Genomic DNA, 52,160 nt, shown 5'->3' with positions numbered 1-52,160 from the left:
TTTTTAAAACAAAAAAAAATGTAAAATCACTATAATTTACTAATGATTAAAGTAAAAAACAAAATGAAAAAGCAATAGTGCAGGGGCAAATGGTCAATGTGGACCAGAAACACCGATAAAATAATGTTTTGACAAATTAAAACATACCATTTTAAAGCTTAATGTTTTTTTTTTTTTTTTAATTTATAACCATAAAACCTATTACTATACGAGTATAAGTGCTCATGAATATTTTGTATAAAAATATTACATCAGAAAAATGGGTTTTATATTTTTCTTTTCTGGCTTTAATAATTATATGCAATAAAGATTGCTTGGTTGGTTGGTTGGTTGGTTGGTTAATTAATTGGTTGGTTGGTAAGTTGGTTGGTTGGTTAATTAATTAATTGGTTGGTTGGTTGGTTGGTTGGTTGGGTTTTACGTCACACCGACACAGCATAGGTCATATGGCGACGTTTCAGCTTTACTGGTGGAGGAAGACCTCAGGTGGTAAGCATATTTGACCCGTTTTATTTTTAATAGCATTTATATACGCTCAATATATCTTTATACATTTAGCCTGATTACAGAATTAATTCAAGCAAATATGATGCTTTCCAAAAATATAGTCATTCTTAAGAAGAAAAAAAAATGTTTTATTTAGCAACATCTGAGATTTACCGGGTATTTGCTAAGTAAAATTTATTGTCATTGCAATATTTTAATTTGTGTTAATATGCTGGAAAATTAACCAGCTTAAGTAAAAAATGTTTTAAGTAAATAGGATTTTAAAAACTAATTTATAGTAAATAGGATTTTAAACCATATTTAGTAAATAGGATTTTAAAAACCATTTTAGGAAATAGGATTTAGACATGTTTAGTAAAAATGAGTTTAAACCTGTTTTAGGAAATATGATATTAGACGCGTTTTAGTAAAAATATGATATTAGACGCGTTTTAGCAAAATAGGATTTTAGATCTGTTTTAGTAAATAGGATTTTTAAATCAGTTTTAATAAATAGGGTTTTTTTAAAAACCAGTTTTAGTAAACAGGACATTAAAGTACGTTTAGTACCCAGAATTTTAAACCAAGTGTTACAAAAATAAGGATTTGTTTCTTTTTTTTTTTATTTCTTGTTTAAAATATATAAATTCACATATCTGTAAATATTTTCAACAAAAAAAAAACAATGGTATAAATTGAACGAAAAGGACTAAAACGGAAGTGAAAGGCTTTACAGAACTCTCTAATGGTTTCATTCCTAACGACAAAAAAAAAACGAAAAACTTGTCAAATATGATAAAAAGGTAACGGAAAAAAATCTTACCTGTAAGAAGAATCACTATAGGTAATACCGCCAACTTTTGTGTAAATCTCATCTTTTTTCCAGCAGTGTGTTTCCTTTGTTTCACCAAAAAACACCAAAAAAAGTTCTAAAACATCAAACGAGAATAGTATAAGAAAAATAAAGTACGTGGTTAATATTTTCTTGATGCAACCTTATCGAATGTTAACGAGGCACCGTAATTAAAATTTATTGTTTTATTTTTCTTTTCCCGAATTTTTTTTACTGTTACTCTCAAATGAAAAGTATTTGCGTTATTTAATGTACTGAATTCACAACCTTACTGTTAAAGTAATTATTTATTTTTTTTAGCTTTTTATTTAATTAAATACATTCGTTGCCTTTCATAGAGTTCGTCTTGCAAAGTAAATGAAATAGTTCCTACCCGTTCGAACCTTTATAGCAAGTCTGTCAGATATCCTATGTCAAAAATTCGCGGACGGAAAATTAGCGATAACGGACCAATTAACCGTTCAATATTTTCATATTATCACCGCCATTGAGAGTTGATTAAATAAATCACAGAAGGCGATATTTGATTGGTTAAATTACATGCGCGCGCCGCTGTGCTGTTACTATATCCGCCTACGATAATGTCAGCAGGGAAATTGGTAAATGCAGTGTGCGCTTTAATTTATCGAAAAAACAAATATCAAATATAACGCACGTATATCATTATAATCCGATTTTTTTCATATATTGTCTGGCAAATTTTCACCCAACCTTTGTGCCGTTAGTAACAAAAATATTCTAGGCGTGTTATAAAATACACTTCAGCGTTTCCAAACTTTCCCCTACTGTATACATGTATAAGGAAATCGTGTTTCCAATACATTTCCTTTTGCACTCGGAAATTGTTCTGTACATACAAAGGGTAAAATGTTATGCGGCTTGACATAAACAGCATAAATCAGATTTAGAAACTGGTGAATATTTAAACTCAGACTATTAAATATCTAAGATAGTTATAGTAATTCGCCATTTTTCTGATTCATACATTGGTGGAATAGCCAGCCATATTGTTGTTAACTGGATACTATTCTCGGTCGATTGCCAAATATTCTCAAAGGCATAATAACCTTTAAGGTCAACAGCCTCCTAGAGATTCTGCAGTCTGAAAAAAGAGATTGTAAACCATTAATTAGTGTGCAAGACGTATGCATGGTATCCATGTTTATTACGTACTCAACAAATATGTGTGGGTAAAATTTCCTGTTTTTTTATATAACGTCATACAGAATTAAAGATATAAGATTGGTGAAAAAGACTGACCGACCAATGCATTTGTGCTGCGAAATTGGCATATTGACATGTCCATCAATTTATCAAATAATGACAAAAATAAACTATTTGTGCATGCTTGGTTGAACACTCCTAGATATATTTCTTCCATTATAATGCAGTCTTTGTTCCGACCCCGGACATTGTTAAGAAGTACCATTGATAAATTCGCAAGACTGGTCAACAAGTTATAGTTTTACAAATGTTCACATTTTACACAAAAACAGGCAGTTTACGGTCCTTTATTATTTTAAGAACAGATGGCCTTTAAAAAGAATGGCTGAAAATATCTGTTCACTATAATTATAAATGTCTCAATATATATTTACATGTATCTAAATAAAATTTAAAAATAACAATATCATAAATGATACGATGAATTTCATTAATAGATGTTGCAACGCATCATGCATACTATTTAACTATCGTACAACTGTTAACACTTCATCTGTGTTATATTTTTTACCTTCGGGACCATTGATTCCAATAGTTTATTGTTTTGAAGATTGATGACTGCTTAAACCGGTGTGGGGGGCGTGGCAGATGCTACATTTTTCATTATCTTTCATAAAAAGACTCAATTAAACCGACTTTTCAACTTGGTTTACATTGCTTTCGAGTTATCTTCCTTTTACTAGATTCATATGTAGCTTAAAGGCATATAATGCCTAAAAAACAAATACTTTTTTCTTCTTTAAAGGGGTTTTTATATCGTTAAAATAATGGATTTGAGAAAATGTTAGATGCTATATAATTGATTAAAACAAAATGCGCTGAATGATTTTGTTTTGTTTAGTATTACGGCACAATTTAGGTCATATGGCGACGAAACCGGAAATATGATCTTGACTTACCCTGGGTGTTACAAACTTAAAGCAACACCAGGGGGTCAAAACCACCTTACCTACTGGAGCAAAGAGATGCATAGATTCCATTAATTCGAACACATTAAGTCACCACCAGAGATAAACGGTAGCTGCAATTCTGATGATTCGACCCTTAAAGGCAGCCCCTCAGGCACAAGGTCAGCCCCTCAGACACAAGGTGGACGCTGATTGTAAAATTGTTCGTCATAAAAGTAGTAAAACATTGACAAAGTAGTATTATGACTTCCGTACAAAATACTTAATCACAATAACAGTACTAATTGCCAACAAGCAACAGTAAGCAAAAGACGGTTTTTTTTTTTTTTTTTTTTTTTTTTTTTTGAAGCCCAACAGGTTACTTCGTTTATTGTCCCCGTCATAGGTAAAATAGGGTCGGGGATCCATCCGCTATTTTACCTTACAAGTTTTCTAACAAACAATATATACACAATATGACAAGGACAACATAATTATGTAAATTGTAAATTATAATAATTTATGTTATGCATGGGCTATAGAATTATGACATGCTACATAGTAATGCAACAAGATTAATAGATATAATAGATATAATCAAGTACACATAAGTATTTGTTTCTAACTTATATATGAGAAAAGATATATATTAATGTAAATTCACATTGAAAACAAAAAAAAACAAAAAAAAAAAAAACAAAAAAAACAACAACATTGTTCGTATAGAGGCCTGTATGTACGTTTCTCATTTAGGTTGTCTGATTATATTTTAAAAATCTTTTATGTTGTTATAATTTCCTTATCGGTATTCTGATATAAAATATAAAGTTACTCATTATCAAGGGATAATTTTTGAATAATATTTTGCCACAAATTATGAAAAGAAATTACATCTCCATTTAAAAAAGCTATGTATTCTTGATTTTTTAATTTCATTTTTAAGTATATTAAAAACATATTTATATTTAAGTAATTTTGACAGTTTTCTCTAAATTTTGTTTTATAAACATAGTATTTTGCTAATAATGTTACAAAATTCAAAATAGAATGTTTTCCATAATACGAAACAGTATGCCTTTCATGTCTTAAATATCAAATTCAACAAAACACTTATCTCTAAGCCAGTCTTTCAATTCTAAAAGAAAAATATTGGTATACGGGCATTGATAGAATAAATGTTCAATCGTTTCTCTATCAATGTTACAATATGAGCATAAATCATTATCTCTAATATCTATTCGATGTAAAAATGTATTTGTCACAAGAATTTTTTGATTAATCTTATATTGAAAATCTTTCAACTTTATTTCTTTCACAGTATTTAAGCTTGTACAATAATTTAAAAACTCCTTCTGTGATATAGGTCCTACAGAATTTACCCATTCGTTAGGAACAACTAAATTGTCAGCGTCAATAAGGATATCATAAAAGAATCTGCAACCCTTACTGTTTTGTATAACACATTTAAGATAGGGATTTAATGAAATGTTTTGCTTGTATAGAAATACTTTATCTTTACTGTTCCTAATTTGTTTCTATCCATAAAAAAGGGATGGACTCAATGACTTGTTGAATATCTAAAAATGTGCCTCTTATCTTATATATATCTTTCAATTTTTGAATACTGTAAATATTGCCGTCATTGTCATATAAATCAATAATAGATATTATATTGTGATGTATCCAATTGTTAAAATGTAAATTAGTGTTACGGAATCTAGTGTTAAACCATAATGGTGAATATAATATATCTTCGATACTTTCTATGTTCACTTTTTTGCAAAAGTAAGTCCATGTTTTCAACACTTGTTTCCAGAAAATATTTGAAAGTTCTTCAGATATAACTGATGCATAACCAGGACCAAGTTTTACCACTTTGGTTATATTCAAACGAGAGAGGGTAACCCAAGATTCGCCATTTTCGTTCAATAGACGTTTGATCCAACTTAACTTTAAACTTTTCATAAAGGCTCTAACATTTAACATTTTAATACCACCTGCCTCTATATTTGTATCTATAACTGATCTTTTAATCTTATCTGGGCCTTTTTTCCATAAAAACCGGTATAATAATCTTTCTATTTGTTTAATGAAATCTTCTGAAGGATTTGGCAATGACATAAACAAATGTACAAATTTTGAAATAATCAAAGATTTTATAATTGTGACTCTTCCAAAAAGAGTTAAATTACGCTTAGACCATACATTTATTAATTTTTCACATTTCTTAAGAATTTCATGTCCGTTTAAGTCCCAAATGTCCTCAACGTCTGCGGAAAATATTACTCCTAATATTTTTATTGGTGATTTAGACCAGTCTAATTCAATCTGTCGACATAATTTAATATTTGAATTTCTTCTCGACCCTATCCAAAATGCCCTTGTTTTTTCAGTATTTATCTTTAAACCAGAAATAGCATAAAATTTATCAAGCGTGTTTAGGCAATTTTCTAATGATTTCTCAGTTCCATCTAAAAACAGCTGTGTGTCATCTGCATACTGACTTAACTTATATTCTTTATTGTAAATCGATATGCCAGTAGTATTATTATTATTCTTCCTAATCATTGAACCCAAAACTTCCGCACATAAGATAAAGATATACGGTGAAATTGGATCTCCCTGTCTACAACCACGTTTAACTTTAAAGAAATCTGATAAATGACCATTTTGTATGATACAGGTTTCTGACCCATTTTGGAATAGATTTATCCATTTTTTGAAAGAGGGACCAACATTAAAATAATCTAAAGTTTTCTGAATAAACTTCCAAGAAACTGAATCGAAAGCTTGCTGAAAATCTATTGATAGTAAAAGACCTGGTATATCGTTCTGTTTAGTTTCAAAAAGAATGTCATATATCAATCTGATATTTTCACTTATACACCTTCCTGAGATAAACCCTTTTTGATCTTGGCAAATAATGTTGTTTAAAACTCTTTTCAGTCTGTTTGCTATAGCAGCAGAAGCCATTTTATAAATTACATTTAAAAGTGTTATTGGGCGCCAATTCTTCATAAAAAATCTACTTTTATTCGGTTTAGGCAGACACGTTATAACTCCTTGTTTCTGAGTGCCAGATAAACTATCATTAAAGTAGCCAAAGTTAAGAGCTTTTAAAACAAAAATTGAGAGATCTTTCCAGAAAAATTTAAAAAATTCAACTGTATATCCGTCTAAACCTGGACTTTTACCATTTTTCATGTTGCTTAAAGCAATATTTAACTCATCAATTGTCAATTCGCCCTCTAACATTTGAGAATCAAGTTCAGTTAATTTATTTTCATTTTCCCCTATAATGTCTTTTATAGGAGTTTCATCTATATTTGAATTTTCTGTATATAATTTTTCGTAATAATCTTTTTGAAAATTGAGTATATCTTTCGTATTTCTTATTTCTTCATTGTTTTCCGTAATCAGTTTTGTTATTAATTTATTTGTAAAATTTCTGTTTTCAAGATTTAAAAAATAACTACTAGGTTTTTCTCCTAAATTTTCATAACGGCATTTCGATCTTAACATCACTCCTTCTAACTTTGATTTCCGTAACGCTTCTAGCTGAGATTTCTTTTCATTAAGTGCCGCCCAAGTTTCCTCACTCGAAGAATTGAGATTTTCGGATATTTGTTTTTCTAATGCTTGAATATTTATTTCTAAATCTTTTTCTAGTTTTTCTAATCGTTTTTTTCTTTCTGCACTATATTTTATTGTTTCGCCTCTAAGAACGACCAAAAATGTTTCAAGAAAAAGTATTTTTTAGGAATAATATAGAGCTTTAATATTCGTTACACAAAAAAATAAGTATATAACGTGCATTTTTTCACAAATCCAGTAACATAATCGTAGTTACATACCATTCAATCGTAATACGTTTCGTACACAGAATCGTCGTATATGAAATATCACAAACAAAATCCTAAAAGAAGAAGTCGAAAAGTATTCAAACTGCTCTCCACAAATCAAAAGGGTCATAATAAGTGTAATATATTATGATGTTATAATATATTGTTGAGTACAATACTGGATTCTGATTCTGTGGACGAGTGCATCGCTGTCAAAACTATATTGGACGAGACGCTAGCCTAATCTGATGAAGATTTTGCAGCTGTGTAATAGAATCAGTACTGTTCAAATAGATTTTGCAGCTGTGTAATAGAATCATTACTGTTCAAATAGATTTTGCAGCTGTGTAATAGGATCAGTACTGTTCAAATAGATTTTGCAGATGTGTAATAGAATCAGTACTGTTCAAATAGATTTTGCAGCTGTGTAATAGAATCAGTACTGTTCAAATAGATTTTGCAGCTGTGTAATAGAATCAATACTGTTCAAATAGATTTTGCAGATGTGTAATAGAATCAGTACTGTTCAAATAGATTTTGCAGCTGTGTAATAGAATCAGTACTGTTCAAATAGATTTTGCAGCTGTGTAATAGAATCAGTACTGTTCAAATAGATTTTTGCAGCTGTGTAATAGAATCAGTACTGCTCAAATAGATTTTGCAGCTGTGTAATAGAATCAGTACTGTTCAAATAGATTTTGCAGCTGTGTAATAGAATCAGTACTGTTCAAACAGATTTTGCAGCCGTGTAATAGAATCAGTACTGTTCAAACAGATTTTGCAGCTGTGTAATAGAATCAGTACTGTTCAAACTCATGTTTAATGACCTTTTTATTTCATTCGATCATGTTTTGACATTTATATATACCAGTTTTGCTTTATCTTTTACGAATCTTTTGGAGTCTGGAAATGAAAACGGTGCTATTGGGGGTTTTCTAATAGAAGTCATTATAGTAAGCAATAGTGGAATTTCATGTAACTGAAAGTGAACTGTGTGAAACTTCTTACGTTTATTAGAAAGGATGGTAGTATATTATTTCATAATACAACACAATTTTTACAACGATTGCTTTAAGATTCCACCTAGGTAATAAGTAGCAGTTTGCACTCAAAAATACTATCATACGAACGTTATTTTTTAATTACTTTGCAAACAGTTTTAAACTGATACAACAGTCAGCAGAAACATAATGACATGTGTAAGAATCATCTATGGATAAATGCAAGCTGGCTTATTTCAGAAGGGTATAAAGCAAACATTGAAAGAAAATGATACAAAGGAAAATAGGAAAATAAAATTGGAATCTAAAAAAGAACATAAAAAATGAATGAACAAGTTGCAAACTTGTTTTTAATTGCTCATGCACTCCTGGTTAAAGCAAGAGAAGAGTTACCGCCCATGTCCTTAACAATTTATTCAGAATTCGGTTGATGAAAATAATAAGAAATCTTTTCTTTTCTTTTTTTTTTAAATCTCTGCAGACCTGTTTGACAAGAAGAAGTAACAAAATGTAAATGGAATTGTATATAAGTGAAGACTTTGAACATTATTAACATTTTATGGATCCACACTCTTATCTTGTTATAATACGAGACCTTGTTAAACATTGTTAAAAACAGACAAGTCAGATGTTATTTCTTCCACTTGATTACAAACCTGTACCAGCGGCAAATTTCAGGAGAAAAAAAATTAATTACTGGGGAACTTATTGATTCAAAAATTCACGTGTAAGTCCAGAGTAATCAAAGGTGAGTTTCACGTCCCTATATTATACTGGCAACTCAAGTCAAATATTTGAGTGGTATAATTACTGCGGGGGAAAGTATTGATTTAAAAACTCACAATTGTGAGTAAACAAATAACGTACAGTTTACAGTCGTAACTTTGTTTCAAATGATAAACATTTTATTAACAAAACTTACTCTTTTCTGGCTGTCTCTATAGTTAAAGGAACATTATGCCTTAGAATTCCATATTTTTCAATTCTTTAGAAATGTTAAACAAGTTTTTAATAATGTTTTCATAATGGATAATGAGCATGTTAGATATTCAACAACTAAAAATGTAGCGCTAAACATGCAGTGGTGTGTCGGAAAGGTATCAAAATGTAAACAAAGTATATAATATTTTGACTTTCGTACAAGATACTAGTTCACCAAATATACCATTTACCCAATTGCCAACGGAGCAAAATAAGCAAAAGATCGTATATTTATATGGTAAATGAGTATTTAATTAATTAGTTCGTTCATTCGTGCACTTATTTATTTATTTATTTGTTTGTTTGCTTATTTCATTTTTTTCGGGGGGGGGGGGGAGGGGACTCTGACAAGAAAGTTTTCCTGAAATAATCAGCATTTCTAAGGCATAATGGACCTTTAATTTACTAGTACCGTTACATGTTTCAAGAGGGACGTCCGTGGCCGAGTGGCTAAGGTCATTGACATCGAAACACTTGTTCCTCACCCCTGTAAGTTCGACTTCACTGTGTGAAAATAGAACATGCACACGGCGTCGTTTGGAGTCTTTATGTGAGAAAGCCATCCAGCTAGCTCACAGAAAGTCGTGGATTGTACTCAGGTGCATGTGTTTGTGCCTAAAATAATGCACATGGGGGCTCCGAGGTCTTCCTCCACAAGTAAATCTGGAAAGTTGCCATATGACATTCTGTGTTGGTGCAACGCAAGGCCTAATTCCGTCAATCATGAATTAAGATGAAATTAAGATACAAATTAGCCCTGTATATAGAAAACCGAATATTTACATCATACTAGTAATTTATCCAACCGTTGCGTTGTCATTTATTGGCCAGTAGGCTCGCCATTTTATTATTTTTTTATTTTTTAAGGCTGGTGTCCTCCAAAATATTTTATTTATTGGTAAAAGTGTAATTTTATTGATTTGACCAATTTGAATATTGGCTTCTGTCTATTAAAGATCGCAAAAATATAGTATGGTATAGGCACCTTGTAATCCCCCGTGTGTGGGAGGAGAGGGGAGGGGGCGGTACAAACATTTTTTTGAAAGTTCAACATCGAAAAAAGAAAATAAGCAAAGAGCAGTCTAATTTACCGTGTACCGTATTACCGTATTAAAGTTGTGACAGTCATCCTGGGGCGTGCGGCACTGTGGGGAGCCTGGAACCCCCCCCCCCCCCCCCCATTTGCCGAGATCCTGAACAACTATTCTAACTATTCTTACAAACTTTCTACAAATATCGGAGACCTTTGACAATCCTATTCCATTTTTTTAAAAAAATCATCATTTTGTTGACACTGTGTTCTCTCAAAATAATTTATTTTTAGAACAAATGTCGCGAACGTTGCGTATGTTTATCTGTATGAGGACATGTACATTTTCTAACAGATTAACGGAGACATAGTTGTAGTTGTACATTATAGAGGAGTAATTAGATAGTCTGAGTTAAACGAAAGTTTCTAGTGGAAAATAATATACTAGTATCATTAAAGTCAATATTGCTTACAGTTACCTACAGAAGGGCGTTTGTTTTTATATATACAGTCTGCGTCTTTACTATATATTGACTGAACCTTTCCCCGTAGGTAAAACAAGTCCATTTTTACAGGGTTTCTTTTTCCTTTCTTTTCTTTTCTTTTGTGTGGTATTGATACTTGTATGTTTTCTTATATCTTGAAGATGTGAACTGTTTGTCTGATCGTAGATCTATTAATAATATAAGAAGTCGATATACTAATTATTCTGCTTGCTACTGTATTGTATTGGTTTCTTTATTGATAATAATTATTATTATTATTATTTGTTATTATTATTATTATTATTATTATCATTATTATTATTATTATTTTGTTTTTGTCTTATTGTTGTATTTATTTTTGTTGATGTTTATTTAAGTGTGGGGGTGTGTTTGTTGTTTCATTTGTTTTTTTTCTTATTCCTTGGGAGAGTTGTGTGTGTGCGTGATGTGCGTGCGTGCGTGTGCGTGTGGGTTGGTGGGTGCGTGCGTGCGCGCGTGCCGCGTGCATGTGTTAATTGCTTTTTATGGAGGGGATTGGGTGAAGGAGGTTTGTTGTTGTTATAATTTTCTTGTTTATTGTTATTATTATCATTATTATTTATTATTATTATTATTATTATTATTATTATTATTATTACATGTTTTATTCAAATGATTTATTTTATATTCCTCCTAAATCCGGAAATTAGTTACAGTAATAAATAATAAATTAATAAATATTATAAGATACATTTATAATATGGGGGCATTATTATTTATTTATCTTATTAATTTTTTTTTAATTTATCTATTTTATTTATTTTTTTTGGGGGGGGGGGGGGGGACGGGGTCAATATTTTAGTCGTCAAGTGAAACAGCATAAGTTTCCGATTGTCCAAAACACGAGGTATCAATCGCAACTACTCGGCCCTTTCCGTCAGTCTTCGGATAAGGACCTCGAACACAATAGTATGAATACACAGAACGGATGCGGTATTTCGGTCTTACCTACGCTAAGAAACTAAACATGTAAAAAATTGAACATCAGTGGACATATTTAAATTACAAATTGTAGTCAGACATATTTTCAAGAATAAGAGTACCGGAACAGACATTTGATGTCAAATATATACATTCGTTTTACATTATCTCTGTTTCTGTTTACATCTGAAACCACGTGGTAGAACTACTTTCAATCCGAATTGTTTCCGAGGTTATTATAGATAATAGCCGAGGCAGTTCCGAATGCACGAGGTATTACATTGCACTTTTTGCCCCCTAAACATTTAAAGAAATGAAATATAAAAAAAAAGTTATCAAAGAAAACCTTAACTTGACACAATTTTTATCGCTTTTCTGTCCAATGCATATCACAAAATGTCGTGTGGTATAGGCACCGTGAAATAGCCTATTCGAAAATAAAGTCTTACATATTACCAGGGTATCAGGTCGTATGCATTATTCGGGCAGTCAGTCAATAAACCAACCAACTAATTGATCTTGCGTGTAATAAACGTACGCGTCACGAAAGCCAGTGTACGTTGCTCGCTTCTGTCGTTTATTTACACACAGTATATAATGATTGATCATCAATGTAAATAAAGTAAAAAAAAATAATAAAGATAAAACAAGAGGGCCATGATGGCCCTGAGGTCGCTCACCTGTATATAGGACCCGGAGCGGGGCCAGTTTAAACCCCAGGGCTTTTATTTGAACAAACTTGGAAGACACCCATTAGAAGATGTTTCATGATGTTAAAGTTTAACTACACACATATAATGAAAAACAATGATCTCCCCCCCCCCCGGCAGGGCCAAATTTAACCCAAGGGCTTTTATTTGAACAAACTTGGTAGACACCCATAAGAAGATGTTTCGTGCTAAACATCTAAGCTCTAGCTCATTGGGTTTTTTAAAAGAAGATGTTTTAAGTTTTTACTATACACATATAGGTAAAAACAATGACACCCCTGGGGCGAGCCAGTTTTGACCCCAGCAGGGCTTTTATTTGAACAAACTTTGTAGACACTTACTAGAAGATGTTTCATGCTTAAAATTTAAACTCTAGCTATTTGGGGTTTTTTCAAAGAAGATTTTTAAGTTTTTGCTATACACATATAAGGAAAATCAATGATCCCCGGGGCAGGGCCAATTTTGACCCCAGGGCTTTTATTTGAACAAACTTTGTAGACACTCACTAGAAGATGTTTCATGCTTAATATCTAAACTCTAGCTATTTGTTTTTTTTTTTTGCTATACACATATAAGGAAAATCAATGACCCCCAGGGCGGGGCCAATTTTGACCACAGGGCTTTTATTTGAACAAACTTGGTAGACACCAATTAGAACATGTTTCATGCTAAATATCTTTTTACTAAATATGCATATAGGGAAAATCAATGACACCCCTGGGGCGGGGGAAATTTTGACCTCAGGGCTTGTATTTGAACAAACTTGGTAGACACTCATTAGAAAATGTTTCATGCTAAATATCTTAGCTCTAGCTCTTTGGGTTCTTTAAAAGAAGATTTTTTAAGTTTTTACAATATGCATATAGGGAAAATCAAAGACCCCTGGGGCGGGGACAATTTTGACTCTAGGGCTTTTATTTGAACAAACTTGGTAGACACTCACTAGAAGAAGATGTTTCATGCCAAATATCTAAGCTCTAGCTATTAGAGTTTTTTGGTTGCCATGGCAACCAGAGTAAATTCTTTGAACAATTTAAAAGTTGACCACCAAAGGAACATTCCTGTGAAGTTTGGATGAAATTGGCTTAGTGGTTTATGAGGAGATGTCATTAAAGTAAAAGTTTACGGACGGACGGACGACTGACGGACGCCGGACGAAAAGCGATCACAAAAGCTCACCCTGACACTTTGTGACAGGTGAGCTAAAAAGCTATCAGGAAAAGTTTATTTAATTCGATGCCGTTAAATGTTTTCTTGATTTTCTGAAACTTCAAGATTGTGATTTATATGGATTTTATTATTTTATATCTTAATCTGTTGGTTCGTATTATTTGTTTATTTTTTGTTAACAATCTTTTTTATTGGGTACGATACTATTTAGTACAAATGTTTTATGGATGTATGAGTTGTCTTTCTTACTACTACGTATACACGATAAACCCAAAGATACAACCAAATGAGCGATATTTTTAATAACAAGCAATTTCATTGGTTTAGGTCAACGAAAAGCACGAAATTCGAAAGAAGATCAGAGGTTGTAAAAATAAAGAAAATATAAAACATTTAAGGTATCCTCGGATCTTCATAGCGATATGCCGCCAATGAGACCTCAGTGAGAATTATTTATATACTGTATTTCTACAATATAGTTTTATATGATTAAATTTTATTTCTTGTTTCAGAGCAGACTTGCGCTTTTTTTCCAGATTTTGGTGGGTGACAGTGGGTGGGGTACAGAAAATAAGTTTGTCAATAATTTTAACATGAAAATTATTTCCGCCTCTGTTTACTGTCTTATAACTTACTATCTTCGCTTTAGACGTTTAAAGAATAAAGATTAAAAGAAGCTTTATTTAAATGTTCATAATGATTAGATCTACAAAATATTTTTTTTTTAAAAACTGGATAGAATCTAGTTTAGCAAAAGTTAGTCCTATTTATGTGATGACGCCTTTAGGTATTTTTGCTTCACGGTAAAGCAATGTCATATCGATATGGCTCAAAAACCCATTGCATGTTCTGCAAGAAAATTTTGTGGAACAAAAAACAATTAAGACAGCATATATTGGAAGTGGTTAGGTACGGGCCCATATGACTAGCCAAAAGTTCTAACAGTACATGAGTCACGATTAGCTAGCCAGGACTCACTGTATTGTCTAGCCGAAGGGCACTTTTTCAAAATTATATGAAAGTGCGAATATCAATCTTTGCACTAACAAAGTTCTATGCTCCTGCATTTATGAATAAATTATGCAAATTAGCCGCCATGTTGGAGTTTAGGTAAGCGTGTTGGAAATTGCTACCTGTTCGTTTTGAAAGCTCGTCCTAACTAACAGTTTCCTTGAATGTAGGAAAACTTGGTTTTGTTTGATTGCATATTGAATGATAGGTATTACAAAATAAATATAATGAAAATCGATCAATAAATAATTGTATACGTCATAATACGAGCGTTATAAAGTCAATTCAATTCATGAGAATAATAAGGTTCTGTTGCAGGGTATCGGTAAAAGACTGATTTTTTTCCCGTTTTTGAAATTTATTTGAACACGGAGACAATTTTTCTCAAACAGGTTTATGAATATACTTGACGTTGCAACAGAGTTTACCGTGTGTCCATTCCTTATTTAAATTGTCTGAGAAGTTAAATCTGTTTGTTTACATGTAAATGTGTACCGTCATTTTGACCGACTGGAATAAAAACTACCATGACGATGATAATACCGGATATGTAATGGAAATTATGCCATGTAGTGCAAAGTTTTGGACATTGCAATTAAAATTAACACTTACGTTGACTCTAACTGTTCCTTGTCAGCAAAATTGAAACCGAAAGTAGTGGTTGTTCTAGAATTTAATCGAATAAAATGGGTGGGATTTAACCACCGCGCATGCCCTGTGCGAACGTATTGTTTACATCCGGTCGTAGCATAGGGTAATAGTGCAAACTTTGTTAGTGCTTTGTCATTTCAAGATGGCAAGAAAAAGGAAGTTGAATAACATCAATTGAAATCGTTTACATATTTATTATAATTATTCTCCTTTTTTGTTTCAGTAAACTTAAATTTCAACACATGATATAAAAATGAAAAAAAAAACACTGAAAATAATTGTTGTTAGGCTCTTATGATTGCATCAATTTTACTAACAGTAGAAGTTTGTCCATCATTAAGGAAAGTTTGCGTGTTCCATGAAACACATTCTAAAATTCTATTGTCAGTCCCTGTAAATAAAATCATAAATAAACACATGACGCCAGGGTTCTAGTGAGAATGCATTTATTCTTGAATTTGACGAAAACAAGCTACTTTTGGCCATGATGATTATTTATTCTTAATAAAAAAAGATGATTTAATAATTCATCTTTCATACAAATAAAACAACAAATCATAAGCATAAAAACAGCAACATTATAACTGAAACTATTTATCATTAAGTCATAGATATAACTGTGCGTATAGTCATATACAATGTATTTTGTATCATGTGTCATGTAACTGACACTTTTATCAAGATGACAGTGCTATGATAATGCATTTCCTTGTTTTCTTTTATTTTACAAATTGGCGGAGCATCTTTATTTAAATAAACATACAAGGACAAATGAGCGTTTTTGGTTAAAATACTCATTTAAAAACACAAAATAACATATGCATTTTCAAATTTTAAAAAGTGCCGTACGGCTAGACAATACAGTGTGTCCTGGCTAGCAGTACGTGACTCACGTCTATGCTAAAGACCTTTTTAAAAAGACAGGAAAAAACATTGACTGATTTTGTGCAAAGCATCCGTTTAAAAAAAGACAGTCAAGTGCCTAAGCAAACCTTTCTGCTCAAGATTGAAAAAATACTGATAATGATTGCAAAATTAATCTACTCTAGTATTTTTTCTGAGATTTTGAGCAAAATTCTGTAAAAATGCATTTGATCAAAGATTAGTGGTCATGTTTCCTTTAAAGAGAGAAACACACCTGAACTTAAAAAAATCTTCAATAATTTCATAATTATCTTACAGAAGAGGCAAAACACCAAGAAAGAGAGGCAAGAATGGAGGCAGTACCTCGGAAACAGTTGAACCAGTTGAGGTAATGTTGTACTTCATTAAGTAACATTCTGGATTGAGTAGCTGTGTGTCTCTTTTTCAAATTGGCCCCTGTTTCACTCTCCAATATTGTACATGTAATTTTGTTTTCCTCTGGCAAAATTTTCCCTCTCTAAATTAAAGGTCAAAACAATATTCAAACTGTAAGTTCAATCACTTTCTTATGTTATGCTTGTTATTTAACACTTTGGCTGCTAATGCCAACAGATTCTGCCATCAGTGCAGACAAACTTTCAATGCATATTTTAAAAAGTCTTTAAAGTGGGATGGATAATTAGGAAGTTTTGTCCTGTTTTAAAGATGGGGAAGTCTTTTTTATAGGATATTTAGTAAGGTCAGGGTTACAAATCATGAAATGTATATAGGAAGCACCAATTGCTTTTACTAATTTTCATCAGACTTTTAAGATTATTACCACAATATATCTCAGTGCCCTCAATGTTCGATTTTAGCACCGTTTGATTTGTGAGCCCTTTTAACATGTTTTAATTACTAAAGTGTCTATGATAAATCATGTGACTGATCAGGTGATAAACTCTATGCTATTTATAGACAAAAAATTACACTATGATACTTGCAAAAAACTGCATCATGGAATACGTACAGATATGATATTACTGCGTCAAATGTATAAATACTGAATCAAAACCACAGGAAACGTTCTCTAGAGAAAACACTGATTTCTGTTAATGTATATGTATTACAGGTATACTGTAGAGTACGACCTCTCGACAACCCTGGAGATGCTGTTTGTTTAACAGTTGTTAGTAACGATAAAGTCAAACTTCTTTCATCAGAGGTAAGAAAATTTTAATAATCACATTGGGTGCAGATTTTCCATAAATCTAGCATCATGTCAGGTAAATCACTGTTAAGGAATTTGCAAATTGGTCTTGGAATTTTAAGAATCAATCTTGAAAAATTAGCCCTATACCCCTCTCCAAAAAGCATGTATTTTCCCACTATTCCATAAAGAATTTGCTCACTTTTGTAAGAATCAACGGTATAAAGATTTAATATAGAAATGATATTGACTTTTAGATAAATTTTATAAAAAAAAACTACATTTCACTAGATATATAAGCTGTATACTGTTCAAGGAACTGTTTTGAAAAAAGCAAAATGGAATAAAAATAGAATTTAAGTGAGCAGACCAAACTAGTAGTAAATATATGTATTTTTTCATAATTTATTTTTTAAATTTATTTTTGGCCTTACCAGAGTTCAGATTTGATTTTTGCTTACTAATTAGATGTAGCATTGTCTGAAAAAACATAGTAAATGAACTTGTCTTTGAAGTTTCATTGTTTTGATTGTTAAATTATTTACTGTTTCAGAACTCACTAGCGTTTGCAAGAACGGGGCAGTTGAAGGAGATAGAGTATAAATTCCAGCATGTATTTGATGAGTATACGTCACAGAACGCTGTGTTTAATCATGTTGCCTATCCACTCATTGATGATCTGGTACATGGGAAAAATGGTAAGTGAAGTTTTGAGCCGTGTCACAACAAAACCAAAAAAATGGGTTTGGGACCAGCATGGATCCAGACCAGCCTACCCATCCGCGCAGTCTGATCAGGATCCATGCTGTGTGCTATCAGTTTCTCTATTTGTTATAGGGTTTGTAAGCAAACAGCATGGATCCTGATCAGACTGCGCGGATGCGCAGGCCGGTCTTGATCCATGCTGGTCGCAAACCCATTATGTTGGTTTTGTCATGGCGCGGCTCATTTGTTTATTGGGGACAAAGCTACAGTTTCATTTCTAATAAATGCTGTGTTGCATTTCTTATTATTATATAAATGCCCCTTTTGTAATAAACCCCCTAGTACCCCATCAACACCAGCTACACAGGGTCTTCATTATTACCAGATTTTCAATCCATATAATGGGCTAAAATCTGTGGTATTTTCAGTCTGTAACTTAAAATATCTCCTATTGACCATATTGGTTGTTTTCTTTGGCACATCTTTTTCTTCATATATAATGAAAACCCGGACCATAGGTAAGCCACCAATTAGGGCAGCAAACAAAAAGGATGTGGACAAGAAACGGTCTTATGAATCATAGCCAAAAATTTACAATTTAGTTAGGATAACCATAACAAATTATATGATTAAGAAACCATTAAGGCTATAAATGTAACAGTTCTGGGAGGAGAAATAAAGGGAAAATGGTGTAGGGGCAATAAATTGTGGGGGGTAGAACAAATTGAAAAGGAAATACATGTTGTAGGGAGTTACAATGATATATCATATAAACAGCACATTTTTGAGAAAAGCTGGCCATCGTCCTTTGAAAAATGAAGTTTATATGGACCAAGTTAAATGGACTTGCAGTTTATGATACCCAAGAGTAATGTTAATACACTGAATGTTGTAATTCTTGTTCTTTAACCGTTGGAATGATGTTTAATAGATTCAGTCATACAAAAAATGTAAATTTTTAAGAGATTAATGTTAAAATATCTCACAATTGAGAATTTATGTGAGTCCTTTATACAGTGATGCCTTTTCATTTCTGAATTGCAGCAATAAAAACACCAACCTAACAGCAATCGTGTTTAGCAAAAGTAATTTCATGTAAGTGTTAATTTGTGTTTTCAGGACTACTGTTCACATATGGTATCACCTCGTCGGGAAAGACGTACACAATGACAGGCACACCGCAGGATCAGGGTATATTACCACGATGTCTTGATGTTATATTTAACAGTGTAGGGGAATACCAGTGTAAAAAATATGTAAGTCAAGTATTGTTTATACAGATTTTTAGCCCAGAGAAAGTGATTAGCCTTTGCCACTAGTATAGAGCCAGCCCAGCCTGCACAACTTAACAGTCTAGACTTTATCCTGTTTGGAGCTCAATATAAATTTGTACTTTCATATTGCAAATAGGTTTGGTTTGAAATACACTGAACAAAAGTTCTAACCGATCACCCTGAGTTTTAGCTTATATATGAAAAAGAATAATACCAATAGATACGACTTTTATTTTATTTCGAAGAGAATGAACACATTGAGAATAATAAAATTACAACATTTTTCTATTTAAATAATACTTTATCGATATTTAAAAAAAATATTTTTATGAACAGCCACTCACCTGTCTGATAGAGGCTCCAGCATTCAACATTCCAACTGCTACAGCACGATCCTGCATCGACATTCGTGCCATGTTTTATGTTTTTTCACTTATAAAGTTAACAAGGATTTATGCAATGTAAAGTTTAATACTCACCACGATCTGCACGAATATTTCGTGCCAAAATGTGTAAACCGCGCCCTGTCTCCCGCTTGAGTGCATGGAACCGTATTAAATTATTTTTCTTTCCACAAATCTGTAGAAAATGACACAAAAATCACCTCTGCAAAATTTTATAAGGATCTTGTGACCCGTTATAAGTAATCAAAATTTAAAAAGTGATTGGTTAGAACTTTTTTTAAGTGTAGACTGTTCCAAGTTCAAAGTCAGGCAAATTTTATCAAAACAAATTCAGCAGGTTAAGGGATAAAATCCAACATAAAAAAATATAAATATGTTATATCAAGCAAACAGTTTTTTCCTGTCTTAATGATGTCTTGAATTCTATATTTATGTAGGTATTTAAGCCCGACAAGATGAATGGATTTGAGGTACAGTCGGAGGTTGATGCCATGATGGACAGACAGAAAAAAGACATTTTACCTGGTCTTACACCAAAAACACCTTCAACACCTAGAATAAAGTATGTCCCAATTTCATTTTGATAATAATAAGGTTACTAATCTAGGTCAGCAGGAGATCTTTGTAAGGTTTTCATAAAGAAAGATGGATAAATGTTTTCTTCCTCATTAAATGTCTACTTGTGATGAAATATCAACAAAGTAATAATAATCACAATTTATTTGATATTTTAGTAAATATTTTGTAAAATCATAAGAAAAGATTGATTAAATAGATTGTCAGAATTACAAATTATTTTATACTGAAATCCAAAGAAAATGTATTAATACAGCCTCTTTAATCCTTATAATGATGGATGTACAAGAAGGCCGGCTGAGCTCTGATTGTGGCATTAGCAAGTAATTGTATGTGCTAGCTCTTTATAAGGATTTGGGGAAAACGGTTTGTTAATTGCTTGCCTTTACCAGCTGGTCAATACTGTAAATAACCGACACCATTAAAATATACAAGTTCTGTATTTTGAATATCAGTAGGGATAAAGGTGAGTTTGGCAGAGACTGTGGCCGTGTAATTGACACAGGTCGTGTAAACGACGTTGATGAAGATAACACATATGCCGTGTTTGTGTCGTACATAGAAATCTACAACAATTATGTGTACGATCTTCTAGAAGAGTTACCATATGACCCAATTACAGGATACAAGTAAGTATATAGTTTTATTATGACAGGGTTGATTCTCAGCACTTTGGGAACTTGACTCGAATCCAAGAATTTGGAATTTTTTTACGATGTTTTAGACAAATTGGTAAAAAAAACTTGACAACATATTGTATACATCAAATATTCAATGCATCAAATTATACAAAAGAAATCAATTATTTGGTTAATTTAACTTTTGTATTTCATTCATAAGCAAATGTTACAATTTGGTATACAAGATTACAATTTATTTTCTATGGTACAGTCACAGTGCTGTTATAGGTAACAAAATGACAGATATTTTACTTATTTTTTTTGTTTCTTGGAATGAGTATTTTCTTGTGAAAATTTGGGAAGTTGAGATAAAAACATACTATTTGGCATTTGGAATATGACCTTATTATGGTCATCAAAATAAGCCAGAAAAAAACCCTGTATGATCAAGCCTCCATATGACTGAATTACATTAAAGAAGTGAAAGTATATGACTTGTTTATTTGAGCCGTGCCATGACGAAACCAACATAGTGCGTTTGCGACCAGCATGGATCCAGACCAGCCTGCGTATCCGCGCAGTTTGATCAGGATCCATGCTGTTCGCTATCAGTTCCTTAACTTGTAATAGGTTTGGTAAACGAACAGCATGGATCATGATCACACTGCGCAAATGCGCAGGCTGGTCTGGATCCATGCTGATCGCAAACCACTATGTTGGTTTTGTCATGACGCGGCTCATATATGAATTCAAGGTAGATCTCAGAAATGATATTTAAGTTACTGTTAAAGTATATGTAGATTTTTCATGTATTAATTTATCCATAAGTGGTCATTTGTGTATTTTATATAATGAATATTTGACATTTTAGCAGTTAGGAATATTTGCTATTGTAATAAGTGACTCAATAATATTACATCACTGTAATGTTATCAACTTCGTTCATCCATGGAATATTTTGTTTTTGGCTATATTTGTTAACATGTACAGAAACAGAACAAAAAATTCTTTTATCTCACACAATTTCAAACTGTGAGATATGACTTTTATCTCACTGAAAAATTACAATATACCACTGCAAAAAAGGCAGTCAATGATATTGTGTACTGCGAATTCACTTATATACGTGGGCATGAAATTTCGTGGTTTTATCAAATTGGGCATTTTCGTGGGTTCTTAAATTCGTGGATTTTCAATTTTTAAAAAAAAAAATAAAGTAAATAACCTAATGCAAAATAATCTTACACTTAATCGCTGCACAAAATTTACTTGCTGCATGTACATATCTTTACGTATCACACAGCGCTTGTCAATAAATTTAATCATTGCCTCTGGCCATTCATTACACAAAATTTGGCGGAAAAGCGCCGATGCATGTTTGAAATGTATAGAGCAGAGACATGGCAAGACATTTTTGTTGGGATACAATTTCGTCGGATCTTAAATTCGTGGATTGACCTACCCACGAAAAACCCAAAAATTTGTGCCCCACGAATAATAATGATTTTACAGTATTTGTTTTAATTTATAGACCTCCGCAGTCGAAGTTTCTGCGTACAGATGGCTGTGACAACATGTATGTGATGAGTTGTACGGAAGTTGAGATCAAAGCGCCAGAGGAAGCGTTTGAGGTGTTGTATAAAGGTAACGAGAATATATTACTATTCTAAACAATTGGGTCCGAGACTTGCGCTAAAAAGAAGGGATATGATAAGACTATCTTGACCTGAAACTTTGGTTTTATTATGGGATTTTTAATGCAAGGGTCACACAATATGCATAAACAATGACATTTTGCTACTGTACATTTATGTTACATAACGGTTGTATTTGTGCTTGTAATGCATACAATGCATAAAATATAGATAAATATCTTTACAAATATATAATGAATTGTGATAATAAATCTCTTTAACCAGGACAATGTCAAATATCTCCAATGGACTTGTCAATTGTTCAATCTAGACAAAACCATTGCATGATTGGTCATTTTTAGGGAAACTTTCAATGCACTGTTCCCTTTGTGAACATCTGGATTATAGTATTTGCATGCAACTTCATTGATGATTTACTACATTTATAATATTTACTTCATACTTCTCACATATTTCCTAAAAGAATCATAGTATTTAGGTCATTGACCTTTTGAAAACATAGAAATCAAAGTTCACACTATAGTGCATTGTCTCTAATATTACAGGACAGAAAAGACGGAAAGTGGCGCACACAGCGCTGAATGCGGAGTCCAGTAGAAGTCACAGTATATTCAACATTAGACTGGTACAAGCTCCGCTAGATCCTTGTGGTCAGGAAGTTCTTCAGGTATGCCTCATCTGCCTCGGGCTCAATTCATCATCTTTAGACAGGTCCAGGACCAATTCCCAATTTTAATTCACTTTGCCTTAGGTCAAGGACGCATTTCAAAGTCCTATTTTTCCTGAATATTTTTCAACGTTTCTAGGGATTTTGCATTCTTACCTGTGAAGAAGCTATTAAGCTAGCTCACAGAAGATCATAGGATCTACTTGGGTTGCTGCTTTGTTTCTAAAATAATTCAGAGGATATGTAAGGTCTTCCTTTACCAGTAAAGCTGGACTGTAGCCATATGTTAGTGAGAGTGAAAGAAATTGATATTTTAAATAAAATTATTGCAAACTATACAGTCGGTGTTTAAATGACTATAATCAGAGGCCAAGTATAGAAAAATTTATTGTTTTTAGCTCAACTATTCATTATGATATTATCTAACAATAGTACATATCTGCGAATCATTTTCATAAAATGCAAGTAGAGAGCACCTTTTTGTACCTTTTAGGACAATGAAAAGATCATTGTGAGTCAACTATCTCTCGTAGATCTGGCTGGTAGTGAGCGAGTAAACCGGACAAACAACAAGGGGGACCGGCTGAAAGAAGCAGGTACGCATAACTAAATTATATAATTGTCTTGACTGAGTAACATTTTGAGTTTTAGCTACAATAACAATAGACCTATGTCACTAGTATACTGTATAGTAAGGTCATCCTTGAAGTCTGACCAGACTGTACAGTAGAACTTCATAAGTCAAAGTTGAAGGGACTTGCGTTTCATTTTAATGACAAAATTCCAAATCACTGACATTAATAGAAGGTGTGAGAAAGTCTGGATCATTTGTGTAAAATTTATTAATGGACTTTGATTTATTTATGATAAACATGATAAAATGTTCTCGGATTCTTTACGGTCCAGGGAAAAACTCTTCTCATATAATGTAGGTTTTTGTAAAGAAATTATACATGTAGTTGTAATATTTTAATGAGACACCTGCATCGGCACATGGAGGAAATCGACTAATCAAAGTTTGACACATAGATGTTCTACTGTAATATTGGTAGCTACTCAGTATATATATCACACTGTAAGGTTTTAAAGGATGATACACTCAAAAGTTTATGTCTTTACTCTTTGAAACAATATGTATCAATGCATGCTATATAAATATTTAACTTGCAGTGTAAAATATTATTTGACAATGTGCTCGAAGCTGATTGCCTTAATTCAAACCCTTACTTTTAATATTGTATGACAATGCACTCAGAGTTAATGATTGTATTTGTTCACAGTTTGATACAACCTTACTTAGTAATCCTTTTCTAGAGAAACAAGTGAAATTGTGAAAAGTGTACACTTTTCAGTAGCTTTATAGAAATGTTGGTCACCTGGGGGTTTGCTTGTGCATCTATTCAGTACTTATAGTTATTGCCCTTAACTTAGTAAAAAAATATTTTTACTGTTATCAAAAAATAAATGTTCACACAGTGAAATGTCCTGTTATTTTAAAAGAACTTATTTCTGGAATGTAGGAAATATAAACCAGACACTGATGTCACTACGAACATGTCTGGAGATGCTTAGGGAGAACCAGATGACCGGTGGAAACAAAATGGTGCCGTACCGCGACTCCAAACTTACACATCTGTTCAAGAACTACTTTGATGGGGATGGTCGTGTCAGGATGGTTGTGTGCGTGAACCCAAAAGCAGAGGAATTTGATGAAACTGTTGTAAGTATTTTAACCTTTGACCTACTGTAAATTCACATAATTCCGTGGATGTGAAATCTTGTAGTTTTGTCACAAAGTAAATTTTCGTGGTTACTTTAATTTGTAGACTGTTTATCTTACCAAAAGGTAAAATGTAAATAATGTGATGCAAAATAATCTTAAAGCAGACAAAAAATTTGTTTGATCTTAAAGTGGTAGATTGACACATCCAAGAAAACCACAAATTTAGTGCCCAACAAATAATTATGATTTTGCAGTACCTAAAGGATGTTAACATCAAGTTAAAATTCATTTATTTTAGCATGGTTCAACTTCATGGTTCAACTTATTGAAATAGCTTTCAAGTACTTGTTGGCACTTACTGTCACTATAACTATTGAAGTATAGTGTAAAATACTAAATGAGGTAAATTGGTTGGTACAGGTTACTGACACTGCTCAGGCCAGAAATAATGCACAGAAGGGTGACTAAAGTGTTCCTCCATAAGTTTGTTACATGATTGTATTAGTTAGGTAAACATTCTTTAAACTACCATGATGTCCCCCTGTGGCTGAGTGGTTTCCTTTAATGAATGAGGCATAAGAACTGCAGCCACCATCTATCCCTGCGTGATCGTAAGAGGCGACTACATGGGTTTGATTAACTGAAGTCTACTCATCTCTTAGCTCCTGGAGATTAGGTGATTTTGACCCCTTGTGTTGCTTTGAAATTTGTTACACCTAAGGTTAGCCAAAATCAACATTCCTGTTTTGGCTCTTTTTGACCTAAACTGTGTTGGTGCACCAAAGAACCAAACAAACAAACAACCTTGATAATAGAATTTTAATAAGAAAATTTTTTATAGTTTAATAACAGTGCAAAAAGTGAAAACTTGTGTCAGGGAAAATAGAGGATAACAAAGAAACAAAGAATTTCAAAGTTATATACAACACCATTATCATTTAAAATTTCAAAGAGACATGCCCGTCTCTTATAGCACATCTCGGACTTTTGGACTAGTTGAGGGGAATTCTGTGAGTAATAGGGTGAAGTATAATATTTTAGAAAGAGGAATAAGTCACAAAAAAGGGCACTGATTGTGATATATTTATTCTTGTTTTTCAGCATGTTATGAAGTTTGCCGAGATGTCACAAGAGGTCATGGTTCAGAGGTCACAGCAGGTGAAGTTTGACCTTGGATTGACCCCAGGTCGTAGACGTCTGGGAGAAAAATTACGCGAAGAGCGGTTAAGAGAGGAGGCTGAGAGAGAAATTAAACAAGAATGTGAGTTGATTATTCATTAGTTTAGATTTTTTGGCATATAATCATTTATGATTAAAGTTGCCAGGTTAAAGTGGTGAATATAGATAATGGTTATTAAGAGTTTTCTTCATTTGTTTGTTTTCTTACAGACTTTTCCAGTTTTCAACAGTGAAAAATGTTAACACCACATTTTGCTTTTCATTTCTAGGTCAACTGCTAACAAACAGTATCATAAGCAAAACTATATGTTCTTTCGTGTTAATCTGGTCAACCAGTAAATATGTATAAAATTGGAAGTTACAAACATGCAACTCAGTCAAATAATGTACATGTATTTACTTTGTGTTAACAGATAATTGTGTTTTAAAGATGTGTTTATTGTGAAATAAAATCTAAATAATTTTTATTTTATTTTTTTTTTGACAGTGATGCCAGTACCTTCACCTAGTCTTATTTATACATTAGGACCAGACTTCCCTAACCTTGAGGTAAGCTCAGAATTTATCATTATCAGATATGTTTACCTGATTAAAAGACTTAAAGAATGAGCACTGAACATGCAGAAATGTGTCATTATACCCCCAAAAACGAAGTTTGGGGGTATATAGGAGTCACCCTGTGGTCGGTCGGTCCAGACGTCCGTTGCATTTCCCTTGTCCGGAGCATAACTTGAAGACTAATGATTGGAATTTAATATTACTACACACAGTGGTCAAGCACATTGAGAGGAAGTGCAGTGCACAAGAACCATAACTCTATCCTGACTAATTACAGAGTTATTGCCTTTTGTTACTTTTCCATGTCCGGGGCATAACTTAGGGGTGTCATCGATTCAATCGATATCGGTGTATCAACGATCTTTGTTATCCAATTCGATATCGATTCCATTTTTTAAATATCGAATGCACATATATTTCTAGCTAAAGAGACTTCAGCGAACAGGTTTTATAGAACTGATAGACCTGTTTACTGTCGCAAAACGTCAAAATAAAAGCGACATATAAAGTTATGGAAGCCAGAAACATTTTTTTTCTAAAATGAAAACGGAAATCACAAAGTTACTCCAAGTGTCTCTAACGAATGCTGCTTAATTTCGTTGTAATCTCGCACGTCTGCTAAGTGGATGTCAAGATCCCTCAATTCAGATTTTAAAAAATGGGAAAATGCAAAAAAATTTGTCAGTGTTTCTTTGTAAAAATTATGATTACAAAATGTTAAACTTTAATAAATATTCAGGTTCTAAACACTATAATTTGCCAATTAAACTCGGGTTAATTGAAACGGCAGGATGGGATTTAGCATGATAGTAACTACGTAATAGCAACAACAACAACAAAAGTAAAATGGAAAAGGCTTTAAAACTTTATAGTTACTAGTCATTAGTTTTCATTTATAGCTATATGATAAAAAAGAAACAAATTATTCGGTTTTCATAGTTTTATCTTTTTTGCATTTGTCTTAATATAACTGCCTTGTGTCAGTGTCCTTAGGAAACATTAATTTAGAAAGACTTGAAAGCTAAATTTAGCCTGGCAATCGATATATCGCTGTATCGCCGATAATTCATTACCGATATATCGATACAAAAAATCCTTATCGATGACACACCTCTAGCATAACTTGAAAACTACTGGTTGGAATTCAAAACAACTTCATACAATTGTCAAACACAATAAGGGGAAGTGCAGTGCACAAGAACCATAACTCTATCTAAAGTAATTACAGAGTTATTGCCCTTTGTTACTTTTCCATTCCTTTCTTTTGTCCGGACCATAACTTGAAGACTAATGGTTGGAATTCAATATAACGTACATACAATGGTCAAGCACATTTGAGAGAAGTGCAGTGCACAAAGAACCATAACTCTATCTTGACTAATTACAGAGTTATTGCCCTTTGTTTCTTTTTCCTTGTCCGGGGCATAAACTTGAAAACTACTGGTTTGGAATTCAAAACAACTTCATACAATTGTCAAACACAATAAGGGGAAGTGCAGATGCACAAGAACCATAACTCTATCTAAAGTAATTAACAGAGTTATTGCCCTTTGTTACTTTTCCATTCCTTTTCTTTTGTCCGGACATAACTTGAAGACTAATGGTAAATTTATTATAACTTAATACAATGGTCAAGCACATTGAGAGGAATGCAGTGCACAAGAATCATAACTCCATCTTGACTAATTAAAGAGTTATTGCCCTTTGTTACTTTTTCCTTGTCCAGAGCATAATTTGAAAACTACTGTTTTGAAATTCAATACAACTTCATACAGTTGTCAGGACATTAAAATAGGAAAGTGCAGTGCACAAGAGCCATAACTCCATTTTGACAAAAATACAGAGTTACTTACCCTTTTGATACTTTTTCCTTGTCCAGAGCATAACTTTAAAACGTACTGGTTGGAATTCAAAACAACCTCATACAATGGTCAAGCACAATAAGAGGAAGTGCAGTGCACAAAGAACTATAACTCCATCTTCAGATATTTATAGAGTTATTGCCCTTTGTTCTTTTTCCTTGTTTTATCTGGACTTATTACAGAGTAATTCAAATAAAACCACATTGAAAGGAAATGCAGCATACAAGAACCGACAACTATCTTAATTGCCCACTAACCATAACTCTAAATTTCAAAATTCTTTTACAAAGGTATTCTGTTACTAAGTAAACATCCTCATTTCCCTGAACGCAGTCTTTTGGGGGTATTAATCACATTTAGTGATAGTTCTAGTTAAGGTAAAAAAAAAGCAAGTAAAGTAGTAAATACATATTAACTATTAATATACCAATTACCAACAGAATAAAGAAAGCAAAAAATACTAGTAGTTCACCTATGTTGCAAATAAGTAATTTTTGGAAACTGTAAAACTTTGCCCAAAATAAATGTTTTTTGAGAAATGATAGCATTTTTTAGGCATAATGGACCTTTAAATTATCATCTATCACTGTTGCAGATATTAATATAATTTTCAGTTGGTAGATTACAGTGATGAGGAAACATTGAGAAGGTTGATACAATGCCTGTGTGAACGTGACACAAAAAGACAAACTTTACTAATTGACTTTGAAGCCAAAGGTATGTTCTGTATATTGCTTTCTTCTATGGGATTATATCACATGTTTAGTTTCCGTAAGGGCCAATTCAATATTAAATTGCTGAATTTCCTGAATGGACTTGTCCAACTTTTATTTTGGCTCTGTCCATTACCAATTTTTAGGGATGCCATACTTAAAATTTAGGACTTTGGTTATCCCAAAAGTTTACAGCTTGGCCCTGACTGCATGGATATGAAGTTTAATCTAGCTGTTTGCGAATGCTTTAAGTTGTTTACAAGATTAGTGTATTATAGAGGCTGAAGAAGACTTGAATTTCATTAGCGTTTCCTTGTTTGTTTGCTTTCCTGCTGACTTTAATGAATGAAAAAAAAAATACTCAATGTTTTCTGGTTTGAAATAGACTTCCTTAAGAACATTAGGGGGGGGAGGAGGGCCATTGGGGACATTGTTTGCAAGCATAATAGATTTTCCTGTTTTAAGTAGGGATGGCAACGAGTAACTGTTTAACCGAGTACTCTATCGAACGTCCGAATATCGGTTAACGAAATTGATATTCGATTACTCAGAAAAAATATTTATAATTTATATTTTTTAAACTATTTAGAAAGATTGGTGGTGTCAATTAGTTCGGAGATTTCGGGAGATATGCATGTATCTTAATAAATACCTGTTCCCAATGCAATCAAAACATCCTTGCAGAGGTGCGAAAATGATATCATAAATTTAACGAGGCGAATCAACAGTTTGACAACGCGCACCTGTGTCGGCTTATGTAATCCAGATTTTATGATATTCAATTACCCCCTTTAATTTTAAAATTGTGTAACAGTTTGTAGCGGAAGTAACTGTTTTGAAAACAACAAAGGGCCGATTGGCTATTAAAATGAAAGAATAAAGGTAACAAGTATTTAGAACCCCTTTTAAAATTTTTCTTGCCGCCGATCAGATCTATATTATTTAAAGACGAAAAATATATATGAACTGTGATAATCATGTTTTAAACTTGATATTGCATTTAATTAAAAACGTTGTAAATTTAAAGTTTTTAAAATTTTAAATTTTAATTAAATTTTGTTTCCATGAAGTCCTATTTACACTAACAGAATTTCTATAAATTTTAAATAAAAAAACGAAAGTACCCATGGGAGGGTGTTAAATATTTGAGAAAAAAATTTTGGAAGATAAATAAAAAATCAAACCCGGGGGGGGGGGGCAAAAACCCCGAGTACTCAAATGGAAAAATGCCCGTTAACCAAAAGTAGGAATTTTTGGGAAATTTCGTTGCCATCCTATTTTTAACTATTTTTTGTCATGTATTTTTAAAAAAAATTAAATTATAGTGAAGCAGATTTCTTTTTTTCTCAAATTTTAAAGGGAAAATTTTTTAAAGAAATTAATCTCTAAAAACCTTTGAAAGAGTTTTAACGTTAAAGGGAAAAAAACGGGGAAAGCTGGAGTCAGTCTCAAACAAAAACATGGAAGTTTGCGTGCAAATTGGGAATCTAAATGTCGAGGTCTCGAGCAAGAAAAGGTCAACTCCTTACAGTCATTCAGTTTGAAACGTGTGACGCGATTAAGACGTGAAATTTGAGCCAAAGGTAATACTAAGCATCAGATTGGTTTGATTTTTAATATTTAGAGATACGAAGTTTTCTCTTGCAAAAATAGTTTTTCCTTAGTTTTTTACCTTTGTACAATTTGTATTAAGAAATCTTAATAGTTTGGGCTGGAACATTTTTCTCTGCAAATATTTTGATTCTAAGGCTGTTTAAATTCGCCAATTTTTTTGGGGAATGGCACAAACAATATTTTGGAAAATGGGGAGAAAAAGCAGCATAAGAAAGTCCAAAATGGGAAAAAAAAAATCGGGCTTTTATTTTTTGGCTTTTAAAAATGCCTCATTTTTCAAGGAATAACTACATACAAGAAGAAAAAGGCCAGTTATTTAATTGTGTGTTTTTTTGTTTTTTTTTGCACATGCCTAAAACACATTGGACAAAAACAAAACAAATTAAATAGCTAGTTTTAAGCTGTTTTGAGAACTACTTGTTGTAAGGTCTGTTGTGAACCGCTGTGTCAGAGATTGAATGTCAGCTTTGTATTTCCTGATCTTTGATCAGAAAATACAAAAATAAAAGGGGACAAGTTCTTGCCTTTATAAAGGTGCGAAATGTTTAAATTTGTGAATGATTTCCAATCTGAGTGTTTTCAACTGTTGTTTCGACCATTACAGCCATTTCATTGTTGTCTGTTTTGTTTAGATTTATAATAAATAAATATATTAGACACTGTACATATTGGGCCATTTCGAATCTTGCGTCATGATACGATGTTATATTATTACAGTTGTACGATAAGAGCATGAAGATCAGACAAGAACAAACGGAGAAAGAAAGATTGAAGGACAACTTTAAACAAAGATTAGAGATGAATAATATACATTGGGAAGAAAACTTGGTAAATTATTGTTCTTTTGTTTTAATTTTTTGGGGTGACTTAAAGATATCGAGGACCGACAAATGTAGGTTTTTCTGTTTCCAATAGTGCGGGCAACACAATGGTCTTATTATCAATACATTTAGTAAGTTGTTGCTAAAAAAGTTTGTCTGTACCCGGGATTAGATTGGGGGAGTGGAGGAATGGAGATCTGCCGAGTTCTTGAGTATCTCTATAAAGTTCTCGTGCAGTTATGAACATTTGATTATGATAGCAAAATTTAAGATTTTTTCGGTTCATAGGTTTTTTATAATGAAAAAAGATGTTATCTAAATTTTGAAGGTAAGTAATGGTTTTCCTTGATACAGGAGTATTGTGACTTTGATTGGATTGTAATGTATTACAAATGAAAGTTTGCTACTGCCTGCTTACTTTCCAAACACTACTTGAGGATTGAATCTTGTCAAGGTCTTTAAAACTTTTTCTCATGATAAAGGCAAAAAGAATTTTAATGCAAGGTGTGGCTTATTCTAACATTCAGTTTTCTTTCAAATACGGTTATGCCTGGTTGAGTTTGAAATGTTTAAAGGGGTGTTCGTGGCTGAGGTTACTGTTAAAAAAAAAATGTTTATAAAATGTAGAAGCCCCAGGTGTTTTCCATCACCTAAAGTTGAAAGTTGTCATCATTTAACCAAACAATAATATGTTTGAATATGAATGAAAATTTTCAATGTTAACACTTAATGCAGGATTTTCAGATCTTAATATAATAGTGTAACAGGTTTTGCTCATTTAAGGATTTTTTTAAATTTTCTAACATTTGAATCATTTGTAGGATAAGGAAAGAAGGAAAATTGAGCGAGAAATGGGGATGGCATTGGAGGAGAAGGAGAAAAAGTTCAGTATGATGAAAGAAGTGTTGGACAGTGATACCCCGGTAGCTAAACCACGTACGTTCAAAACCCCAGGAACCACGATAAAGACTAGGACTTACACAACACCAGGTAAACTTAGAAAATTTACATTTTTCCAGGCTATTGTTTTACTCTCAAGCGCTTAGAATAGTCAGTTGCGCCTTCCCACAGACAGCTCTTGTTAATGATCCAGAAATTACTATCATTTTCAGGAGTGATACAGAGTGCCAGGTCCGAGTCTGACGTGTCATCTATTGGTGTACCTGCCCCGAGGACGAGAACCACATCAGCCATACCGTCAGTTCGACCCTGGGGCTATGGTGGTAACAACAAACGCCCAGCTCCAAAGACCCCATCAGTTACACCAAGAAGTGTAAGTTTTCTGTTAAGAAAATTACAAACATGAGAAATTATTTATACAATTTGTACAAGCTGCAAATAAATATTAAAAAAAGAAGAAATTTTTATGATTTAAATTGAAATATTTTTCAATTTTTTTTACAAAAAAAAACTTATTCGTTTGGCTTATTTTTGACTTTGTAAAATATCAGCCAGTCTTGGGTTTCACAACAGCTAGTAGTCTTACAAGAATTCATTTCATAGTGCATGAACATTTTAAAACTTATTTTTCTTGCCTCGTTACCTCTGTTAACAGATTCCCTCTAGCTAGATATTTGGGTATGTACTGGCAGCCAGTGTAAGAGTCTTATAAAATTTGATAGGTGCCCAAATTTGACAATTTATTATTTATATTTACACTATTATTCGAGAATGTTGTACTTTGTTTATTTCAGATACCTCAGTATAATTTAAGACATAGAAGATCCAAATCTAACTCCGAGACATGGCTGGACCATAAACCACCAGGACATTTAGATCTCGGTAAATAAATTTTATCTTGTTTATCACAAGGGGATGGTTAGAGTTAGGTGATACTTACTTCACTTACTTACTTGTTTCACAACTCAATCTGTTTAATATATATCACCATCTTTCAATTCTGTCTTGTCCAATTGTTAATCCAGGGCTTTCATTATCAAAGAGCTTAAAAGCACAATATGCTTCAAAAATAAATATTTTTTTTAATTCTTTGGAAAGGTCAAATATGTGTTCAATAATATAATAGCATGTTAGATTTAAACAACTGAAGAATGCAGAGCTAAATGTGCAGTTATATACAAAGTAAGATTTTCACTTCCATACAAAATAACCACTTAAAAATGTAATGTTTAATCAAGACACAAAAATAATTTCCAAACTAAGGGTAAAGGTCATGTTTCCATTTTCTAAAATAATAGGGGAGAGGATGGGGTTGAAAAACATGTTATATATCTTCTATTCATGTTTACAGACACTGTGTTACAACCAACATTGAAGAAGAAGAAGTCTGTAAGTAAACTCGAGTCTAAGGATACGAAAGTGGCCTCTAAATATATGTTGACAGATCAAGGTTTGAATTCTGATGGCGAGTTTCAAACCAGATATTTCAAGGTAAGTGTCTCACTCTGTTTAACTTTCTGTTTTAGTTATAAATTGGTTAAAAGCTTCTACTTGCCATACATTGAAATAAACTTTGAATATTTCAAAAAAAGTTTCATCAAGTTTTTAGCTCACCTGTCACAAAGTGACAGGGTGAGCTTTTGTGATCGCTTTTAGTCCAGCGTCCGTCCGTCCAGCGTCCATCCGTCGTCCGTAAACTTTTACTTTAAATGACATCTCCTCATAAACCACTAAGCCAATTTCATCCAAACTTCACAGGAATGTTCCTTTGGTGGTCACCTTTAAAATTGTTCAAAGAATTTAATTCCATGCAGAACTGGTTGCCATGGCAACCGAAAGAAAAAACTTTAAATATCTTCTTTTAAAAAATCATAAGATTTTGAACTTAGATATTTGGCATGAAACATCTTCTAGTGAGTGTCTACCAAGTTTGTTCAAATAAAAGCCCTGGGGTCAAAATTGGCCCCGCCCCAGGGGGTCATTGATTTTCCCTATATGCATATAGTAAAAACTTAAAAAATCTTCTTTTAAAGAACCAAAAGAGTTAGAGCTAAGATATTTAGCATAAAACATGTTCTAATAAGTGTCTACCAAGTTTGTTCAAATAAAAGCCCTGGGGTCAAAATTGGCCCTGCCTGGGGGGTCATTGATTTTCCCTATATGCATATAGTAAAAACTTAAAAATCTTCTTTTGAAGAACCCAAAGAGCTAGAGCTAAGATATTTAGCATCAAACATGTTCTAATGGGTGTCTACCAAGTTTGTTCAAATAACAGCCCTGGGGTCAAAATTGGCCCCGCCCTGGGGGGTCATTGATTTTCCCTATATGCATATAGTAAAAAACTTAAAAAATCTTCTTTTAAAGAACTCAAAGAACTGTGGCTAAGATATTGAGAATCAAACATGTTCTAATAGGTGTCTACCAAGTTTGTTCAAATAAAAGTCCTGGGGTCAAAATTGGCCCCGCCTCAGGAGGTCATTGATTTTCCCTATATGCATATAGTAAAAACTTATAAAATCTTCTTTTAAAGAACCAAAAGAGTTAGAGCTAAGATATTTAGCATGAAACATGTTCTAATGAGTGTCTACCAAGTTTGTTCAAATAAAAGCCCTGGGGTCAAAATTGGTCCCGTCCCGGGGGTCATTGATTTTCCCTATATGCATATAGTAAACACTTTAAAAAATCTTCTTTTAAAGAACCCAAAGAGCTAGAGTTAAGATATTTAGCATCAAACATGTGCGCTAATGGGTGTCTACCAAGTTTGTTCAAATAAAAGCCCTGGGGTCAAGATTGGCCCCGCCCTGGGGGGTCATTGATTTTCCCTATATGCATATAGTAAAAACTTAAAAAATCTTCTTTTAAAGAACTCAAAGAGCTATGGCTAAGATAATGAGCATCAAACATGTTCTAATAGGTGTCTACCAAGTTTGTTCAAATAAAAGCCGTGGAGTCAAAATTGGCCCCGCCCTGGGGGGTCATTGATTTTCCCTATATGCATATAGTAAAAACTTAAAAAATCTTCTTTTAAAGAACTCAAAGAGCTATGGCTAAGATATTGAGCATCAAACATGTTCTAATAGGTGTATACCAAGTTTGTTCAAATAAAAGCCCTGGGGTCAAAATTGGACCCGCCCCAGGGGGTCATTGATTTTTTCCTACATGCATATAGTAAAAACTTAAAAAATCTTCTTTTAAAGAACCAAAAGAGTTAGAGCTAAGATATTTAGCATAAAACATGTTCTAATAAGTGTCTACCAAGTTTGTTCAAATAAAAGCCCTGGGGTCAAAATTGGCCCTGCCTGGGGGGTCATTGATTTTCCCTATATGCATATTGTAAAAACTTGAAAAATCTTCTTTTAAAGAACTCAAAGAGCTATGGCTAAGATATTTAGCATCAAACATGTTCTAATAGGTGTCTACCAAGTTTGTTCAAATAAAAGCCCTGGGGTCAAAATTCGCAACGCCCCGGGGGTCATTGATTTTCCTTATATGTGTATAGTAAAAACTTAAAAAATCTTCTTTGAAAAAACCCAGATAGCTTCAGTTAAGATATTAAGTATGAAACATCTTTTAGTGAGTGTCTACAAAGTTTGTTCAAATAAAAGACATGGGGTCAAAATTGGCCCCGCCCCGGGGGTCATTGATTTTCTTTATATGTGTATAGCAAAAACTTAAAATCTTCTTTGAAAAAACCCAAACAGCTAGAGTTTAGATATTAAGCAAGAAACATCTTCTAGTAAGTGTCTACAAAGTTTGTTCAAATAAAAGCCCATGGGTCAAAACTGGCCCGGCCCCAGGGGTGTCATTGTTTTTAACTATATGTGTATAGTAAAAACTTAAAAAAAATCTTCTTTTAAAAAGCCCAATGAGCTAGAGCTTAGATGTTTAGCATGAAACATCTTCTTATGGGTGTCTACCAAGTTTGTGCAAATAAAAGCCCTTGGGTTAAATTGGCCCTGCAACGTTGGGTGGGGGAGGCCTATATACAGGTGAGCGACCTCAGGGCCATCATGGCCCTCTTGTTATACTATAAAGGTCATATCTGGAGACAGTGTTAATGATAGTGATGGTAGCAAAGTGAAAAAAATGAGAGAGATAACACTTATTTCTTCCGACCAAATACAGAGATTATTGCACGAGACCGGGAGAAATTGGTTTAAAATTGTATAGATATATGAAATTGTATGGATATTTGATATTTAACTGAATCTTGAATGTCAATGATGTATCAACATTGCCTTGTTTAATGTTGGCCCTAAGCAGAAGGAATTAATCCCAGACAAAACAATTATTTGCTATTTTAATAGGTAAAATGATGGTGACATACTTTACAAACATTATTACAGTACATAATACTTGGGGTATGAATTTTCAGATAAACAACTACAGAATATAACTTTACACCTTTCAAAAGGACATTTAAAGTGTTGTTTGTAGAAATGTTGATTATTTTTTAGCTTCGACATATATTTTGTTTAAACATATTTATTTAAACTTGATTGCAAAACAAGTTCTTGCAACTTATATTAATCACTTTCGAGTCTGTTTCCTGGAACCAACCACAACTGGTAACAAATGAAGAATCATGGTCGTGACCCAAGTAGGGCTCTAACCCATAATCTCTGTGTTGAGAGGCAGACACCTTAACCACTAGGCCACCACTCCCTTAAAGTTCTCAAGAATGAAAGTTGTACAGCTTTAAGTTAACTGTCACCCTGTATCTTAAGTAAGGATTCATTAATAAATATTGTAGCTGCCTTATGACCTGAACAGTTTTGTAGCAACTGTAAATATACTTACTCCAGATTTAAGAATATTTTGCATTTTTGCCAGCTAATCTGAAGGAACAAACAAACTTTTACAGTTATAAACCCATTACAGCTTGACTAATCTTGTGACAGGCAGTGCACCGTGTAGCTATAACGGTAAAAAATGATTAGCTGCGAAAAAACAACATTTGCCGAGTTTCAAATAACATCTATTCACAGGATCAAAAAAGAATATACAGCAAAAACTGTAATGATTCATTGTTGATTTTAGGGAGATGTGATACCTACCTCTGGGGGCGGAGCTTCTGTCATCTTTAACGATGTAGAAATCCACAAACAGAAGGAGCCTGGGACCAGGAAGAGACGAAGCTCGTGCCCACAGCCGACAGATTTTGACGGTGAGTGGACCGATCCTGAGGAGAGATGTGCAATTGCGATAGAAGGTCACAGAAGAAAGTAAGTATCTTATTTAATCTTTGTTTATGATTTTGAGTGTTGTGAAAATTTTTCTTTTGTATATATATATTTGTGTACTTAAAAAGAGCATAGGTTTTCTCTTTAAACTGAACTTGTATCTTTAGACTCATTACTTTATACCAGATGGGTGCATTTGTGGCTGAGTGGTTAAAGTTGTTACTTCAATTCACTTGCCCCTCAAGACTGTGGGTCAGAATCCTATGAGGAAGCTAACTAGCTAGCTTACAGAACATGGATGGTTCTACTCTAAGACCTGCTTGTACCTAAAATAATACATGGAGGAGCACCAGAGGTCTTCCTCCACCAGTATAGCTGGAATGTCGCCATATGACCTTTACAATGTAAATGCTCTGTAATAAGCCACCAAACAAGAAAAACCTGCCACTGACCAACATGCATTACTCTAATACAGAATTTTTAAAAAGTAACAGCCTTTATTGCTCTGGATAGACTCTGATGAATTGAACATTGTTTTCCATGAGGCACAGATATAACTCAAATGTGAGACAAATACGAGTCAGATGCACTTATAACACGAAAACATCAACTTTACTCATTTAAAGGTTCAAAATAACCAATACCTTTGCATCTTTTCATAGATTTTTAATTTTTGATAATGTAAATGTGGTTAAAATAAAAATTGGACTTAGATAATACATTATTTTTTGTTTATTACAAACAAATATTCACATATTTCACTAGGAGAAGTAAACAGTCGCCAGAACTTATTTCAGTTGTTTAGACAACATGTAGGTAACTAGATAATATCAGGGAGAAATCATAGAAACATAAATCATTTGTACCATTATAGCAAATATGTAACACCATGTTTACCCAAAGAGCTTCCCCCCTCTTTTCCCCCCCCCCCCCAAAAAAAAAAGACAAAAAAATCATAGATACCTTATATATACCCATTATAGCAAATATGTAACACCATGTTTACCCAAAGAGCTTCCCCCTCCTCCCCCCACAAAAAAAGATAAAAAAATCATAGATACCTTATATCATTTATACCATTATAGCAAATATGTAACACCATGTTTACCCAAAGAGCTTCCCCCTCCCCCCCCCCCCCCCCCCCCCCCCCCCCCCAAAAAAAAAGAGAGAAAAAAGAAATCCATGCTTAAAACTGAAGGGATAGAATTCTTATCATGTGTATGTATTATATCTTAAAGCTATTTACTAAAGGTTGGTGGTTTAAATTTTAAGTCGGGTGCTTATAAAAAAAAGGATGTTTTGGTATCCGAGGTATTTCTCTGCCAGTAAAGCTGGAAAGTCGTCATATGATTATTAGTAATGGTGTGATTTAATATCCATCTAAAAACCAAACTCAAACAAAGAAACCAACACAATTTCATATTATTTCTCTCTTTATGAAATATTTTTTGGGTGTTTCACAAAGAAATAAATTCTAGATTTAATCTTTTTAAAAGTTCTATCCAACAAGTTGCTTTGCTTTAGCAATTAGAATACACACATGTATTTGCAGGAACAGAGAAATTCGGTCCACATTGTCCAGTTTACTGCACATTATTATATTATTAATGTATATGCTAAATTGCCATTATGATAGTCAATCTTTTGAAATATAAGATTAATTTTATCTCAGCTTGACAGTTTTGAAAAAATGAGCATAATGTCACTTTAACTTCCAATCTGACCAACATTGTCAGTTTTGTGAATTGAGAAGCATATTGGTGTCAAATTAAAAAACATAGCTTACATCTGCTGTCTAACATACAACTGACAACATGCAGAAAATTCTAGTTTTTCTATATGGAGGAAATTTTAATATGTAAATAGAGAAAACTTTTAAAAAACATTTTTAGCAGTTCTGGCTGTAATAAACTTTTTTCATCCATTCAAAACTATATGAGAGATCAGCATGACACATGTAGGTAGATAGATATCATTTGGTAGAAATGCAGTACAAATAACCATAACCCTATCTTGCTTAATTTTGGAGTTATTGCCCTTTGCGCATTTGTACACTTTGAACTTTGTCCCAGACATAACTCTAAAACAATAAGACATATCATCACGAAACTTTGTAGGTAGAAAAATGTGCATTGTCATTGTAATGAAAAAAGTCTTGTCCAAATCACATTATTTTACTTTATAATACATTTTCAAAATTTCATGAATCTGGAGGTATCCTGCTTTAAGCATTCTCTACTGTATATTTTCTGTTCACCATGGCCTTGAGTTGCAAGAGAATATTTTATAAGAAGAATGTAATTGGTTAAGGCTGCAAATTAGTGCCTGCATATTTTTTTATTTAACATGGGAAATTTGTTCATAATCATACCCTTTGGGGAAAGCTTGTTTCCATTACACCCATTTTATCATCCATATATCAGATTTTATATTTATATAGCTTATTTTTACATAATATTTATAGTTTAGCAGCTTTATTTATTTATGTATATACACTTTTTAACATTTTTAGCTCGACCATTCGAGCAATAAGAATAGCTATTGTACTCAGTCATGTGTAAAAAAATTTCCAAATTTTACTGAAGTAACCATATCTATTTTGTGTACCTGAAATGAGTTTTCAATGCATATTTTATTTTTTCAAATCAGTAAGACTGTTTATGTGTAACTTTTTTTATTCTCTAAAAAGTGTTATTTATTAATAAAAAAAACTAGACTAATGTAATATTTCTTTTGAAAGAAATTTTGATAAGTTTCTAAACACTATATTCTAACCTAGTTAAGTACATTAATTGTTTTTAACCAGGTTTTCCGAAGGAAAAAACTGGTTATTAGATTGAGGTATGTCGGCGGGCGGATGGGCGGGCGGGCGGGCGTAAACAATTTCTTCTGTGAGCAACTCCTCCTACATTTCTCAACGGATTTTGACCAAACTTTCACAGAAGCTTTGTCATCAAGTGCCCTGGCGCATATTGTCAGGGTTTTGCGATTAGATAATATTTGACCTAATTATGGCCCTTTGTTTTTTTTCCTTATATAAAATATATAGTGAACAATTTCTTCTGTGCGCAACTCCTACATTTCTCAACGGATTTTGACCAAACTTTCACAGAAGCTTTGTCATCAAGTGCCCTGACACATATTGCCAGGGTTTTGCAATTGGTGTATATTTGACCTAATTATGGCCCTTTGTTTTTTTTCCTTATACAGAATATATAGTGAACAATTTCTTCTGTGCGCAACTCCTCCTACATTTCTCAACTGATTTTGACCAAACTTTCTCAGAAGCTTTGTCATCAAGTGCCCTGACACATATTGCCAGGGTTTTGCAATTGGTATATATTTGACCTAATTATGGCACTTTGTTTTTTTTCCTTATATAGAATATATAGTGAACAATTTCTTCTGTGCGCAACTCCTCCTACATTTCTCAACGGATTTTGACCAAACTTTCTTAGAAGCATTGTTATCAAGTGCCTGGCACATATAGTCGGGGTTTTGTGATTGGATAATATTTGACCGAATTATGGCCCTTTGTATATTTTTTCCTTATACAGAATATATAGTGAACAATTTCTTCTGTGCGCAACTCCTCCTACATTTCTCAACGGATTTTGACCAAACTTTCTTAGAAGCTTTGTTATCAAGTGCCTGGCACATATTGTCGGGGTTTTGTGATTGGATAATATTTGACCGAATTATGGCCCTTTGTATATTTTTTCCTTATACAGAATATATAGTGAACAATTTCTACAGTGCGCAACTTCAAAAATTAAGCAAAAATAAAGTACTGTTTACCTTTCTAAAACATTTTGGGAAAAAAGGCGAATAGACAAAATAAAATTTCTCAATCATTTTTGTTTGAGGAATATTAAAAAAGCCATAATTCCTCCTAAAAATTCAATTAAAAACAAATGCCCCTTCATGACAAAGCTTCTGTGAAATATTTTGCTGAAAACCTGGTTGCATCGCATTGCGATGTTCCTTGTTTGTTATTTTATCATCAGAACTGATTAGCGCTATATAATGGGGATTTTGTTAGATTAAAGTACCAAACATATATGTCAGACTATAAAAAAAAATCATATATTAATTTATTTAAAGTATATTCTATTAAAAAATTTATTTTCTTATTAAACAGGAGGAGTCGTCCTACACCAGAATCCCGAGTATGAACAAACATAATTTAGATACAATTTCATCCAAGGACCCTATGACAATACATTGGCATCAGCAACAGCAGCAAACACATATCATATCTACAAAAGTGAACAGTTTTAATCTCCAAATTTCTCTGAAAATTTGAAGGAGTTTTTTATCAACAATGTGTCCCAGAGTTTGCCTCCATACTGTATTGTTTTGTTTAGAACTGATTTAATTTGAATTTCTGGATCCAGTCTACAATATCAAGCATCTGATTGGCTGTTGCAGACTATACACGTGATATTGACCAATGATAGGCCAGCATTTTGTAGACTGGTTTGCAAATTTGTTGGGAGTTGGCATGCTTTAATGAATTGGTGGATAGGAACCAGTCACTTGAAAATCAAACTGAGGCTGTTAGTGTAAATATGTTGAGGAGCGTTCAGATGTATAAATATACTGCTGTAAATATTGTTTTGTAAATAGTTATCAGTTTTTAAGACTACAAAGTGAAGATACATCAGTGATCAAATGATTATGATTGAAGCAGACAGTTGTTATGTCTTAAGTTTTATCGAAAAAAACATTTCCTCAAACTTGGTGCTATTTTTTGCTCATTTCTCCACTGTTTTGTATAAGTTTTGTTTCCAAGATGCACAGAAGTAAAGCCAGTAAGCACTTTATTTGTACACATAGGGTAAAAAAAACAAAAACAAGTCGTACATATGTTTGGTGTGTAAAAAAATTAGGTCATATCATTATGTATGTTCTTGTCGAAAATATTAGGAATACAGTCACATGTAAATATAATGCACAGTTTGAGAAAGAAGTCACGATAAATTTGTCTAAGAAAAGAAAGGTAATCTTTAATTTCAAAATTTTGTTTTGTTTGACAGAGAAATAAGGATAAGCATTTTTAATAATTTATTTGGACAAGAAAATTGCATTTTATAGAAAAAAAATGATTTGGTTAACTTGGGTTAAACACAGTTGGGTTAATTTTAGAATTGATTAAAGGCACATTATGCCTCAGAAACATATAAAAAAATTTTTCCTTCAGAATAATGTGTAGATAATGGTTTTAGAGCATGTTACATGTGTATCACATTAAGAAAGAAGAGCTAAATATAATTTTGACTTCCATACAAAAAATACTAAATAAATTTCTAAAAGCAAAAGATTGTTCAGGTAATTTGCCAGTTAGTAACTTTTAGAAAACTAGACCAGGACACCAAAAATAAGAAGCTTTTGAGAAATAAAAATAAAAGTATTTTTTTGAGGCATAGTGGGGCTTTAACTTTATGTTGTATAGAAATATGACAGTGTGTAAATAATAGTATAGTTTATTAGATTAGATATATTTGTAATTTGTGGGTATACTGTGATCATTTGAAGTTTTAATATTGTGAAGTCTAACATAACATTTTGTTTACTGGTATATATAGTCATACCTTTTTTTAGTTCCTTCTCTCGTCACGTTAGTGCAGTAACAGGTTAACTTCTATTAAATTTTATAACAAGTTGATCCGTTACTGCACTAAGGTGACCACTGTTAATATTTTCTCCCCTCTCTTAGGTAAAATGAAAAAATAGAAAAATGAGAAGAGAAAAAAAGTTAAATTTTATAATAATGTAAAGTAGTTGGGTTTTTCTTTAATGATTATTGGATTTTTATGAGATTTGAAGCTTGTTTTTTTACAGTATTTATAATAATCATGTGTAAATATGCCAAAAAAGTAAAGAGAAACAAATTTCAGCATACCCAATGTGCCTTTTTGTTTTTTAAGAAAAAAGAAATTAAAAAAAAACAAACAACAAATAAACATGAAGTACACATATTTATTTGTTTCATGTAGTTGACACAAAATTCTTGTCTGCAGTCAATTTGAATCAAATTTTTTAAGTAAAACAAATTTGAAGAAAGTTTTAAGGAAAACAATATTTTGTTTGATTTAAGTGTGTTTAGAAGTTATATTTTATATACTTTATTTTCTAAGGGTCTATAAATTTAAACCTACGGCATAGGTTTTTTGAGAAAAATCAATGATCTCAAAATTACTGTTCAAAATAAAATTAAGTATTTTTTTGATATTTACTTTCTTCTATGTTTCAATTCACAACAATATTTTTCATCCTTTAGAAATGCTTAAAGAAGTTTAACCAGATGTAAATGCTGTTCAATTAATGACACTATAAACCCTATAACTTTTAAATATGTTTTTTCACATAATGCTTTTTGCATTCCCCTCGGACCTCCCTTGGCCAAATTTTTGAGGGTCATTCCAAATAAATGGCATGTTTAAGATAAGATAAGATAATGATGATAATCTCACAATTCTATCAATATTGTAAAAAAAGGGAAACTCTCTATACAGTTATTTTCTGTTTAAAGCAGAAAAGAATTGGGTATTTAGACTTAATTGGCTTTAGTTTCAGCATAATAAATTATTTGTACCAAAACAGAATTATTTCTTTTTCTCAAAACATTCCATACATTATTTTATTTTATGAAAATTTTTATCACAAGATACGAAAACAATACATACAGAAACAGTAGATTGAAAAGCAATTAAATGCTAATTATCAGGTGCTCGCCGGGGGGGGGGGGATGTTTCTCTGCCTGGGGGAAATGTTCCCTGCTCGAGGGGAATGTTTCTCCACTTGGGGGAAATGTTTCTCTGCTTGGGGCAAATGTTTCCTGCTCTGGGGGGAAATGTTCCCTGCTTGGGGAGGAATGTTCCCTGCACTTGGGGGAAATGTTCCCTGAATGATCTCTCCTCAGAAATGAGTGAAACAAATAAGGTATATGATTTGTTAAAATAAAAAAAAATTTATCCTCACTAAATAATTTTTGATTTCAGTCTTAAGTTATAAGTGAAAATTTTGCTTTCTATCTTTGTATCCAAATATATGCTTCATGCTTCCTTTTTCCTATTTTCAATGAAAGTACATTTTCCTCCTCTTTTTTTTTGCTAGAAATAACTCATTACTTTATCATTTTGCCTATCTTTTCCCCTTTTTCATCATTTCTTTCACATCACTCCATCTTTAATTCCTTTTCTGTTCACTTTTGTTACTTTTTCATCGTTTATGTTAAAAATTTCACTCATTTTTCTATAGCACTTTTGTTGTGTTTTATATAAATTCTTTTGTTCTCTGCAGTTTTCATGATTTTTTTGTTTTCGTCAAGTGGTAAAATGTTCTTTTTGCTTTTATCAAATATCAATATGCCGGCTTTTAGATATTAAGTATATGATCTGTCAATATAAATATCAGCTGTTTTTATCTGTATTCAAAATTTTTTAGCTTCTCGTATGAAATCAGTGTATATTTATTATTTCTATAATAAAAATGTGAGAAAAGAACAAATTTTGTTTTTTCTCTTGGGTTTGTAGTATGTACTCTTTATGTGAGAGTGTGTGTCTGGGCGCGCGACGCACGTGTTTAAATGTGCGTGCGTGTGTTGGCAGGAGTTACCAGTTGTATCCATCATACATCATTCCTGGATAGATTTGTGACGCCACCTTCAGAAATTATAACCATCCTCCGACAGTTTGAGCCTCCAAGGTCAAAGATCAAAATGCTCTAAAAATTATTTTAAGCCAAATTCTTCACTTCACCCTATTATGCTCCCCATAGTTGCAGCTTTGTCTGTCAGTCCGTCTGTCCGCTATTCTTGTCCGGGACATAACTTTAGAACAACAAGAGGTATCATCTTGAAACTTTGTAGGAAGATAGATCTCATTGAGTAGATGTTCTGTGCACAACCTTGCCTAATTTTCTAATTATTGCCCTTTGTTTATTTTTACACTTTGTCCGGGACATAACTTTTAAACTATAAGAGATATCAGCATGAAACTTTGTAGGAAGATATATCTCATTGAGTAGATGTGCAGTGCTAAATAACCGTAACTCTGCCTTGCCTATTTTTTTTAATTGTTGCCCTTGGTTTATTTTTACACTTTGAACTTTGTCCGGGACATAACTCTTAAACTATAAGATATATCAACATGAAACTTTGTAGGTAGATAAATCTCATTGTGTAGAAGTGCAGTGCTTAAGAACAATAAATCTGCCTTGCCTGATTTTCTAATTTTTGCCCTTTGTTTATTTTTACACTTTGAACTTTGTCCGGGACATAACTCTAAAACTATAAGAGATATCAACATAAAACATTGTAGGTAGATATATCTCATTGGGTAGATTTGCAATGCTAAAGAACCATAACTCTGCCTTGCCTTATTTTGAAATTATTGCCCTTAGTTTATTTTTACACTTTGAACTTTACCGGGGACATAACTCTGAAACTATAAGAGATATCAACGCAAAACTTTATAGGCAGATAGATCTCAATGAAAAGAAAGTGCAGTGCAAAGAACCATAACTATGCCTGGCCTGATTTTGGAATTATTGCCCTTTGTTCAGTTTTCTTTATACTTTTCTGTGTCCAAAACCTACTCGGGGAGCATCACATGGTTCAACCTGTTCTTGTTTTATGATTGGTTATCATAAAATTGCTTAGATCTAATTCATGAATTGTTGGCCATAGACATCGCTTCCATTATCTTGACTTAGATATCGTTTATTGTAATAGCTATTTCCCTCAACATTATAAGAGGTATATACCCCCATCCGAGGACTCCATGGTGATCTTAGCATGTGCTAACCGGTAAACCGCTCCACATACAAACTTGGCAGGTTGGCCTAAATGTTGTCTTTGATCATGTACTTTAAAGGCATATAGAATCAAAGCGCTGAAAGCACTGCTGGGGGCGCATTATGTATCCTACAGTTCTTGATTGTATAGTGGTTTATTGTTACAAGCAGATGCCATTCCAACTTTCAAAACAGAAGTCACATTTTTACTCGATTATTCGATAAGAATAAGTAGAATTATCCTAGCCATCTGAACGTCGGCGTCTATCACCTCAAATATTTCCAAAGTCCATTGACATATGGCATTGAAACTTTGCACACTTGATCCCGATCAGGCACCCATATGTTAAAGATTGCCTATGACTTCAAGATATTTTCGTATTCCATAGACATCTGGCTTTGAAATAAATTGAAATTTTATACATTTCTTTGCGAGCATACTAGCTAGGACTCTCTCCAATGCTTATATCCGTAGAATGGGTTTAATATTTGTTTGGTCCTTTTGTAAACTTAGAATATTTTAAATATCTAAGGTTCTTCTATTGTCAAGCACTAAGCATATAGTTGAGTGTGCTGTCCTACCAACAGCTATTGTTTGCATACCTTGTGAAATATAACTCCTTCAAACTTTTGTTCAGTTATTATTATACTAACACAAGAACTGTCTGAGGACAGTAAGGCTCGACTATTCGAAAAAGTTGTCACAAGGGGAGTATAATAATGCTTACCTATGAATACATAAAATGGACCGAAAAGGTACAGACTTGTTATTATGATGCTTTATCAAGTAAATCACTGCTTTATTATCATGAATGCATAAACTTGTCCCAAAAAGGCACAAACCCTTCAGTAGTTATGGAGACAACATGTTTACAAGCAAAACTTTACCATTAATTTCTAAGTTGAAAAAGGGGAGAAAAATCAGCCTAAATGCTAGATAAAATTATGGATCTTGGTCAGTAACCTACATGTACAATTATGACCCTAAATGCATGTGAAGTTTTAATATTGTAGGCAGAGTTATCTAAATTGTCAATCTGATGTACATTGTTACTATTATAATAACTATTGTAAGTTTCAATTGAATATCTCAAGCAATATTTGACTTTACAAAAAACTTTAACCAACGCAGACGCGGACGCCGGTTGACTGCAATAGCTTTCATATTCTTCAAATAGTCGAGCTAAAAACCACCAAGTCATGGTTGAGACCATATAGTTATTCCATATATAAATATATATGTATATATCATGGAAAACATTTCAAGATACGACAATGGATTGTAGTGTATAACACGAAAATCAGTGTACTTTAACTGTATTTATTCCAATGATCATACAATCATCTGTAAATAACTGGAACAAAATATTTCCTAAATAAAACCATGCAAAAAAACCAGAAACTGATGATGACAGAACGGGGTATCACTATATGCTTATACACTTTTTTTGCTCAAGTGATTTTTTTTTCAAAGAGCTACATGTGAAATTGCTTTCAAATATACATAGGTAACAACTATTTCAAAGCTGCATGCATTCATATTAATATATTTAAAAAAAATTCAAACTTGATAAAATAAAAAAAAAATTCAAGGATAGCCGAAACTTGTTAATTATAAAAAAATATATATACAGAATATTATGTGTAGTAGCTTTCGAAGGCTTTGTATTTTGCCACGAGCAGCCTCAGAAAGCTACTACAACATAATTTTTCCTTTTATTATATATACCTTTTCGTTTGAAGTATAAATGATTTTCATTATACTACACTTATATAAGAAATTTCAGGAAATGAAATGTAGCTGTCAAGAAATAAATTAATGACTGACAGAATAATATGTAATTTGTGCAAAACTGGCCACACCTTTTATTATTTTGGTTGCCGTTTCCAAATTCTACTTTATAAACAACTAAGATCAGAACCAACGTCAAAAATAGTCCAGCACTTTCATATATGGTACTGTATTTGCCACTAACATGATACAGAATTTTCTAACCCTTGAAGCCTATTTGCTTTGCGTGTGTTTCAGGAAGAAAATTTATAGGTATATAATAAATGCTGTCATTGACATTAAGATTTCTTATGTTTATATTTATTATATGTATTTCTTGCAATCCTACTTATAGCTACAAATTCTATGAATTAAAATAGAAAATGAAAGTAGCATGCAGACGGTGTTGATATTGTGTGATAAAACTTTAAAGATCATTGGAAATCATCCGAGGAACCAAATACTCGATCGGAAAAATGACTGAGTACTCGAGTATTGATTTTAGTATTTGTTTCCATCCCTAAAAAAATCAAAGACTTGACAAGATCAACTAACATCTAAATAAAAAACTTTGAAAACAGAATTAATTATTTTGAAAAATTCACTCCGAGCTGTATTATTTAAAATGGGTGTTCAATCACATTGAAAACATTGATAAGTCATCTCATGTTCTTGTCTCAATATAGTTAACACTGCAATCTATCTTCCCTCATAACTGCTACTATGACTGTATCTGTCGAACAAGCATCTCTGTTTTCTGAAAAATAGTTTTAAAAAAGTTTATTGCTGACCAAGATATTCCATAGTTGTAAGTTAACCTTTCTTCAACATTTTTCTGTTAGAATTACTCTGATTTATAAAAGTATATAACCGAAAAATGCGTGACCAATGCCAGAGCTCAACCCCTCTGTGCATTATTTCACAAACGAGCATCTGAGTAGAACCACCGCCTTTTTTTAAGCTAGCTGGATTGCTTTCTCACATTAAAGAATCCATATTAAATATAATAAAACATTGATAATTGCTACACAGTCTCTTTGTAAACATAAAATAAGCATGTTTTGTGTTTACATAAAGTAGCTATGTAATGTTAAAACACAACATGCTATAGGTGGTCACAATATAAATATAGTATTGTTAGGAAACTGACAGTTTTTTTTAAGAAAGGACCAAATTTTTTTGTCCCGTAAGAAGGAACATGGCTTCCAATGCATAGTCAATTCATTATTTCATTCAACTTAGACATATTCAAAAAGAATTGCATATAATTCAATAAATTTTCATGATTAAAATATTTTACTGATAAGCATAGTATATCTTTAAAGGTAAGTGATTTAGGTACATTACTTTGACTATGGACACCCAAATTAAATCTATTTATTTGCTTAGTAACACAACTTTTCAAAGTCATATAAATTTGTAAATGCGAGTGATTCTGATAATCTGCTATGATTAGATTTTAGACTGCTTACTACATGAAGTCAATATTTCAATGTCAAATGCCTTGAGGTGAAAGGAATGAAAACTTGAATTTCAAAATACAATTTAAGTGAAAAACATGTCACAAATGTTTTTGCTATTGACTTTTGTTCCTAAATTAACAAGCAATTATCATAGTATTGCAAGCAATCCATAAGTCCCCTACCGGTTAGAACCCCAGCAACATTCTGATTTCAATTTTACCAGTGAATAAATGACACGAATGAACTTAAATCTTTTGAGTTCTAAGTTTGTCTATTTCACAGTAATGTCCTAGTAAGGAAATTATGTTTATACAACCTTGTCATATTATTATGATGTGGGATTTTAAAGTAAATCCTATAAGGAATGAAGTTGGAGTAAAAAATACCAATTTCTCGGAAAAAATCTAAGTTCAAGAGAACATAATTCTGGAAATAGTCTTGCTAGAGTATTTTACCTTCTCAGAAATGTTGAGTGATAATAAGAAACATATATATGAAGTTTGAAGTAGATACATTAGGAAATAAAGAAGTTGTTTAAAAAAGACGTTTTTTTTTTTCATAAAAAATCTAAGTTCAAGGGAGGTAATTCTGATAATTTTTTGTGCTAGAGTTGTAAACCTTGTCACATATGATGTGGTTGATGACCAAAAACTTATATTTAAAGTTTGAAGTAAACACCTTAAGAAATACAGAACTTATAGTGAAAAGCTGAAAAATTTAAATCAGAAATCTTGAAATTCAGGCTATTTGTTGCCATAGCAACCAGAATTTTCAACATGGGAAGAAAAGAAAAAGACGTGCACAATCTCCATACTGCCATCTATCCATATATCAAGTTTCATAAAAATATTTTCAGTACTTTTTGCGTTATCATGGGATCCAGTTTTGTGGAAGGACAGACAGACAGACCTAAAGTCCCCTCCAGTTAAACCGGTAGGGGACAACAACAGATTGCATAATGAAATGATATTGAAATAATTAATATACATTTGGCTCTTAGTGACAAGCTTACTGATTTTAAATAAGCCTCGAGTCCTGTGTTGGCCTTTAAACATGTCAAACATTTAGAAAGTATTTATTAAGACTAGAAATGTGTCATCATGCCACGGATGCCCCCGCATGCAGCCAAAATTTCAGATGTTATAATATTTAGTTCCAAATTTGTTTGCACAAATTATTGTTTTCATTTAAAGTTCAAAGCCCTTAAAACTTTTCAATGTTAACACAAACCATTTCCATACAATGTTCAAGGCACTGAAATTATTCAGTCTTAACCTTTTGAAAATAGCATATTTCATATTTGTAGCCAAAATAATGGCTACATACATTTCCACAAAAGTATGAGTGCTGAAACTGAAAGTTCAAAATTTTTCCAATATTCAAGAAAGATAAGTTTGTCCAAAATCATTGAACCACGACCAAATTCAAACTTAAACTGCTTATTCCTAAGATGTATCTATATTATTTTCAAAGTGAAAGGGACATAACTCTGCCAAAAAAATCATCGAACCATGACCAAATTCCAACTTGACCTGCCCATTCCTTTGACATATCCAATTATGTCAAATTTGAGTTGAATATGTAACACTGCTGGGTAGATAATGAACAGAAACTGTAAATTTCATATTAATTTCAAAGTGAAAGGGGCATTACTCTGCCAAAAATCATTGAACAATGAACAAATTCGAACTGGGCCTGGGCATTCCAAAAACATATCCATATGTCAAATTTGAGTTGAATGTGTTGTACTGTTGGGGAGATAATAAACAGAAACTGAAAATTTCATATTATTTTCAAAGTAAAAGGAGCATAACTCTGCCAAAAATCATCGAACCATGACAAAATTGGAACTTGACCTGTATTTTCTAATGACATATCCATATGTCAAATTTGAGTTGAATGTGTTGTACCGTTGTGGAGATAATGAACGGAAACTCAAAATTTCATATTATTTTCAAAGTAAAAGGGGCATAACTCTGCCAAAAATCATCAAACCATGACAAAATTCAAACTTGACCTGTATTTTCTCATGACATATCCATATCCATATGTCAAATTTGAGTTGAATGAGTTGTACCGTTTGGGAGATAATGAACGGAAACTGAAAATTTCATATTATTTTCAAAGTAAAAGGGGCATAACTCTACCAAAAATCATCGAACCATGACCAAATTCGAACTTGACCTGTATTTTCTCATGACATATCCATATGTCAAATTGAGTTGAATATGTGCAACCGTTACTAAGATAATGAACGGAAACTGATGATGACAGAATGATGGAATGACGGAAGGACGGAATGACGGAGGACGGAATGACGGAAGGACGG

At 32.6% G+C, this 52,160-nt stretch overlaps 1 protein-coding gene across 1 annotated transcript; it reads left to right on the top strand.

The window, feature by feature from the left end:
* Positions 1-13,931: 13,931 nt before the first annotated feature.
* Positions 13,932-42,890, top strand: LOC132753058 (kinesin-like protein KIF23). The gene is made up of 22 exons (XM_060743472.1): positions 13,932-14,071; positions 16,474-16,543; positions 17,267-17,359; positions 17,898-18,042; positions 19,169-19,305; positions 20,165-20,289; positions 20,759-20,932; positions 22,455-22,567; positions 23,124-23,245; positions 23,739-23,841; positions 24,766-24,965; positions 26,070-26,229; positions 26,635-26,696; positions 29,182-29,284; positions 31,604-31,722; positions 32,537-32,705; positions 32,828-32,988; positions 33,410-33,497; positions 33,967-34,106; positions 37,656-37,840; positions 38,564-38,610; positions 41,940-42,890. Exons 1-21 carry the CDS (start codon positions 14,052-14,054, stop codon positions 38,601-38,603), a joined length of 2,529 nt encoding a protein of 842 aa, XP_060599455.1. The 5' UTR covers positions 13,932-14,051; the 3' UTR covers positions 38,604-38,610; positions 41,940-42,890.
* The last annotated feature ends 9,270 nt before the right edge of the window (positions 42,891-52,160 follow it).

The sequence above is a fragment of the Ruditapes philippinarum genome, unplaced genomic scaffold, assembly GCF_026571515.1.
Source record: "Ruditapes philippinarum isolate M1 unplaced genomic scaffold, ASM2657151v2 ctg6228_1_1_1_1, whole genome shotgun sequence".
NCBI classification, from domain to species: domain Eukaryota; kingdom Metazoa; phylum Mollusca; class Bivalvia; order Venerida; family Veneridae; genus Ruditapes; species Ruditapes philippinarum.
Note: the sequence above shows the minus strand (reverse complement) of the source record. Positions and strands in the feature narration are given on the sequence as shown.

What these genes read in the sequence shown, in the direction of transcription:
- LOC132753058 (XM_060743472.1), top strand. Translation starts at nt 14,052, where the DNA reads ATGCCGCCAATGAGACCTCA. An exon ending in ATGCCGCCAATGAGACCTCA is followed by an intron (nt 14,072 to 16,473) that starts GTGAGAATTATT and finishes ATTATCTTACAG; the next exon opens with AAGAGGCAAAACACCAAGAA. An exon ending in CCTTCAACACCTAGAATAAA is followed by an intron (nt 20,290 to 20,758) that starts GTATGTCCCAAT and finishes TTTGAATATCAG; the next exon opens with TAGGGATAAAGGTGAGTTTG.